We start from the raw sequence: 59846 nt of genomic DNA on the forward strand, positions 1-59846 counted from the left end.
GATGCGAATGCTAAAGCTATCTACTTGTGCCTCCTATAGATGGATGTATGATTTATGCATGATTCGTGGTCTGCGATTTATTTCTTACAACATAAACACGATTTGACTAGAGCTAAACCCCTTCTTTTTTCTTTTTCTTTTTTACCAGAGTCGTCGGTAGCACTTCGGTCGTTTGTGCTAACTTACCTGTTTGGAAGTGCGAATGCTTGAAACCATTTCAACTGTTATGCACACATTAGTATGAACCCTACGAGTTTACCTCGTAATGTTTCACAAGCTGTATAATGTTAAATGACGCTCAACACGACTGAGACTTGTGAGATTGAGACGACCCTCCTGATGAGTAAAATTCCCTAGGACGCTAGGTAGATGAGAGTGTACCCCGATGATATCCGTGACGTGTAGATACATTCGAGGGGTAGCAACATGAGTGGGGGGGAATGACATACTTGGTACATCGACATGACTCACGATCCAAAATCAACAACATAAGCGACTATGCATGAGGTGTATGTGAGGGATTGCCATCCTTGGTAGTAATGACGTACTTCGAAGATACGCGGTGTTACATGGACTGATATGACGCTCATGGTACGTCCGAGACTCAAACAGACCGTGACGGAGACATGCGGGGCACTTGTCCATAGTTTACTTGGTATCGATACTGATAGCAGGGAACCGTCTTTCTGTGAAACACAAGTTTCATGAAACAGGCCGACATAGAGGGTGTGTCCTAAACTAGAAGCAAGCGGGACGAGACTACCACATATGGGGCGTGGGTCAATGGTTAGTTTAAACCCAAGACACAAATATGTAGACGTACCAACGGAACCTCGGCGTGTTATGCAGAAAGTGGTGATGCATGGGACATGCCCTAAACAGGTTAAGGCATAAGGGAGACTCGAGTGACATACGTGATGTGCGCCAATTGTCAGCTTCTCCTGGAAAGCGACTATTACGATGATGGGTATTATTTGACGGGATAATGCACACGGAATACCTGATACTCGAGGTTCGAATAGGATGCATATGTCAACACACGAGGTATGTGCCAATTATTAACTCATACTTGGCTCACTAGTGCCTGGGCAGAGTGGTTTGAAACATGGTGCATTTAGGAAATATGGTGACGTACGTGGTATGCCTTAGAGGTAGCCAAACGGCATGATGGGAGTCCCACTTGATGTGCCCCCATGATTGATTTATACGAAACTCACGAACGATGTGATGGCTTAATTTTGGGCTTTCGACCGTCGCGGGAGAAACCCAACATGCTAGGTACGAGACACGAATAGGGTACACATACGACACACGTATTATCTGACCAACTTTGGGCATAGATGAAGCACAAAAATGACTCAAGAGGTACCTCCTAACAACATTGGAGGTGTCAGCTACACACCATACCGACACGCAGGGTGCAGTCTAAGGATTAACTCAAGCTAGGGACATAAATACCTCGATGAATTTGCAGACATCGATGCGTCTGGTGGAATGAGAGGTGTCCTAATCCGATCGAGGTACCAACGAGACGAAAACGACGACTTACCCGGTATGTGTCAATGGTCAATTTGTTTCATAGCGCAAACCCGACGATGATATGTTTTATGAGAATCCCTAAAGATCTTATGTGGATATGTATGACGTATTTGGTCCATCATCGATATTTGAGATACCAGCAACGACACACAAGGTAGACTGGAACCTATTATTATGAACAATTTGAGGGGCAACGAAGGCGCAAACCAAGTTTTTCGAGGCAAGTGCCAAATGTTGGACTTAGACGTGGTACGAACAATTCGATACTACCGATACGAGCGAGACCCAAATAGCGACACATAGGGCATATGTCTCAGACTCGTAAATAAGGCAATTCGGAGTTTGGGGCGCATAGACAATGGTACCAATGATGTAGGGGGAGCGTGTCAAGGGTTTGACAATACAAACAAACCATTGTTTGAGTCGTACTCAAGACATGAGTAACGACTTACGGGGGTACGTTAAAAGTTTGACAGGAGCCTCATGACATGAACAACTCAGTGTGTCAATATGTGAGCGGGACGCTCGAGACGGAGCCTAAAGGGCACGTGCCTAAGGGTATGACTTGGACTCGACGACACGAATCACTCTATATGACAGGTACGTGCCAAACGTTCGACTCAAACCTGACGATACAAATGACTCGACATTGGAGATGTAAGCGAGATGCACATGATGACATATATGAACTTGCCCCAGATTCGACTTGAACTTAATGACATGAATGACTCGACATTTAACCTGCGAACAGGACGTACCAAACCGCGTATGGGGGTGTGTGCCACCAGCTTAACCCTGACTGGATGGTATAAACGACTCAGTCTTTGATATATGAGTAAGGTGCGAGGGATGACACACGGAACGTGCGTCAAAGGTCGGTCTAGAATTGGATAGCCTAATAACATATTCGTGGGTTACAAATACTGCCGATGACAAGGCGACATATGGGGCACGTTTTGACAAGGCCCAACGTATGATTAAAGCGCAAGCGGTGACATACGGGATATGTGCCGAAAGCTGATACGCGTTCGAAGCACTAGTGTCACATGTGTTACGATATACGGTGACCCACCTGTTACGTCTCATATCGATTTGGCTGTTTTGAAGATGCGACGGGGTGTCTTAAGAAGACCAAGGACGCGCGGGTTACCCTAGTACAATGATATGTCGACATACAAGGTAAGACCGAGTGTACCAATGGGGTGTGATGATGACCTACTAGCCAAGAGGTTAGTACAATAACGCATAGATTCATTAGATATGACGAGGCGCCAGTTAAGGCGCCAGTTAAAGCGCGGATGTGACGCCATGACTTCGTGTGAAGCATGCGTCAGAGGGTCAATGTGAACCTGGGGTTCGGACAGGGGGATGATGTAAATACGAGGGGACACTATGACGACCCACATGGCGCACCTAATGGTACAAATGGGAAGCGTGGACAACACACCAGTCAAGGGTTCGTTTCGAAGTTCAGGGTATTGCCCATAATTCTGAAATACGGGGGTGCTATGTATGGACTACCTCCCCAGATGCGAGTGACGACAGGTAAACGAGATTCGTGTGAAACAGTTCACTCGACCTAAGGTTTCGATCTTACAACCACGTAACTTTGGAGTATAGGTGCACGGCGCACCGACACACGTGGCATGTCTTAGCGTGCGAAGGTCATGATGGCAACCTACGAGGTGAGGGGCATGGTGTATAGTGTGGCGACATCCGTGGGTATGTCTTGAGATACGAAAGGGAGGTGACGACGACCCGTGAGATTATGGTTCTATTTGAGATCAAGGTGCCAGTCATAATCTTGAGATGTGTTGGCTAAGGCGTAGCGACATACATGGTATGTCTTGAGGTGTAAGTAGGACGTGTATGAGGCATGTGATGAATGGTTAATTCGAGTCTCGAGGGAACCGACGTCGTGATAATTTTTCTTTTCTTTGAACTATCGATAAGTTGTCGGCGACGTGGCGACACACATAGTACGTCTCGACTCGATCATGCGGAAAGTGAACGGAACTTGCCCCACGATGCGAATGTTATGACGAACGAGGTATGACCCCCAAGCAGTTTGGACCTGGCAAGGATGCATATCTAACGAACAGTATTCCCAACCATGATAGAGGGAGACGGAGTACGTCGTGACATATGGGATATGTCTCCGAATGACTTAAACACGATGGAGAAGACGCATGTGACAGGTCACGATGCAGGCGGTACACCCCCTATCGGTATGAACAGGATGATAAAGATATGTGCGACATATCTCACACAAAGTATAACCTGGCGAAGACGTAGAGAACACCTCAGGGTCTAAAGGTAGACCACTTGACGGGTATGTGAGACATGGTAAAGATGTGCGAGATACGTCACGACATGCGAGGTATGTCTTCTGTTACACGGGATATGGCTCTGGACTAGTGTATCTGATATGGAAGATGCATATGCAACCTATCGTGATGTACGACCTTGACAATACCCGAACGTACGTGATGCACGGTGGTGCATCGAGTACACGTCTTGACTGGTCTATAGCTGACGTGATGGAGACGCATGGGACACTTCACGATATGTAAGATGGGATGAGGTAAGGACGTATGGGATACGTCACAGCCCAAATGGTATTCCTTTCGTCTAACGTATATAACATGGTGAACAAGCACCTGATATGCCATGACATACGGGGCATGCAACTCATGCCCCTCGCTTGGTGCAAGGAATGAGGCGAAGATGTACAGGATGCGTTATGACACACATAGTACACCTTTTGAATGGTGTGTAATGACATGATAGAGACACCAGGAATGGGTCCCAATAAGCGAGGCTCAACAGGGAAAAGACATATGGAATATGTCGCGACATAACAGGTATGCCTCTTGATTGGTGCCCGGACGATTAATGGAAGATGCATGGGGCGCATTACGTCCTATGGGGTACAACAAAGTGAAGATACAAGGAATATGTCACCACATGACAGGTGGGACTCCTGACGGGTGGACGCATGATGACACGACGCAGCAAGGCCATAGGGGATTCGTCATGAGAGAACGGTATGCCTCTTAACCGGGCAAGGACATACAAGAGATGACGCGACATACGAGGTATGCCAACACCAAGGCGTAGGAGATACGCCATGACATAATGGTTATACCTTCTGACTAGTGCCTATGATACTGGAAAAACGTACGAGGTATGCTACTATACGCATAGTATGCTAAGGCGAAGACGCATAGGATACGTCACGACATAATGGACATGCCTCCTAGCTAGCATACTAATGACACGGTGAAGACGCACGAGACATGCCAAGGACGCATAGGATGCATCCCAACACATAGGTACGACAAGGCAAAGACGTATGGGATACGTCACGACATAACTGGTATGCCTCCTGAATGACACGCGACGCTGGGGTCGACTCTTTCTCATATTCCTAATAAACACGTCCTAAGTCTACGAAACCTAGAATGGTTGCACGCAATTTGGTTAGCATGCGACGCTCTATATGGCATGACTACCATGATTCGTTAAGCATAGAATGCATTATAACTTAAATCTGACTCGACTGATGTACAACAAGATATAAATCTATACAAACAAACTAGTTAGCGAAAATCGTACATAACGCGTAATTAGATCGCGACAAGAGAAAGAAAATGTTAGATATCAATCACAATTATCACGCCATCTCTCTTCCATCCTTATTCCTCCACACACTCGTTGGTCCAAGTCTCTGTCCTAGGATTTTGGTATGGGCTCACATCGTGGTCCAGAGGACGCGTGATGCCGACGAGTCATTGCGGAAAAGTAAATCACTCATCAGACAATACAGTTCGTTTTAACGTATCAGCGTTCAGTGACTAAGATATCGACCAAATGGATTGTCCTTTCGAATAACTCGTCTTTTGTTATTTTGCGAGATGCATCAGTTCTGGTTTTGACACCCCTTGAACGCATCTTGGATTTTAGACGTGGTATGAGTTATTCTTTCAGTTCAATCGTTCGTTATTGACAATGACTCGTTCCCTTTTATCGGCGTGGGTTCGTGTCTCGATTTTTTTATTACGACGGGATCTTTTGGATCTATCGAGAGATGCAACCACGTGTTTATTTAGTGATGAAATCACCTTTTGGATTTTATTTTAGGGAACGGACTCATCGCATAACGTGTTTGTTTTTAGCGTCAAGAATCCGCTTGCTCGTTTTGGCTACGTGAAAAGACGGTGAGTCTTATTTGAGCGCAAGGTAATCTTTCGGCTAACAACAACCATTTATTCCTTCCAATTTACGGGATATATCCTCCTAGCGTGGTTATAGGAAATCAACGTTTCGTTGAATCGCATGCTTATTCGAAGCAGGGATATTACCGTTCTTTTCATTTAGGCACGAGTTAAGAAAACATGCATATCGGGCCATATTTCTTGTAGTTTTGGTAACGGTCGAAATGATCAAGTCATTAGTCAAACCCACAGTCTCGTCCATATGGCGTAATTATGCGGTTTGGCTTAATTCAGTTTTGTGATTTTAAACGGCGTATACACTCGTTCGAGGCACGTATTCAACGACATTGGTTCATTTTCTTTAACTACTCTCGGGATTGACATATATCGTAGATACGGAATGATTTTGGTCGTTTTTATTTTTATTTTTCTTTTATTTTCTTAGTCACTTTTGCGGATACATCCATTTCTCTTAAGAACAACACAAGGCGTAACGTAAGAGTTTGTTTTTTATTCGGAAGGGATGGGCCACGTTTATAAAACTCTTTACGTTACAACGGGGTTGTTCAAAACAGAAATGTTCTTCGTTTTCGTTTTGTCATAATCTCGTTTTATCCTAACGTATTCAAAGAATGTGAATAACGGCTACTGTTAATATAGTCTTTTGAACTGAGATATAACTATCCTTAATATCAAACCGACTTGAACTAATACGTGCTTACGTCACAACGTATTTCCTGAACATGTGCCTTCTTCGGGACACGGAAAGGGACCAGGCGGGTCGCACAAGTTCATTCATACGAGATGACTAAGTCGTCTTTAGTTCGAATCGTTTCGATGTTTTAGGGTAGTTTATACATCGGTTTAAGAGTATATATTAACGTATCGTTTCATTTCCTTTACATATTTTAGGATTAGACACGTATCATGGCAATTTGAAAACACGAACTGATTCATTCATCACATCAAAAATGGTAATGGGTAATCCTATGGCAACTTCTAAGGCTACTATATGCTGACACGGCTGATCGCGGGACCTTACAGGACCGCACAAATTCGCCCCTAACGAATGGATGGGGACCCTTTGCCGCCTTACTATAAGGGGGAACTTACACTAGCCTCTTTCGAGCGACGAATGGACTCTCGCTAGAGGTTTCACGGAAATTACCCAAAAGGTTTGCAATAATGCGTATGAATGCATACGAAAAGAAATAATACGATCCATCCCCGTTAAGGGCTTAATACACGCCTTCTGGAATCAAATTTCTCGCTTCCCCAGCAGAGTCACCACTTGTTAGACGAGGTGCCGCGGCCTAATCTCCCGAGCGGACCGGGGGGTGGACACCTCATGGCGACGTAAGTGGTGATTGGCGCCGAAAGCAACCAATCGTGGAATCAAGCTGCTCGACAGGATCGGAGCTCGGAGTATGGAAGAGTCGCCACCCACGAATGGGAAAATGAACACCGATCCCTTGCCGACCGGTGAGGGTTCGGAAAACTTAGGTATGAGCCAAGAAGGCTAGCTCCTTTCCGAAGAAAGGCTGCTAGGCACCCCGACATCGCCCGGTTATGAACCACCGGCCTCCTACTCAGCGTGTTAGGCGATAACGGACTAATCGCATATTTCTTTAAGTTTAAAATTCATTTGAAACCTTTTCTTTCTCGTTTTTGAAAACCGTTTTGAGCATATATTATTGAAAAGCCACTTTGGTAAAGAATCACCCATAAATTTATAAAAGAGATAGAGGGGGAGAAGGAAGAATTGATTTGTTTACAACGTGATTTATGTTTCGTATTACATACTAATTCTAAACTAAGCTCACTTCCCAAAAAACGAGTTTATTTACATGGTTCGTACCTTAATCGCCGTTGGAACGATTTTGGTACGTTTCAAAACCCCGTTGATTTACATGGTATCTACTCGAATCGTCGTTGGAACGACTCAAGCGTTTGAAGACGTGGAATAAAGAATTTTAACCCAAAAACGTGGTTAGGCATACAAGTCAATTTATTTCGTACAAATCATTTAAGAAAACGATTCAAAACTCTATTATTCACAATGAAAACGATTTTAATTACAAGGTTCGCTTAATCCGTCGTTGGAACGGATTAAGGTTTTAAAACGTGATGATTTTAGGAAATGGTTTAAAGAGGTCAAGAAAACATTATTTACACTTTAAGAATATCTAGAAGACTTTAAATTTAAATAAGCAAATTAAACTCTCTTTTTGTGATTTTATTTTTCCCTTTTCACTCAATTAACCCTTAGCATTATCATAATCACAATAATAAACCAACTAAACTAAAATTTACCCAATCAAATGCATTTGAAAGAATATACATATAAGTAGGAAAATAGAGGAATATATATAAATATATATGTATACAAAAATAAGTAATAATATCCATTAAAATACAATAGAGAAAATATTATACAAAAATAAGTAGAAATGGTGATATACATGTTAATAAGTATAATGAATTCTTATTCTAATAAAAAATATAAAAAATGAATAAGGTTTATAGATAAGAAATTAGTATTTAGTTCCCCCCAAAATGATATATGATGAATAGATATAGAAAATAATCCCAAAGATTCCCCAAAACACTCAAATATGTCTAGTTTAAGTGAAATAAAAAAGAAAAATCTATATATATACATATACTTTATTAAGTCCAATTAATGAAAAATAATTTATAAACACATTAAATAACAATATGTACCAAGTATTTAAAAATAACTTGAAAGTAAGTATTACATAAATATACATATATATATAAAGGACCAAAAGCTTAAAAGTTGAGAAAGAGAGACCAAAACAGCATTTTTTACATTCCAGCTGATTTACCGACAGAAAATCCGTCGGTAAACAGCGATCAGTGACAGAAAGAGAAGAATTACAGAAACAGTCCACAACTTTCCAGATTCGTTCAAAAGCTTTAAATTAAGTCTAATTCAATCATTTTGGATCTCCGAACTACCAAAAATGGATCATAGTCTATAACGGAGTTTCCTAAAACGACGTTTTTTATTTTAAAACGTTATTCGGAAATATCTTTTCAAAAAAAACTTATAATTACAACGTTTTTAATACCCGAACTACCTTTTAATCGGATCACGGTTCGTATTGGGATATCAAAATGAGGTTTTTTATTTAAAAACAAAACCGAACGTTTATCTAATACGAGATGAAAACTAAATAAATACGAAAAATTAAATAAATCGTGATAAATAAATAAATAACTAAATAAATAAAATTATAACATAAAACAAAATAAATAAAGGAAATAAATTAAATAAAATAAAATGAGTCTAGTCCTCGGATAATACCTCAAGTTCGGTATTGACAGTTGAAGTCGGTTGATTCCACGAATCGTGCTTTTTCGGTGTTTTTTGTATTTTTGGTAAAATTTTAACTTTTGGAAAATTTGGATTTTTTTGGTAAAAAAAATATTTTCTCCAAAAAATTGACTTTCTCTCTCCAAAAATGTTTAGAGTGAGAAAGCTCCAAGAAAATCCTCCTTTTGGATGCATGGGGATCCGTGCCTTATATAGGCATGGATCCCCGAAAACTTTGGGCGACGCCCGATTAAAATTGGGCGTCGCCCGAAGTAGGTTAGGCTATCACCCAACCTATGTTGGGCGAACGCCCAACGCCCGTTGGGCGTTCGCCCAACATCGTGGGGCGCTCGCCCAGAGGCTGCCGGGCGCGTGCGCCCAGCGGCCGTCGGGCGTACGCTCCGCGCTGTCGGGAGCGGCCGTCGGGCGTGCACCCCGCGCTGTCGGGCGTGCGTCCAACTGTTATCGGGCACGCGACGACTGTCGCTAGGCGCTCGCACCATGTTGCTGAGCACTCGCGAGCCGTCCACTCGGCGATCGCGACTCCTACTGGCCTCTCGTTTTCGTTTTTTTTTGTTTTGTTTTATTATACATTTTTTTCGCGTTAAAACTCCCGGAACCAACCGCTTCAACCGTCTTGTTTCAGGTTTTCGTCACAGGTCCTCCGACTCGGTGTCTACAACAGCAAAGTGGAAGCGGTGCGGAAAAAACTTTCTTTTGCTGGACTTTTTACTGTTGATCCAGTTAACATGGGAGGTGGGTTGGCTTTCCTCTGGAAGACTGCTGGTTATGCTAAGTTACTGAGCTTTTCTTCAAACTATATAAATGTCAGTATCTCCTCTCTAGGTTTGTCGGAGTATCGATTAACCGGTTTCTATGGGTTCCTGGAAAGAGCTCATCGTCGGGAGTCTTGGAATCTTCTTTGTAGCTTAGCCAGCACAAGCCATGACCCTTGGGTAGTTATTGGAGACTTTAACGACCTCCTAACTCAATCAGAAAAGCATGGGGGTCACCGTCATCCTTCCTCTCTTATTGCTGGCCTTAGAGAAGATATTGATCAATGTGAAGTTTCGGAAGTAAAAATGGTAGGCTACATGTTCACGTGGGAGAAAAGCAGGGGGTCAGACAGATGCATCGAAGAGAAACTGGACAGGGCGCTGGCCAATTCAGCTTGGTTTAATAAGTTCCCTAAGCTATGGTGCTCAACGAAGATACTACAGCTTCAGATCACACAGCTCTCTTCCTCTCCCTACAAGAGCGGGTGGTGAGTTATGTTCGTCGTTTTCGCTTTGAAAACGCGTGGATTAACGAAGCGGATTGTTCTGATGTCGTGAAGTCGGCTTGGGAGAGTGGCGTAGGCGTGAATCTGATCCAACGGTAGAAACAGTGCAACTCGGTTTTGGAAGATTGGGGTATTCGAGTGAGGTTGAGGTTCAATAGACAAATTAAAAATTATCGTCAGCAGCTTAATCGATTAAAGAGCAGAACTGATGGTGAGGCGCAGGAGAGGGTTCTGGCTGTCCGACGGGAATTGATGTGCTAATGATCCAACAGGAAGAGTATTGGAAGCAGAGGGCAAAGAAAGCTTGGTTGTTAGGGGGCGATTTGAACTCGAAATACTTCCACGCAGCTGCCAACGGTAGACGGAAAAAAAACATTATCCAGAAGTTGAAAAACGGGACAGGGATATGGCAGGAATGGAATACAGGTTTAGAGGAAACAATTACAGGCTACTTTACTGATATTTTCAAATCTACTAGGTGTGAGCCGGAGTTCATTTTGGAAGCAGTTGAGCCGGGAATCTCAGCAGAAGCAAATTGGGATTTTTTAAAGCCTTTCATGGCGGAGGAAATCAAAACTGCTATCTTCTCAATGCACCCAGACAAGAGCCCATGCCCTGATGGTTTTAACCCGGGCTTCTACCAACATTACTAGGACCTGGTGGGTCCGGACGTCGTACAAGCATATCTACATTGGCTTGAGGAAGGTGTGTTCCCTGAGTCTATACACGCTACTACCCTTATCCTCATCCCTAAGGTACGATACCCTGAACGTGTTGCTGATCTCAGGCCTATCGCCATTTGTAATGTAATTTATAAAATCATGTCCAAGGCTATAGCTAACCGCCTCAAAAAGGTTTTACCGGCAATCATATCCCCATATCAAAGTGCTTTTATCCCAGGATGATTGATCACGGATAATATCATGCTTGCATTCAAAGTAAATCATTATCTGCATAGGAAGACTCGGGGTCGGGATGGCTTGGCTTCCCTCAAACTCGATATGTCTAAGGCGTATGATCGAGTTGAGTGGGATTTTCTGAGAAGAATTATGGAAAAGATGGGGTTTGCTAATAGATGGATTGCACTTATTATGGAATGTGTGACGAAGGCATCATACCATGTGGTGAATGGGTCACATACTGTTGGCCCTATTGTACCTAGCAGATGTCTTTGGCAGGGAGATCCTATCTCACCCTATCTATTTTTTATCTGTGCAGAAGGGCTATCGGCAACGTTGTCTAAACTGGAAAGAGCTGGCCAACTTCATGGATGATGTGTTGCTCGAACTGCTCCGCCAATTTCTCACCTCTTCTTTGCAGATGATTGCTATTTATTTTTCCGTGCAACTGAAACAGAAGCAAACACTATTATACATTGCTTACAATAGTATGAAAAAGCCTCGGGCCAGCAGATTAACTTTGAGAAATCGTCAATTGCTTTTAGCAGGAACTGTCAAGGTCAGATTCGGGATATATTGAGTTCTGTGTTTGGCATCGTCGGGAACAATACGAGCAGCAGATACCTTGGTCTGCCATCTGTAGTGGGTAGAAGTAAAGTACAGGTGTTCTGGTACATTGAGGAGAGAGTTTCTGCTAGATTGCACAGTTGGAAGTCTAAATTGTTATCCCATGAAGGCAAGGAGGTTTTGATCAAGTCTGTTATACAGGCAATGCCGAGCTACGCTATGAGCTTATTTTTGCTTCCTCAATTACTGTGTTCAAATTTGGAGAAAATGATGAATTCCTTTTGGTGGGGTTCTAGTGGAGGTGGGGGGCTGGGTCTTTGATGGAAGAATTGGGAGAAATTATGTCAGCCGAAGGAGAAGGGATGGATGGGCTTCCGCAATTTACGACACTTTAACATAATACTTCTATCCAAGCAAGGGTGGACGCTCCTTACTAATCCAGAATCGCTGGTTGCAAAGGTTTATAAGGCGCGGTATTATCCTTACTCCTCATTACTGGATGGCGAGCTAAAGGATAACCCAAGCTTTGTCTAGCGCATCATTATGGAAGCCAAGCCGCTAATTATGTCAGGAGAAAGACGCGTGGTGGGGACGAGTTCTGAAATAAACATTTGGGAGGATCCCTGGCTCCCTAACCCTGATCACCCGTTTGTGGAAAGCAGCAGGTGTGAAAGTTTGTCCTCAAATTCCATTGCGAGCTGACAGTGAGGGAGTTTGGGATGATAATATGCTCAATAGCCTCTTTAATCAATAGGATATAGACCTAATCCGGCAGATACCGATCAGCCCGAGGAACCCTAGGGACTCGTGGAGCTGGCAGTAGGACTCCAGAGGCAAATTCAGTGTTCAGTCTGCGTATAGAAGAAGCCATGTTGAAGTGGAGGAACACAGCCAAAGCCCACCTGATGTAGATTGGAAGAAGTTATGGCGGCTATATATCCCACCAAAAATGAAATCGTTGTTGTGGCAGACCTTAACTGGTTGTTTACCAACGATTGATGCCTTGGCTCATAGACATGTGCAGGTAGGGGGGCTGCCCGAGATGTCCCAGTGGTAGCGAAGATGATTACCACGCTTTGGTGGGATGTTTAAACGCTCGAAGGGTTTGGCAGCAATCCCAATTTGGTGATATCAGCACCCTTTGCAGCACCTTCAAAGAGTTCTGGGCTTTTATCAATATGAACCATGGTTGGCAGCTATTCTATATGGAGGAATTTGGGCTGACAGAAACGATAAAGTATGGAGGAATCAATCAAATTCCCCGACGTTCCTTTTCTCTAATGTTGCAGGGTTCCAAGCGTCGTGGAATAAAACACAAGAATCTGGTCGAATACATACTGGTGTTGGGGCGATAGCAGCTGCTGCTCATAATTGGTCTGCCCTGGCTCAAGGCGTCACCAAGGTTAATATCGACGGCGCACTGTTCGCTAGCAGAAATTATGGTGGCTTTGGGGTTATTGCTCGTAACTCCTCTGGTGAGTTTATTGCTGCTATAAATGGCATGTTCTGCTGTCCACAAGATGCTTTCCTAGCGGAGTCGCTGGCCTGACGGGAGGCATTGCGGTGGATAATAGCACGAGGATGGAGCAATATTGTTGTGGAGGTGGATTCTACTTGTGGTTTATGGCCTCCAATGAGAAGATGAAGCTTATTCGTGTGTCGACAATATTCTAGGTGATTGTAAATCCTTATTACAAGATATAGAAAATTGTTCAATCAATTTTGCTTATCGTTCAGCAAATTGTTTGGCCCATGCGCTTGCCCGGGCATCCGGTTCCGAGTCTGAACGAGGAGAGTGGTTCACCCCTCCCTCCTTTTTGTGTAATGCTCTTCATGTTACTTAATAAGTTCCTTATGACTTCCTTTCAAAAAAACATCAGCTGTTGCATTTGTAAAAAAGAATATTTTCTAATCTAAAATTAATAAACACAAAAAAAAAAATTATATTAGCAAGCCGTTTTGTCAATTAGATCATGGTTTTGTCTTATTTCGAATAATAAGTTTTGTTTTGTCGTGTTTCTGATAACAAGTTTTGTTTTCTCTCATTTCCGATAACAAGTTTTGTTTTGTTTTGTTTCATGGCGTCGTCAAGTAATATAGAGACTATGTATACCAATTTGAGTCTGGAGGAAGAAGATGATAGAGGTATTTTGATTGATGATAGAGATCTCAATGCTGAATAGGTGGATCTAAGATATGTCTAGTTGGTAGATTCCTCTCTAATGTCCGAAAACTGCTTATGAGGAGAATAAAACAACTAACTATAGATGGATTCTAGGCAGAATTTTGCTACGCGAGAATAAATTCTTTTTTTGTTTTGTGTGTGGGTTTTTAGACCATACAGATTTCTCATGTCCAAAAGTTTATGATTCAATTGATGGAGAAGTTGAAAAGCTCTATGGCTCTCATATGCTTGTTCATACCAGAAGGAAGCAATCCAACAAATGTGCAAAGTGGCTGGTTATTAAGGTCCGGTCAGGCATCAACGACGGTGATCAGGGACTGGTGGTGGAGCGTGGCAGTAAGATCCAAAAGAAAACTCTCATATTTAGTTGCATTAACGATGGGTTTAATGGCGACATTCGTAGAATAATTAATATGGCAGTTGATTATGAAGGAGGAGTAAATCATAGATTAGTTACTATGGAAAATGTTAAACAAACTCCCATATTTAGTGGCATTAATCGTGAGACTAATGGCAACATTAATGGAACAATTAATTATAATTCATGGATCAGTTACTAGGGAAAGGACCAATATGGTTGATCAAACTTCCATATTTAGTAGCATTAATCGTGGGATTATGGCGACAGTAATGGAATAATTAATATGACAGTTGCTTATGAAAGAGTCATAAATCATGGGTCAGAACATTAGTCTAGAAAAGATATTGTGGTTGTGGAAGTAAAAAGTAGAAGGGAAAAAATGTTTTAAATGAGGGGGAGGAGGCAGTTTCAAATAATAGTCTAATTGTGGATCCAAAAAATAGGTTTCAGGTGGGCTCTACTGGACAGGCGCACCCATCATCATGAGTCTATCAACCTGGAACTGTCGTGGGCTGGGCAACCCACGAGCAGTTGGCGTTTTAATGGATCTTATCGAAAATTACAAACCATTTACTATTTTTTGTTCTCTTATTGCCGCAAACTTTTCGGTTAGGGAATGTAAAACTATTGGTATTCGAGAGGCTCTTAGGTGGATCAAACTCAAAGGTTTGGGTGGTGTGTAGGTGGGTCAGATTTGCTGTCATTGGTGGAACATATTTATCAAGCATACTTTTGTTCTTCTTATGGTTCAATTATAGACGATTATAAAAGTCTTATTTCTGGTATCAATGATATTTCTGTCAGATTTATATGTCATTCTGCGAATGGGGTGACTCATGCTTTAGTTCGGTCTTCTCATTCCTTGTCAGAACTTGTGGAGTAGGGTACTGTCCTTCCAAATTTTATTTTACATTCCTTGTATGTTGATTTCTTTTAATAAAACTTATTTTTCTTGAAAAAAATTGATTATAAAATTTTAGTTAAGTTCTTAAAAAAAAAAGTTTCAATTAAGAATTTCGTATTAGAGAAAGCTTAAAAATACAATAATCATATTAGAAATTATATTTTATGAGTAATGATTAAAGAAACATTAAATGCTCTTAGCATGCATCTTTAAAAATCGCGATACTACACCACATGGCACAAAAAAAGAAACCACGATCAGCACGAAAGATGTTTAAAAAGAGAAGGGAACGTGCCTTGACAGTTGCATTTATAAGCACTAGACAAAGGGCAAATCAACCGTCAGGCACCCGCATAACCTCTTTATCAATCCCTCATTTTTAAAAAAATTCCAAAAAGACATCAAGATCAAATCCCCCCTTCATCTTATTAGGAAACAACAAGTACAATGCTTCCCGAAGCCAATACATTCTCATCCTAAAAATGATAAATTAGACTCGAGGGAAGGGACGTCTGATATGAGGTGAATATAACTTTGCAATGTTTCCCATAAGAGGCTTGAACCAACTCCCAGAGATAGAGAGTATACAACATCTCCTTAACGAAATAAAGTAATATAACTGTGTATCAGGTAGTTTGGTTTGAGAAGTCTCACTAGACCCAGGCAAGGACCTAGCCATTACCATTATCACACTCGATCCCGAGAATCACTAGCATAGTAGCATATCATACCCCCAGTATCTATGCACACTTCGCCTTATCAATAGGAGACACATGGCCCATACATGTCCACTATTTGTAATTGTCTTATATAGCTTAACATCAATATAAATAGAGTAAGCTCACCTCAAGGTACACAAGTTCATTCATTCTATTAAGCTTACATTATAGCTTTTGTTTATTGATTATGATCATTCTCCAGTCATTTCATAAACTGGCTTTGGCATCGAAGCGGGTTCGCTAGACAACAGCCCCCCTTTGACATTGCTTCTGTGTGTTGCAGGTTGATACATGGATTTTCAGAATTTAACGACATCACTGTATGCATTAATGTCAGCCTTGATAAACTTGTTAATGTAAGACTAAGAGACGGAACAAAAAGCCACCTTAAAGTGAGATACTTGAGCCTAACACAAGAGCATTTAAACATAATGAGATATGCTCAAACGTTCTTCCGAGAGTCTTACAAGCAGTGTAGTGACAAAAACTAGCTCTTCCTACATTTAATCACAGCCATAAGCATCGAGTTTAGGTTTAAAATGATTAAAGGCATTATGATTTAACCCCTTGAGTTACTACATATTCTTTGATGGCCAAAATCCCTTTTACATAATGGTATTAAAGCCCCTTTGAAGCCAATCATCTCTCATTTTCTTTCATTAACCCACATTACAAGCTTAAACCTTCTTAAATCCTTTGACACCCGTGAATTCACTATGTCCGGTGAGCATATAATAAGAGTGGTGTGCATAATCACATATGTAACATCCCCAAAACCCTAACATATGAGTCTTCCCACATTCATATATATTTTCATGATTGAATACATACATTTTAGATTCATCTCATTTTCAGTAGAAGTTTTGTATGCATAATGCGATTATCGTGCGATTAGTAGGCGATTAGTGTGTCGTTAAGATGTAACGATTGGTTAATTGAGTTAGGACTTAAATGAATGAATTAATGAATTCATATGTCCTAAATTGATTAACTTACATTTGTGGAGGGCTGGATTGGAGGTTTGTGAGCAAGCACGAGGTGTCACTCAAGTAAGACAAAGTATGCCTCTTTGTTTTAACAATGATTGATACAACTCATTTCTCCTCATTTCCAGCCACAATTTCGACCAAAACTTCAGCAAACCTTCCTTTGATATACCCTAACATCCTCCAAACAAATGTGCCTCAAATTTAGATTATAGTCGAGTGAGCTCGCTTACTCTGATCCTACTGCGTAGACGTCGATGGCATGCAAAATGATTCGGTCCTGTTTCCAGCCAAGAAACAGACTATTCAGATTTGCATCTACCATAATTCACTCAACCTAGCTCACAATAAACAAAATGGATTGCCAAATCCTTTTACAGACATATACTTCAAGTATTTAGGAACACTTTTGTATAAAGAAACTTTCTCCAATTTGGACTTTAAGATCCTCAAAATGCTACATCAACATGGCTGCCTCACATGACATTCAATTTCGAGGCAGTCATGATCCATCTAGGTTTTCTTCCTATATATATGGAATTAAAGTCCCATATTTTACAGAGGGTTTCATAACACATATAGGAACATATGTTTTTCTTTATGTATCTTCAAATTCGAACAATATCAATATGAAAAACAGGCTCCAAAATTACTGAAAGCAGTACCCTAGATTTCTGTTTAGGGCACTTGATACATATCTTTCATTTGGACAGCCTAAAACCAATGAAAACAACACCAAAACTCAACAAGCTCAATCACAACTCATCCACAACAAATCCTATGATCATACCTAGGTTTTTTCAGAATCTCCAACTCATAGAAAACAAGCTAAAACAGCATACTAACCTTCAACTTGTGTCTATCACCTAGTATGCTTCCTAACTTGACTTGTTTGGCTTGAAAATGGAAGAAATTGGAAGAGTTTTGTTTGGAGGATGTTAGGGTATATCAAAGGAAGGTTTGCTGAAGTTTTGGTCGAAATTCCAAATGTTTGACATGTCAACAGGTTAAAGCTGAGCATCAAGCTCCCGTGGGAAAACTAAAACCTTTAACCATACTAGAGTGGAAATGGGAGAGGATCACTATGGATTTTGTGATGGGATTACCAAGAACAAGGCGTAGACACAATGTTATGTGACATTAGGAGGGCAATGTGCAATTGAATGCACACCCGATCGTGTTGAATAGATCGAACCAAGTGCGACGGTAAGCATATTGCTTATATATGTGTATGAATGTATTGTGCCTTGTGACTTGTTGAGTGTGAGATGTGGTTGAATCTGATGTGAATGATGTGGATAATGTTTGAGTGTTTATGATACGTCATGATTGATAAGAAAGTGTTATGATTGAGTATGTTGCAGTGTTATGCGTAAATACGGCATGTTAAGCCTTGTGCACATACTGGAACTGAATAATGGTTGGATTATAAATGAATATGAGCTTGCTTAGATGGATATGTGAAATGGTCCAAGTTGAGAGTGCTATCCGAATATTGTGAGCCGGAAGCACATGTGTTGAGATATATGAGTACGTGAGTGAGTGTAACTCCTCCGTAGCACAGAAGAATGTATTCCGAATTTAGTGAGCCGGAATACAGATTGGGCCCAAGGACCATTTTATATATATTGTCTAAGTATAGCAAGGCCTTTCTAAAATCAATATTACTATTCTAAATGAATAAATTCTAACTTGGTACTGATGACCTATTTTGGTTTGTGCTCTTTACATTACCTGTATATACATATATGTGTAATATGTTTATTGAGTAGGCAGCTCACCCCTTGCCAACAGATTTTACAGGTTAGGTGGAGTTCTTCTTGCTTAAGGTCGCACCAGCAGTGTCAGTCCATTCTCATCTAGGCATTTTGGAGTCTTGTGAATGTACTTTTGTTTTGTAAATCCTCTGTGTAGGATAATGACTTAAACGTGTATTGTAAATTATAAATGCTTTCTCTTATGTATAATATGTAAAATTTATATGAGATTGAAGTTTATATGATTGAGAATTGAAAACATGTCTATGACTGATATTGTGTGAGATATCATGTGATCCAAATGAGGGGGTTACAACATAAACACCTTGTTAAGTGACCATTACAAATCACAGCAAATCTGTTGTCACGTGCCACTACTGGTGAGTTCAACACCTTCTCATCGAGTACCCCTAGTTTACGAGCCAAAGCTCCTCAAAATTCACTTTGATTAAGAAACTAATCTTGTCTTTTCACCAACTGCATCCATCTCAGGTTAGAAATTAAGGCAAAAGCCTAGAAAAACAGAATAAAAGATAGGCCAAAGCAAAAAAAACAAAAAAATACAAAGGCCTAAAAGCACAAAGTGCAAGTTCTAACCCGAAAAAAGAAAGACAACAACTTACATTCCAGTTCATTACATCACCGATCACACCTCACACACTGTTTTAAAGATGTGCACCAAGGATACATGTGAATTCACTTTACACCTATTAGACCCCATTCATACCTCAGCTAAACCTACATTACATCCTTGTAAAAGACCTTTCTGATTAAATTTAAACAAGATTAACAAGTGGTGGAGATTCAAGGAATTAAGGACCATAAACAGTCATACATTGCTTGTAATGGTAAACACTTACCCTTGAGCGAAAAAAGAATTGAAAAGGCACAAAAACAGAAAATAATCATTTGAGAGTTCATCTTATGAGGTTCTAGAAATTGGTCCCAAGCTTTCAAGGAAGGATTGGCTGTACGGTGGTAATTCTGTTATCAAAGCCCTTTGAACAAGTTTGAAATGAGTTATAAGTCATAAGTCCCAAGCTTTCATCTTGTGAGAAAGTCAAAGCCCTTAGAACAAGTTTGAAATGAGTCATAAGTCTTTTATCAATAGAAAATTGCTTTGCACAAGTAAGGATGAAAGAATGTCGAGTTAAATCAATCCTCACTAGTACAGAAATGCTCACTTGTGTCGCACTTTTTCAGGTTGTTGTGTCGCACTTTTGTGTGACACAACAAGGGTGCGACATAAGAACTTTGCATCGCTCTTAAGAGCGACACAAGATACTTATCTGTTGTGTCGCACTTGTAACGCGCGCGACACAACATATGATAATTCTTGTGACGCGCTCCAAGGGTGCACGACACAAGCTCCCCAATTAATCTGGTACACTTTGTATCGTTCCTTCCTCACGCGCGACGCAAAATATTGATATTTTTAAAAAAAAAATTGAAAAAATTTCCAGCATCTAGCATGAAATTTACGTCATTTGCTACAAAAGAATCATATATTTCTTGGGGAACCTGCAACATTCATTACATACTTCAGTCCAAGACACCATAAAAATAATTTAGAATTTCATTTCTAATTTGTGGTCAACAAAAAATTGCAATGGGTAAAAGTAAGGCTACACAATTTCTTAGTGGATGCTGCAAGCAAATTATATACATGAGGAGCCACAACGTTCTTCAAATAGCTTGCCATTTCGCCATTTGAAATAGAAGGAACCTTCTGGCTAGAGATGCAGCTTTTTCCCTCATCCTCTGTATAAAATGACCATTGTGAAAGCTCCTTCCTGCTACATCAGAATGGAACTTTTCCAAGGGATAAGCAAGTTGGGTATGTTTTCCATCCTTGAAAAGAGCATAACCAAACATCCGTTGTGCATCAATTTCTTCCACACAATCTGCAAAAAAAATGGCATGGTTCCTTAAGCAAGTGGGCCCTACTATAATATGAATGTAGGATATAGGCGTAACCAGACCATTATCAATGCATTTAAAATCAAACATAGTAGTAGTAGCTTTACAAAACTGTTTTTTTTTCTATCATACCTTCAAGTTCCAATTGCAAATGATTATTCTCCATAATCAAATTAAAGAACACTAATTTATAAGTTCCAACTATAATGCTATTGTCGGTGCTTAGAATTTAAAGCTTAGAAAATTATAATCCGAGCACACAAGAATCATACCGTGATACAAAACTCTGTAAGCCAAAAAAGGAAAAAAAAAACATAAAATTGAATCCATGTGTTTAGTATTTTTACTTTAATCAATCATAATTTTCAATCAATATGTTTTAATTTTTCTCAAAATGATTGGTAGACCAATCTAATAGCAATGTAAAAGACAAGATAAAACTATATATTCCAAGTGTGTAATGGCAAAAAAAATGCAGAGCTGAAACATGGTTATATTACTATAAGCATGACAAATAAAAATCTCTAAATAGCTACATATAATATCCAATTGAGCAACAAATGTAGTTGAGATTCAGTGAGGAACAACAAGAGTTCTAAACTATGACATGAATATAAGTAAAATATTCGTAAGATGAGTGCATTGAAACAAAGAAATGCACTGCCATTTACTCCTTGGCTCCAACAAATCAAATGGAATTCTACTCCTTACCAAAATCTGCATTATAGTGTGAGCTTGACTCCAGTTTCTTTGCCTCGTTAAGCTTCCTTACAGCCTGCAACACCCCCATATCTAAATCAATACCACATTTTACAAACCCATTCACACTAATTAAGGCACCCATATCAGTTTTACCTTCATAAAATCTTCATGGATAACATAATCACGTTCTGCACGGATTGATGACATTCCGGCTTCAGTGCAAATATTGCGGAGATCAGCTCCATTGAAACCCTGACATAATTGCAGCAATCTTTAAAATTAGCATCAATCACTTGATCCATTAAACAAGCAAAGGACACCCTTTGACTTACCTCTGCAAGTTTCACAACAGCCTCATAGTCAATCTCCCCATTTAAGCACCTAACGTTATTAAATTACTCCAAATTTACACTCTCTCTGGACAGAGTTCTTTTCTCATTTTTTTATGTATCTGAATTCATTTACATAATTGAGCTCATAGAAGTGAGATTTTGTGTTTCTCTTAGATCTTTTGATTTGTTCCTAAAGGAAATGAATTATTTATTGCTCATTTCTTACACAATCTCATGAAGCCTTTCAAATTCACTTCAAGGAGAGGTAACTTTGATAACCCACTTTCTTTTTTAATTCTTTCTATATTCAATCAAATATGTTTTTCTTCATTTAGACTCCCAAATGGAAGAGGATTTTGGACCTGTTTTTAGGGTATGCCTCTCTTTCTATCTTTCATTTCCTATTTCTGTTTTGGAACTGAGCAATTCATGGGGATTTGTGGAATTTTGAAAAAATTCCTTGAGCTTGATTTTTAAGTCTTGAATAGGTCATCGATTCACACAAGGCAATTAAAAATTAAGGTTTTCTTACTTGAATTTTGGAATGTTGTGAATAGGGGAAATTAAGTGATGGGAGAGAAATTGCAAGAAACTATCGCATAGCTCAAATCAAGGAAAGAAAGAGTTCATGAACGCGGCTAAGCAACAAAAAACATCAAGAGGTTATTTGAGAAGCTAAAATTTTCACCCACAAAGTTAACATAAATTATTATCCTAACAATAACCATAGCATTATCATGGAGAGAAAGAATCAAAGAGTAGATGGTAAGTAATATTGGGGGAAAATAACAAAACCTATTTTGTGCAAAAGAGGTGGAGACGGCGGTGGAGAAGCCACTCCTTGTTTCCGGCGCCTTGAGAAGCGGAATGACCGGCGGTGTGCGAGGTGGCGTGCAAGGTGGAGATGGCAGTGTGCAAGGTTGAGGTTGGCGGCTATGGAGTTGACTGGGTGGAGAAAATAAAACCTAGAAATAAGGGAGCAGAGAAAGCATACGATAAGGTTTTATTAATTAGATAAAATTCGTATATTTAAACATTTTATATTTCTTATAATTAGTAAATGGTTGACAAGAAATACAATGGTTCAGATGGTTAAGACAGTAGATAATGTTTTGATAGGTGAGAGGTTCCAACCTCTGTATTTACATTTTAGTTCATTTTATTTTTAATTAATGTTTTGGGATAAGTTTATAATCAGTGAGTAGTTGACAAGAAATACAATGACTCAGATGGTTAAGATATTAGCTAATGTTTTGATAGGATAGAGGTTCAAACCTTTGTATTTACATTTTAGGTCATTTTATTTTTAATTAAGTTCGATCCTCCATTTTTACACTTTAAGTATATATTTTTCAGTTCATTTTATTTTTAATTAATTTATATGGGATAAGTTTTTAAGTTTATATATATATATACAGGATATTTAATTTTCATCATTTTTGTAATTTTTTAGTTTTTAAGAAATATATAGAAACTAAGAAAAAAAAATATGAAGAAAAAATATTTATATTTAAATAGTAGTTCGTATTAGTTGTGTCGCACTTTAGAAATGAGCGATACAAAGATAATACACTACTTGTGTCGCTTTTATAAAAGCATGTCACAAAGATAAAAACACTCCTTGTGTCGTTTTAGTAAAAGCGTGTCACAAGCTTACTCTTGTGTCGCACTGAAAGACAGGCGATACAAGAAGTAACTCATTTGTGACGCATGCTCTTCAAGCGTGACACAAGTGATGACACATAATACTTAGTTGTGTCGCGTTTAAAGAACGCGCGACACTAGTTTCTCTGTTGTGTCGCCTTCTCTTCAGGCGCGACATAAGAGGTGCGACACAAGTGAGCATTTCTGTACTAGTGCCTGTTATCTAATTGCATTGATTTGGATGTCTGAGATTTGATTTTGTCTTGATCCGGAGACTTGCTTGGGGACAAACAAGTTTTAAAGTGTGGGGAAGTTGTTAAGGCCATTTTATATAGAGTCTTAGGCATGGTTTTAGAACTATTTATGTGTAATTATCATCTGTTTGCCATAGTTTATGTGATGTTTTCTCTATTATACATTTGGTGTGCACTTAGAGGTGTTTCAGGTACAATTGAGGAAGAAATAGAGTAAAGATGGAGCAAGATGAAGTTGACAAGATACTCTACTTGGCGAGTAGGACCTGATACTCGGCGAGTAACATTAGCTTCTCGACGAGTTAATTTACTCGTCCAGACCAGATAGTCATCAAGCCTAGTCAATGAATTAGAGGTAAAAGTCAACTATGAAAGCTCAAAATTGGTCATCTACTCGGCGAGTAAGCCCCTTACTCAACAAGTAGACTTACGAATCGTGCTCCAACTCAACTTCAGATCAAAACGAAACACTTCAATCCGATTCAAAGATAGAGAAAAGACCTAATTAGATTAGAATAGTGATAATAACACTATAAATAGAGGCTAGAACCATTTTATTAGGTATTCAACTTTAGTTATTCTTAGTTTCAGTTTTAAATTAGTTCTTAATTGTTTGTTTTATATTCAAGTAAGTTCAGATTCGTTTTGTATTCGAGCAACCAAGGTACTTTCGTCTCTTAGTTGTAAGATTTCAATATTGGTTTGTTCTTCATCTCAAGTCTATCAATTTACTTATTAAAGTTCAATTCTCTCCATCTCGTATTTTCTCTCACATTGAATCTTAAAAAGTATTTAATAAACATGGGCTCACCTTTCCTATACCTTATCGTCAATATGTGTTTTAGTTCCATTATGAACTAAACCACCCTTTGGCTGAGATTAAAGGTGAACTATGTTTAGCGAATATGATTTAAATCAAATTAACTAAAAAGATTTAGTTAGGAATTATTGTCTGTACTAAGAAACCTAATCAAGTAATTGGTATAGGTGTTGGATTATAAAACCTAATCAAGTAATCAATTCAACCAAACAACCCTAACTTTTCCTATACCCTAATCGGATAGTGCGGCTATATAGTCTAGGTCACGACTTAGCTTTAGCTTTCATTAATATTCATGCTTTCTAGTAACTTAGCGATTTTGCCTAATCAATCATCGGTCTAAGGAATTAGGAATAGAGTTGATAATCTTAGGTCGAGGTTATTTACTTCTTAAGGAAAGTTATACCGTCTTTTAGAGTTATATCTTTGTCACATCCCTACATAACTTGACCCCATAGGAGCTAGACATAGGGATCCTGATATCTTAGCCTCTCACTCATTCATAGAACTACCAAGTGTTAAATCACTGCTTTTACATTAAAAATAGATTAATTAAAACAACAGACTTTTTAATCAATTCATTAGGATTTTAGTCGAGTAAGGAATAAGAAACTAGTCTTTGTGGGATCGATACCCGTTCTTGGGAACGTTTACTACTTTATAACGATAGAGTTCACTTGCTCTTAGGAGTAGATACGTTTTATCGCTATCAATGTCTCCCTATTTGTGGGATTACTGCTGATGGGGGTCTGGCTTTGGAGTTTATTTGGTTCGCACAGGTTGTGGGCTGATTAGTTGTTCCAAGGCAGTAGTAAACCAGACGGACTGATATGCAGCTTGGAAAACCGCGTGTCCGGCTAAAATGATATTTTTTATATGGTTAAAGGCGCATGATGATCTCCTATGTAACCACAATCGTGTCTGTCACTACTTAATGGATACTGCAACATGCCCAGGTTGTACCGATGAGGAATCGATTTTGCATCTTCTGCATGATTGTCGTGTGTCGTGGCAATTCTAGAGTTCAGTGCTTCCCGCTCGGCTGTAGCATGAGTTCTTTACGTCAGATCATGAGGGTCGGCTCTCGACCAATCTCAAGTATAAAAGTATCTATCGGAACATCCTATGGACCTCCTTTTTTTTCTTTTGCTGTGTTTTGGATTTGGAAATAGCGAAATGCTCGAGTTTTTCAGAATAAACAGACAGATATTATCGTTGCTACTAGCATCGTCACTCGTTATGATGAGTTCTTTAAAGCACGTGAAACTATTGAGTTCAATTTAACTCAGACTACGAATGTAGCCCGCGATAGGGATGGTTCAAATTAAATACGGACAGGGCCTATAAAGGAAATTATGAAGGGGGTTGCTATGGGATACGTTTGGGGTTTCACATGGTAATTTCAGGGCGAATTTAGGGGTTTGCACATCGACTTTTACTAAGTTATGGGGCTTGTACTTCGGCCTACACTTAGCTTTGATAAGCAACTGTCGCCAAGTTATTGTTGAACTAGATTTCCAAGTGGTTCTAAAGTTCATGGAAAGCCTGTTAGGTCAACAACATCTATATCCGTGGCTTATAGGTGTTGCATTGTTGTTAGAGATTGGGACTAAAGCCTTGAGTTCGTTCGCACTTTTAAGGAAGACAACGTGAATGTTGACTGGTTGGCAAACTTCGCAACTTGTTCTTTAGGTCACCATGAGTTTGGTGAATCCCTGAAAACCTCTAGAGACAAAAGAAAAATCGTTTCTATGTAATCATTTATTTCGTTGGGCTTTAAGCCTTCTTTATTCAACAAAAAAAAAATTAATAAAAAATCAATGAATTAATTATAATTAATTAAATATAAAAGTATTCTTAATTATAAATTTGACCCGGTAATACTATGGGGTAACAAATAGTAAATAATATACAACAATAATAATAATAATTATATAAAAAAAAAATTTATTAGAATCTTCTTATATGACAACGTAGGTATGGACCAAACAAAAGAGTACTTCATGACCCATACCTTGATGTAACCCTAGTTAAACACACTTCATTATCTATCACTCCGGAAAAAAAGACGGACCATGACATGATGAAAATAACCCATTCAAGTAAGGAATATATGCTTATGTAACAAGACCCAAGAGGCAAATACAACTTATAAAAATAAAAAGATCAAATGAATTTAATAATATCATCAATTAATATGCATGTTAAGTACATACGATGAGACCTTTTGTTTTTTTTTTATTTTATTTTAGAGTTTTAGGTACTTGATTTGACCCATTCCGTTTGTCTTTTTACTATTGAAAAATAGATTTTTACAAAAATAGAGAATTTCTAATTTTTGGAAAAGCAGTTTTTTCTAAAAGTAACCAGCAAACCGGAAAAGCAACCAGTAAAGAGGAACAACAAACAACAAGTAGTAAAACAAATCTAATAAATAAAATCTAAAAATAATTTTTTTATAAAGGTTAAAATATAATATTTTGAATTTGTTAGAAGAAATTGTAATGTTATATTTATATCTGAACTTATTTAGAGTAACATATTTACTCGGTAATATACTTTATGAAGATCTTGACATAGTAGGATATGTTTGATAATGTAGTTCAGTACTTAAAATTAATTAAGGGGGAAAATACGAAAATAGGTTTGTGGTTTGTCAAATTTGCAAACTGAAAACAGACTTGTGGCTTCTCAAATTTGCAAACAGACGTTCGTGGTTTAAAAGTTTGCAAATAGATGTTTGCAATATGTTTTATTTACAAATAAAAGTATTACCAATTATATTGTTAAGTTCTAATTATAATCAATGCTTTTGTATCTTAAAAAAATATTTTTACATATCGACAAAACAGAGTTCCATAAATCGAAATTATAAATCATATGGTCGATATTTTAGGGTTTTTACTAACTTGAAACTTTATGAACTGAATATTTAAATTCATTTTACACAGTTACAATTCAATTTTAGATTCTGTGCTTGTCAATATGTACATATAATTTAAATATAAAATAAAAATATTTTTTTATTGTGATCAGAACTTAAATTGTAATTTCAAATACTTTGTTTAAAAAAAACATACAACATACCTATATTGCAAACCTGTAAACCATATACGTCTCATTGCAAATAGGGAAAACCACATGCAATTTAGTATTTATTAATTGTTAGCTTGTTTGGTAATTTAACTTATTGATTTTCAATTATGGAAAAAAATTACTTATTTTAATAAGTCAAAATATATAACTTAACGTTTTAATTAGTAGATTATCACCTAATATTTTTAAATCCAGTACTTATTTTTAGTATTTATCAAATAGTAATACCATTTATAATACTCAACGCTTAAAATCAGTAATTATTTTTTCAGTACTTAATTTTAGTTTTATCAAATGTCATTTAAAATTTAGGTTTTAAACACTACTAGTCTCCTGACCTACCATTTGCCTCTTGACTTATTATTTAGTATCCATCTGTTTCATAATAAATGTCTTGTAAGGTTATGACGCAAGAATTAAAAAAAATGAAATTAATTTTAACTAAAATACTTTGTTACCTTTATATTAATTGTATTAATTTTAATATATTTTCAAAATAAAAAGGCAACTTAAGTACATTTGGTAAAGATGAATTAATAATGTGCATGGATTAAATCAAAACGTCACATATTATGAAACAAAAAAAAAAATTCTCAAACAAAAGACCTATTGTGGAATGAAAGAACTAAGGAGGCGTTTGGTTCACAAGGGGTAAGAAAAAATGAATCAAGAAATGGAAACTAAAGGAAAGGAAAGGAATAAGCATTAATTCTCTATAGGGTCTGGGGTAATAGGCTTAACCTAAAGTAGGGTAAATCCATAATCTAAAATGGGTAAAGAGAATGGTTTTATTTTTTTTAAACAAACAAGAACAAAGAGAATGAAACCCTCATTCCCATTCTCATTCCTAAAGACCCCGAACCAAACGCCCCCTAACATCTTTCCATTAATATTTATCCATTGACCTATAGCAAATATTAGTGGTTACCTCTAATATATTATTTGGTAACACTTTCTATTTAACTTAACAAAATTGGTAAAATTTCAAGTAATATGATCAAATTAATAACTTTTTTTAACATCTGTTAAGTAAATTAAAATTATAATAAAACTATTAATTTACCATCTGATTTGATTAAGATTTTATCAATTTTAATAAGTTATAGGACAAAGAAACAAAAATTAGGAGAAATAAAATGTTACCAAAAAATAATTGAGAGGTAAAGATAAAAAAAATTGAATATATCAAAGCACTAAAACAGAATACCTAAAACAGAATGCAGGAAACAAAGAATGAAAGAGTATCCGAGTGGAAAACCACGGAGCTAGTGGGTATGGTACTGTCAAATATAAAAAAGGTTCACGGATTCAAAAGAGTGTCACGGACTACACTTTGGAAATTGCGAAGGACCAACAAACTTCCAAAATATTCACTGCCTTTTTCACCCTAAAATTCCCTTTGATTACTCCACTGTTTTGCGTGGCGGTTTTATTTACAACTGGCTTCTGGTTTTCTCTTGCATGAAAAACAGATTACAAAAAACAGATGGAAAAGAACAGTGTCACGGGTTCATTCTACATTCATGCTATAAAGCATCCTTAAACTCTTACTTTTTTTTTTTTGTTTTAGTGGATTACTTTCTCATTTTTTATATTAAGGTCCTCATGTTTTTTTTTTTTAATATTTAGGTATTTGATTACCAGAAATATGTATTTTGAATATAAAACTTAGTTTAATTTCCATTAAAATATTTAATAAAAGCTATTTGAAACTTAATTATTATATAATTAAATTAAGGTTTTGATTCTATTAAATCTTTAATATAGTATCATACATAACCTCAATAATAATTTTTCTTATAATTGTTGATTTATTTTCAGTACGTAAATGCTCACTGGGTTTCAAGTATGCACAATGCAGACCAATATTATAATGTGTAAAATCATTGTTAAAAATCAAGGTCGTCTTGACCACCTAAGCTTTGTTTAGATGTTCGAAATCTAGAATCTATCTTGATTCTCTCCGATTAGTCTGTGTAGGCGTTTTTTGATCCCTAGATAATTTTTAGCCGTCTGGATCTGCCTAGGCCGCCTAGACTGAACAACGATGAACAAAAACATTTTTTTTATTGTGAATTTATTTTTTACTTTATTATATAATTCACTTTTGTGCTATTTTAAGAATATTCATGTTGATATGTTAATGTTTGAACATTTCTAAAGATATATATGACAAATATATGTATTCCTCTATATTAAGTAATTTTATATTATTATTTTTAGGTAGTATAATACATATATAATTGAACTTATATAACAATTTATTGATTGACCAATAAATAAATAAATAAATATAAATCCGATTAATCTCCGATTAATATTCAAGGATCATGTTCACCCGACTAGCACCTAGCATTTTTTACCATCTTGGTTAAAATTTGGTCAATAAATTAGATTGTCATTTTTCGAATCCTCGACCACTAAATCTAAGAAACTCTGATATCATATCAAAAAATCATTTAGACCAAAATCTTAAGCCGATAGTTAATGTATGAGGATCGCTTTTATTATTATCTTTGACACACCCTTTCACGAGATTTCCCCCTGAGCTTAAAGTGTATACAATATAGGATGATCTTACCATGTGTTGAAATTTATCGATCACTTGGCTTAAGAAACTCTAATACCATGTGACTTAACCATTTGAACCAAAAGTTTAAACTGATAATTAACGTCCGAAAATAGCTTTTATTATTATCTATGACACATCCCTCACACGAATGTTTTATGTTTGAAGTGTGTATAATACAGATCCAAAAGCCTCTTAGACCAGGTAGTGAAGAGTAACAAATGATAAGATAAACATGTTTTATACATACTTCAAACTCAATGTGCATCCTTGTGAGAGATAATAAGACACATAAAATAAATAATTCTTTTTTAATTGAATTAGGTGTTCACAGTGAACTAATTTGACAAACATGTTCTTGTTATGAAAACAAATTACTAGAATTTGATGTGTTGAAAAAAAAAAGTATAGGGTTCAATCTATAAAAATGAAATGATTAAGGGCCTCACAATAATTTGTTACCTACATTCATCTATAAAAAGGCTCAAATAAACCCATCCAAAACCCCAACAATACTGAGTAGCAGCCTTGAGAGAAACCCTAAAATCATGGGTTCTTCTAACAAGGTTTCAGCCATGCTCATCATTTCCCTCGTGATTTTCTCCATTTCAGTGCCACCAATTTACGCTTGTGCCCCTTGCACTCAGCCACATCCACATCCTCCATCACACGGCCGTCCTCCAAACCGCCCAACTCACCCAAAAGTTCCGCATCCCCCGTCCACCAAGCATCCACCCTCCCACGGTGGAGGAGGCCACCCAAAACACCCCCCAAAGCCCCCGGCAGTATTACCTCCCATCATCATAAATCCTCCTCCAGTAGTCCCACCTCCAGTAATTGTTAACCCTCCCCCTGTAGTAACACCATGCCCTCCAACCCCCGGCCCACCTTCTGGCGGTGGCGGTGGCGGTGGCGGTGGCGGAGGAGGTGGTGGAAATGTTCCGGGGGTTACTCCTTCTCCTCCGGCGACTTGTCCGATTGATGCACTAAAGTTAGGAGCTTGTGTGGATGTTTTGGGTGGATTAGTTCATATTGGTTTGGGAAATCCAGTTGAGAATGTTTGTTGCCCTTTGATTAAAGGGTTGCTGGAGCTTGAAGCTGCTGTTTGTTTATGCACAACCATAAGGATTAAGCTTCTTAATATAAATATATTCATACCTCTTGCTCTTCAGGCTTTAGTCACTTGTGGAAAAACTCCTCCTCCTGGCTTTATTTGTCCTCCTCTTACTTAGGGTTTTTGTTACATGTTTAGATTAAGTTTAGATGATAACCATGTTGTTTATTGATTCCTTTTTTTGTGCTCAAGAATCGTCTCTTTCTCGGAGATTTGCTGTTTTTGTTTGGTTAAATAATGTATTGGTGCAAATTTTGTTTATCATTTCATATAATCTGCATAATGCCCCTCTTTCTTAGAATTCAGAATATGATTTGTTGTAATTTTGTGTATTGTTGTTATTGGGATGATGAAGCTATTAATCTAATAATGGTGACAATTAGTATGGATGTAGAGATTAGGGAAGTAATAGAGAAAATCAAGGAAATTGTTTTTTTAAGTAAAAAGACAATTTATTTTCAAACCAACGAGCCGCCATAACCTCCATTTTGCTCTCTAAACTAAAGTTTCAAACTCAATTAGAACCTTAAAATATTAAAATCATCAATTTAAGTTTTTAAACTAAGCAAAGATCATCGATTGAGTTTCATTCTAAGCAAAAATCATCAATTGTGTCATCCAAAATCATTCAGTTAAACTGTTTTAGACCGTTTTTCTATATCAAATAGTCATAATTTCTGATTTTAGAATAGGATTGAGATCCAAATGATAATTTTTACTTAGTTTAAGGATTAAATTGATCATTTTAATATTTGAAAGTTGCAAAGTTTAGTTTAAGAGCGTAAAATGAGTGTTAGGCCCATTGAAGCGAAGCTACCTATTAGTTTAGGAAGCCCGCAGGTTCTTTGTTTTTTATTTGATTAGCTCATAGGCTTTTACTTTGTTTACTGAGTCCCTTTAGCAATTTGTTGCATTGTGCTTTTGGACTATAACTTCAGCAATTGTACCTAGTCTCGGATGAATTAAAGTTGGATTTCATAGCTGTTTTCTTTTTATTGTTTTAAATGTTTGGTGTTATGTATTAGGTAAGACTAAATCAATCGATCCAAGATAAAAGTCAACAAAAGACAAATACTGTTGAGATTAAAGATCTAGAAGAGGAAGAGAAGAATACCCATTGCTCTCCTATAAATAGCACCTGATAGTTGTAGTCTAATTTAATTTTTTAATTATTCTTACTTTCACCTTCTTCTTCTGTAACTATACCTTTGATTTAGTTAAGATGGTATCAGAGCATTCTTGAGTCGTTATCGATTCCTTTCTCGTTTGCGATCATTCTTGATCTCCTCTTTCTTTCTTTCTCTTCTCGATCGATTTCGATCGATTGACTAGCTTCCGCATTTCTTTTCTTCCTGAATCAAATCAATTTCATCGTTTGAATTCCATGGCTCGTAGGGTTGATGAAACGAGTCCGTTTTATGTTCACCCCAGTGAGAATCCGGCATTAGCTCTCGTTTCTCCGGTGTTAACTGCAAAGAATTACCATTCTTGGTCCAGGAGTATAAGAATGGCGTTAATGCCTAAAAATAAGGTGGATTTCATTGACGGAACTATTACCAGGCCTGAATCTACCGAATCGAATTTTCCGATGTGGAGAAGATGCAATCATCTCATTCTTTCCTGGTTTGTTCACTCTGTCTCACCTGCGATTGCCCAGGGGATTTTAGGTCAAGAATCGGCCAAGGTCGTTTGGGACTCCCTCAAAGAGAAATTTTCTCAAGGTGATGTTTTTAGAATTGCTGATTTGCAGGGTGAGATTTATAATGTTGAGCAGGGGGATAAAAGTATCACTGATTATTACACTTTCTTGTGTAATCTCTGGGAAGAATACAAGGATTTAAGGGCCTATCCCTCGTGCGTATGTGACGGGTGTGCTTGCAACGCTCTTAATATAATTAAAGAGAAGCAGGAATCAGATCTTGTCATTTGTTTTCTCAAAGGTCTCAATGAATCTTTTTCCACTATTAAAACTCATATCATGGTTATGGATCCTCTCCCTGCTGCCAACAAGGTCTTCTCAATGGTGTTACAACATGAAAGGCAAATTGCCTTACCTGTAATGACATCTCAGCAAGAATTGGTTGCTTTTGCACAGAAGGGAACTTTTCAATCCAAGAAACAGCCAAGAAGATCTTTTAACAATCAATCAAAGAGCAACACTGTATGTACTCATTGCGGGTATGCTGGAGGCCACACTGTAGATACTTGCTACAAGAAGCATGGCTATCCCCCAAGATTCAAAAAGAAAGACAGGAATGTCAATGTTAATTTTGCTGACATTGACAATCTTGACCAATGCGAAGAGGATGTCGTCATTCATGATTCAACAGATCACAGGGGCAATTCTCTTGCATCTGCTACAAATACTGATGAAGGGTTTACCCCAGCACAGATGCAACAACTGATGCAGCTGATATAGATGAATAAGTCTGGTGGGCAGGCCAACATTCACTTCGCCAATGCCTGTGGAACAGCTAACTATACCACAAGTAAGCCTAAACCCATTACGTTGAATGTGAATTCCTGGATTTTAGATACTGGGGCTAGCAGTCACATTGTTAATTCATTAGCATATTTTAGGAGTTATAAGCCTGTGCACAATTGTTATATTAATTTGCCTAATAATCAGAAGTTGAGAGCTGAATATATTGGAGATATTCATTTTTCAAATGAGTTTGTGTTGTGTGATGTCCTATATGTGTCAAATTTTGCCTTAAATCTAATTTCGGTCACACAACTTACTGCCTCTATGCAGTATAACTTAGTTTTTTCTGCTCATCATTGTCTTATCCAGGACTTGAAGAGCAGGAGGCAGATTGGTTCAGCTAGTGTGGTAGCTGGTCTCTATCACCTAACTGACCCTGAGCCTGTTTTCAATCATGTGTTACATACTACTACTCATTGTAATACAGACGAATTATGGCATTTTAGGCTAGGACATCTACCTAAAAATCGAATTCTGTGTTTCAATAAATCGTTTCCCGATATCTCAGTGCCTTCTGATTTCATTTGTGATATATGTCATTTTGCTAGGCATAAGCGGTTACCATTTCCTGTCTCTACTAGTTCTAGTTCTGCTTCGTTTGAGCTTGTTCACGTTGATATTTGGGGTCCTACCCATGTTTCTATTGCAGGTTATAGATATTTTGTCACTATTGTTGATGATTTTACACGTTTCACTTGGGCTGTTATGGTTAAACTCAAGTCTGAGGTGTCTGATGTGATTAAGCATTTTGTTGCTATGGTTCAGACTCAATTTGGTAAAACGATTAAGGTCATTAGGTCTGATAATGGTCCTGAATTTTATATGGTTGAGTTTTACAATAAATTAGGAATAATTCATCAAACGAGTTGTGTTGAAACACCTCAACAAAACGGGCTTGTCGAAAGGAAACACCAGCATATTCTCAACACCGCTAGAGCTTTAAAGTTTCAGAGTCATTTACCCAATGGCTATTGGATTTTTTTTTTGGTCATGTTGTGTTCTTAATAAACAGGACACCCACTCCTTTGTTAAGTAACAAATCTCCGTTTGAACTGTTATATGGTCTTGTTCCTAATTATTCTGATTTAAGAGTGTTCGGATGCTTGTGCTTTACTGGTACTTTGCTCCAAAATCGGAGTAAATTTGATTCTAGAGCAAATAAGTGCATATTTCTTGGTTATGTGCACGGACAAAAAGGGTATAGGGTGTTGGATGTTCACACTAATAAGATTAACGTCTCTAGGAATGTCAGGTTTTATGAAACTATATTTCCTTATGGAAATCCTGACGTTCTTGATAGTTTTAATTTAGAAATTAGTAGTGATGATTTGAGTAATGATGGGTCTGTGGTTGTAGAGTCGTCACCTTGTATCAGGAAGTCGTCTAGAATGCGTAATCAGCCCCAATATTTGAAAGATTATCACTGCGCCTTAGCTAACTCAGAAACTATTATTGGGATGGAGCAAGATATATGTCACCCTATATCTTCTGTTATGACTTATGATAAGCTTTCCCAAAACCAGAAAAAATTTTCTTGCTCTATCATAACCGAAACTGAGCCCAAGTCATATCAGGAGGCTTGCACTAATCCTAAATGGAGAGAGGCGATGCAGGCTGAAATTGATGCTCTTGATAGAAATGGGACTTGGGAAATTTGTTCTTTGCCTAACGACAAAGAGGAGGTAGGAGCTAGGTGGACTTTTAAGATTAAGCGTAATAGCGATGGTAGTGTCGAGCGTTATAAGGCAAGATTAGTTGCAAAAGGTTACACTCAGCAAAACGGAGTCGATTTTTTAGAAACCTTTTCCCCTGTAACCAAGATGACTACTATTAGGATGCTTCTTGCATTAGCAGCCATAAATGGTTGGTTTTTAGAACAGCTCGACATCAACAATGCTTTTTTACATGGTGACTTACAGGAAGAAATTTACATGGAACTTCCACCTGGAATTGAAACTGACATAATTAATCCTGTTTGTAAATTAAAAAAGTCCCTTTACGGCTTAAAGCAGGCTAGTCGGCAGTGGAATAGCAAGCTAACTGCCTCGCTAAAACAGTTTGGTTTTCAACAAGCTGATTCTGATCCTTCTTTATTTACTAAGTTTAATGTTGATAAATTCATTGCTTTAGCCGTTTACGTGGATGATATTATACTGGTTAGCGATAATATGTCATCAATCGTTCAGGTCAAATCCTAACTTCATGCTTGTTTTAGCATTAAGGATTTGGGAACTTTAAAATTCATGTTAGGTCTGGAGATTTCCAAGACATCTGCAGGTATTTTATTATACCAGAGGAAGTAAACTCTTGATCTGCTTAGTGAGTATGGCTTCCTTGAAGCTAAACCATGTAATACCCCTATTTCTATGTGTGATGTTGATATAACCGAATCCGAGTGTTTAGTTGATATTACAGGATACAGATGCCTAGTTGGAAAGTTACTTTACTTGACGAATTCCAGGCCGGACATCGCATTTGCAGTACAAAGATTATCTCAGTTTTTGCACAAGCCACATGAACATCATTTAAGAGCAGCCCACCGGATACTTCGCTACCTTAAGCTTCATCCTGCTCAAGGTGTTTTTTATCCGTCCAACTCTCAACTTCAGCTCAAAGGGTTCACTGACAGTGATTGGGAAAATTGCAAAATCACTCGGAAATCAGTCACGGGGTTTGCTGTTTTTCTGGGAAACTCTTTAATTTCATGGAAATCGAAGAAGCAAAACACCATCAGTCGATCTTCATCAGAATCTGAGTACCGGGCAATGGCTTCCACTGCGTGTGAACTGCAATGGCTTCTATTTCTTCTAAAGGATCTGCACATATATCACCCTAAACCTACTCTACTGTATTGCGATAATCTATCTGCCATCCATATAGCCAAAAACCCAGTCTTTCACGAAAGAACCAAACATATTGAAATCGACTGCTATTTTGTTCGCCACAAGGTTCAAGCTGGAATTATTCACCTACTGCCTATACCGTCTGTTGATCAATTGGCGGATTGTTTTACCAAACCTCTCCATCGCCCTGCTTTTCATTCATTTCTTCATCGACTTGGGATTTTAGACGTGCATAATTCTCAGCTTGCGGGGGGATGTAAGACTAAATCAACGATCCAAGATAAAAGTCAACAAAAGACAAATACTGTTGAGATTAAAGATCTAGAAGAGGAAGAGAAGAATACCCATTGCTCTCCTATAAATAGCACCTGATAGTTGTAGTCTAATTTAATTTTTTAATTATTCTTACTTTCACCTTCTTCTTCTGTAACTATACCTTTGATTTAGTTAAGAGATATCCCACATTATTGTTCATGTTATATGTTTATTCTACAAGGGTGATGTTTATATTTTTTTTTATGTATCTTTTAAGTTGAGTTAAACTTTACTTACAGTTATTTTGAAAAAAAAATCTATTAAAATCTCCGAGCAAGTAAAAAGATAACAATAATAACAAACAAATCATTTAATGTATCGATTAATATTTGGTTTAAAGCAATATACTACTGATGATTTTTCTTACAAAAATATTTTGCTACTAAATCTCCAACCTTATTAATCCCTCTTCCAAATAAGATGTTTTTGTTTTTGGAAAATCATGTAAAGAAATATGGTATCAAAATTTCAAGAATGCAGTGGCCAATTTAAGGACTTAGTTCTTATGGTGATGTTGCACTATTTTGTATATGTAGCGCATTATAAAATAGTCACACTTTAATCTTTTCAATGGTTGAGGGCATTACATGGTTTGGCAAAATTGCCCATTCGCATGTCAGCAAAAATGACGACATTAGGCGAAATTTATTTATTTGCTAACATACCATACTATAGGCATGCTTTTACTCTAAAAAAACTACGAACCAATCTGAAAAAAATGTGAAAACTCGTAAGTTTTTTTTTAAAGTAACCCAAAATTTAGTTTCCGTGTGTTTTCAATTTTTGGAACTGCTTTTTGCCTTGAAAACTAAACATGGGATAAAAATCGTTTGGTAAAAATTCGAAACATTTGTTTTTTACAGAAAAATCAAGGCAAAAAGCATATTTAAGCCCCTGAACTTTATCTGTTTTAAGGATCAAGCCCTTGATCAATTATTTTTCCACATTGAGCCATTGAACATTGATTTTGTTATGGTTTAATCCCTCATTTAACTTTTTTTTCGAGTTTAGGAGATGAGAAGATCGATTTGGCAATTCTAATGTTGAAAATCAGAAAATGGAAGAGAAGAAAATCGAGTTTGGAAGAATATACTGAAAATTAGTTTCTATAATTTCATTTTAATTTTTAATTTTTATCTCTCCTAGTCAAAGAAATCTTTTTTTTTTATTTGTCCATGTCAACAAGCCGAATCGTCCTAACGATGTATGCAGTCCAAACTCGACAGAAAAGTTAAATAAGGGCCTAAACCATAACAAAATCAATGTTCAGGGGCTCAATGTGGAAAAATAATTGATCAGAGGCTTGATCCTTAAAACAGATAAAGTTCAGGGGCTTAAATATGCTTTTTGCCAAAAATCAATTAACATCTACTATCTATCAGCAAACAGCTAACAGTAGCAGCAAACAACAAACATGAGCAGGTAAAATATGTTTAAATTACTTCTACTGCTTGTTGCTTGTTATTTGTTGTTACAGTTTGTTGTTTACAATTGGAAAAACTGATTTTCCAAAAAGTATGGATTCTCTGCTTTTGTAAAATGTTACTTTTCAGATATAATAGGCAAGAAGGAGTCCTCTAGCCAAACACTTTAAACACTCCCTTTTAAAGTGAAAATGTAGATGAGAGAATGAAAATGAGCAACCAAACACCCTCTTGGTTGGCATTATCATAGAGAAAAGAAAAGAAAGAGAAAGGCTTAATACATCATTTGCTCTCTGAACTTGCCTAAAAAGTTTGATTGACCCCCTAAACTTTCAAAGTTCCCCGATATCTCACTCAACTTGCGTAAAATGTAATCAATTAATCGCTCAGTTACAAAAAAAAAGTAAGTTACATATCGAGGTGTGTTGCACACGTCTTGGAAAATTAAAACGGCCAAGGTAGAAGTATGCGGTTCTAATCTTAGAGAATACAACTTTTACCGTTAAACAAGTAAGACTTCATTTTTAATCCATTATGTGAATTATGTAATAACATTCTAAGGCGTGTGTAACACATCTTCCACCTGCAGCTTACCCTTTTTTTTTACAACCGATTGATTAATTGATTACATTATAAGCAAGTTGGAAAGACTATCTGGATATTTTATTCAAGTTGAGGAGACTGTCGATATACTTTAAAAATTTAAAGAACCAATTAAAATTTTTGGAAAAATTTAGGAGCAGATGATTATTAAGCCAAAACATTTTTTTTGTCATACCACGAGGTAACCTTAGTGCAGTGGCGGACGCAGCCCGGTGCCTGGGGGCATCAGTCCCCCCGGTGCCGGCGCTGTGTCCAGAAATCTTACAGGTGGGGAAAAGTAGCCCCCCTGTTTTTGCAGGGCCCATGGCTGGCTGCTGCTTTCCTTCTCCTTCTCGACAGATAAGGAGAAGACGATTAGGGTTTGTACCCAGACCAATGGGTTGGACACTTATTCTTTAATTTTGGCCCTTTACCCAAACGACATCGTTTTGATAAAGGTCTAAAATAATGAACAACACACATATTAGTCTTTCCGCCGCTCTCTTCATTTTTCTTTAAAAATTACATTTTTAGTCATTCCTTTTTATATATTTCTTTCTCAATCTTTCAGTCAATAGGTCTTTCTTTTCTCTTTTTCTCATTTATCTTAATCAATTTAGGTTTTAATTAAGAGATTTTGATTTGAGGCTTTTAATTAAGAGATTTTGATTTGGGGATTCTAATTTGAAGATTTAACTAGGGGTTTTGATATGGGGATTTAATTTAAGTTGTTATTTAAATTTTTTTTTATGGTAGGTTCTTTAACTTGTTCTTTAACTAAGGGTTTTGATTTGGGGATTTGGGGATTTCGAACGCTAAATTTGTCACTTATTGGTAGTTTAACCGTTATAAAAAAATAGATACATTTATCGGTAATATAGTATGTGTAGCAAGTACTTTTTAGCATTTATCAATAGTATTTTACATAGTTTGATTTTAATTTTTATACATGATTTTTTTTTTTAATATTGGGCTAAAATTAGCCTCCCTATTCGGAAATCCTGCGTCCGCCATTGCCTCAGAGGATCCTTAGCACCACAGCCGCACCTTTAAACCATGTGATGTATATTAAAGTCGACTGAGAGTTTTAATATTAAACTCACAAAGATTTCAATCTTCTCAAGCTAGACTTGAAGGTTGAGTTAACCCAAACAAGGAGGAATCTTGAGCTCCAATGGAGGTTTGATAATGATTTTCATAAAAAGTTATGGAACATTACAAATTATGGAGCTTATATACTCCATCCAAAAGATGAGGGAAAATACTCAAAAGCCCTCAAGTAGGGTTTCTAATACAACACACTAGGTAGGGGTAAGTTAGGGAAGGGAAAAGCCAATGGCACTTCAGCAAATAAGTGGGGGTGGCAAAACAGTAAATAGAGGTGGAGCATAAATGGTCCCCAACCACAAGAACTCGGGGGGAGAAGTATCCTTCAGGCGGAACACGCCCCGCGTGGTCCTCTTCACGCCCCGCGTACTCGAGCTCTTGGACTTGGCGGCTCTGTTGGTCGGGATTCACGCGTGGCGTTCCTAGGCGTACGCCCCGCGTACTTGACCTCCTGGACTGGTTTCTTCTCGGATGCCGAATCCACGCTCCGCGCGTTTAGAGGCACGCCCCGCGTCCCTGAGTTCCTGGACAATTCGTCGGAAACGGGATCCTTCACGTCCCGCGCCTTGGTGAGCACGCCCCGCGTGTTTGGCTGGTCACCCCGGCTCTCCCTGTTCTCGTCCCTTGGCTCCGGACTCGGGTTTAGGGAAGGGATGCCCTCATCACCATGTTCACATCCGAATAAATCCTCGTTCGTTGATTGGTAGGTATCTCAAATGGGCGGAATAGCTGGCTAATACACATAAACAAATACATTAATTTGTTCTTTTTGTATTCATGAAAATAGGAAGGAAATAGAATTACGTAACAATAGAATAAAACGTATATGTGCATCTTTTTCTGTGTATATACATAATCAAAGTATATGTAACTTGTTAATTTGCCTAATCATCAAATTTAGAAAATAATTTAGTTTGTCCTTATTTTTTTTTCTCATGTTAAAGTCAAATTAGGTTTTGGAATCAAGTAAATTTTAGATGGAGATGCTCATATAATATCCTTAGGATTGCTCAATCTAAATACTGAAATAATTATTTAGTAGGCAATTTGAAGCCAATTAAAATAAATAAATAAAAGCATGTGACATGTGAATGACAAAGATCGATATTTTATCTCTTTCCTAACCTTCATCTACCATATATCACATGCCTTTTCGTTGTCCTATTCTTTAGAACCCCTAATTCAATTAAAATTAAGAAATAGCTAGGTTTTTTTTTATTTTAATGGGAACGAAATTGTGCAATAATTTAACCTTTTTAGATCTATTATAGTTGCATAAAGTGGAAAGAGGGACCATCTAATTTGATGAATTCAATTATATGATTATGTCTCATGATCAGATTGTATTTTTTTTTTTTTTACTTTCTTTACCAGTTTAAAGTTCTAAATTAATTGTTATTTAATATGATCTATACTTGGAGCTGTTCAAATCAATGAAGTATAGAGTTCAAACCTTAAAGACTTCATCTATTTTAGCACAAGATTCAGATGGTGTTTCTGTTTGCTTTTTCACTTTAAAAAATAGCATTTTAGGTGTTTGGTTAGACTCCCCGTGTTTGTCTTTTACCGCTAAAAAGCAACTTTTTACAAAAACAGAGAATCTCTGCTTTTTGGAAAAACAGCATTTTTTAAAGGCAACAGCAACCAGCAAACAGGAACAACAAACAGGAACAACAACCAGCAAGTAGCCAAACAGATCCTTATTCTTAAATTTTCAGGATAAGATAGAATTGAGTTTGTTTTGTATCTGATTCGAATCTAATAGAAATTCACACATGAATAAAGAGTTTATGATTGAACTCTTTCCCTTTAAAAATTATGTGTGGTGACTATTAGGTTAGTTTTAAGTTCATAATTGTTCGAAATCTACAGCGCGACAACCTCTTTTTATTGAGGATTCCTCATGGAAAATAAAGAAAGCACAGCAAAATTGTAACCATTTAAAAAATTTTAGAATCCAATTGACCGTGTTAGATTACCACAAATTAAATCTTTGAAAAACTTTTCTAACAAAAGTCACGTGCATCAACGCTATAGGGATGAAACCGGTGCTAGTCGAGCAAGAACGAAAATCGACGAACACGAGCAAGGGGCTGCTACCACAAATAGAGGGGCTAGGGTTGAATGTGTTCTTTTTAATCAAGTCTTAAATATTTTCCAAACTAGGTTTTAATAATTTTTAGTTAATTGCAAAAAACTCTTAATTAATTGAATCTCATAAATAAATTTCAAGACAATTTATTTAATTCAATTGAGATTAGAATGGCTAGCAATTATAATTAACGTTCAGAAGAACTTAATTGAATTATCAGTTCGATTAATAAATTAGCAAATGTAATCCAATTAATCAATCGACTAATCATTGCATTAGGGGTACTAATTAACTATAATCGATTAGTCCCTACAGTTAATTAATTGACAATTAATTAACTCGTTCTTTTCTGATTAAATACATAACATGTATTTATTGCTTAAGTTTCATCCCAGCAGTTGTGTGTGCACGATCTTATGGGTCCGTCCTCAATCAGCCATAGGCCTAAAACCCAATAACCGTAAGTGGGTTCTGCCAAACCATTAAGACCCCAACTGATACGAATTATTTCAGCCGTCTCAAGGAGACATGAAACCCAGTAGATGTTCTCTCAGTATCTCTTAACAATTGTATATCGGTATTATAAACCAGAGACATGTTGGCTTTTCTCTGTATGGTTTATTATATTTCTTGATCAAAAGTGAACTGATGAATCAGATAAGTAAACTACTTATTAGGGTATGGCCATACACTTCTTCAATTCCATTTATCAAGTGACCGGTGATATCATTGGGTGAGTGGTAATCCTTTCACTTCACTTATTCGCAATAACGTGATTACTGATTCACCCAACATACTTATTTACTTCTCACAATTTTACATGACACAAATTAATATTATTTTAGTATATAAATAATTCTAGTTAGTATACTTATATAGTACTACACAAAAAATACATAAGTAAAACCCCGATCATGAAAATATATATTACAATAACCAACTATTTTTTATAGAAAAATTATAGCTGCTTATATTTTTATTTTATTTTTATAAAAATATTTGCCCAACTTGTACAAGTTAATAACCATGTTTGACAAATAATTGTTAGCAGATTACCTTTTTTTGTTAGCTGATTTGACTAACTGATTGTATAAACTTATTTGATAAAACTTAACTGATTGCTAATATTTATTTGTGTAAAATGACAAACAATGACATGGTAAAACCTTTATTTAGGGTTAAAGGGTAGTAATTAGAGGTAAAAATGTTATTAAAAAAGATGCAGCAAGCAATAAGCTAATTGAAAAAGCTACTAAAACCAGTTTTTTCAAAATTAGCTTTTTGGACCAAAAAAAATTCTTTCAAACCTCTATTCACCAAACACTATTATTATACATTTGACTAGTAAAAACCTCTAATGTGACTCAAACATCTAATTTTTACCCCAAAAAACTCTTTACCAAACAAGATCAATCTTAAAAATTGCCCCCCTAACTTGGTAGATCTAGCTCCACCAAATAATAAAACGAAAAAGTGTAAAAATTGCTCAGTCATAACGGTTTGAACTTAGAAAATTACCTCTCTCATTCTACAAAACTTGCTCTACCATTAGTTGGAGGGCTAAAATTAACCCCTCTAAATATGAATTCATGGGCCGCCACTATAATTGAAAATTAAGGATTGTTTTTAATTGATAAAAGATAAGATATTCTTACAAAATCACAAACTTGCATATTTATAGGAATGATCCAAAATCCTAGCCAACAAATATGAAATGATCAAAATCGGTTAGTAATGACAACCTATTTATAAATAAACCGAAATACTTCATGAAGAAGTAAAGAGTGAAATGATCATACTACCTTAACGTCATTTGTGAAGGAATCTCATCCGGATTTCCATCATGTCCTAAGCAAAGCATTCAGTCCTTTCTTATTTACTCGAACAATCATCATTCGAGGACTCTTAACGGATTCTTCCAAACTCGTCCCTTAGTCGCATAACTCGGTCTTCTCTTGATCTTTCCTTTTGAGGTGTAAAAATCCGGTCTTTCACCACTCCTTGCCTCCTTGGCGTGCAAGGATCTCTATATATGATATGCCTACATCATGATTAGAACTAGTTAGATAATTTAGATAAAATCAGCTAGGTATCATATGTAATTCAAGTTTTTCATTCTTTCTATAATCTTTGATTTATCAATTCAATTCAAGTTTCTTTTCTTCTTCAATGTCAGTTTCACTTATCCTCTTGTCCAAATCTGATGACTAGTATATTTCCATAAAAAAAATTAATAATATATTTTATTTATATTCAAATAATAAATGGAACTATAACCACCTATGTAATTATTCAATATTATGGTTCTAGTTATATTTATAGTATGTGCAGTTCATAAATGGTTCACGAGATCAATGGTAGAATTGTGGACCCGCTATATAATCATAATTTTTTTTTTGAAAAGATATAATCATAAGTGTTAAATATACATTTTCTCTTAAATTTTTTTGTCCAAAAAAGTTGATTGGTCCTCTGAACTTTCAAAGTGTCTGAATAGTTCCATGAACTTATATAAAATGTAATCAATTGATCACTCGGTCGTAAAAAAGTAAGTCAAATGCAAAAGATGTATTCCACGAGTCTTAAAAAAAAGTAAAACGACCAAAATCGAGATATATAGTTCTAATATTAGAGAAGACAAGTTTTATAGTTGAGCAAGTAATAACTTATTTTTTAATCTATTTTTGAATTATGTAATAACATTCTAAGATGTGTGGAATACATTTTTCACATTTAACTTGGTTTTTTGCGATCGAGTGATCATTTGATTACATTTTACGCAAGTTTAGGAGGCTATCAGAACATTTTGAAAAGTTCAGGAGGCCAATCAAGCTTTTTGCACAAGTTGATGTATTAAGCCAATTAATTAAGTATATTAAGTAGACAAAATACAGTAAAACCTCTATAAATTAATAATGTTAGGACTATGAAATTTTATTAATTTATAGAGATATTAATTTATCAAGTATTTCATATCAAATTTTTTTTTATCAAGTATTAATTTAGTGAACTGGTCCAAGTCGGGACCATAAGAAATTATTATTTTAAAGAGATTAATAATTTATCAAGTATTAATTTATGGAGGTTTTACTATAGTATTAGAGCATTTCCAATAGAGAGTGCTCAAAAGAATACCAAATAATGTGACATTAAGTTTGACAACTTTTAAATAGTGTATACTATTGGAGTAACAGTGGGTGTCAAGAAAGTTGCTAAAAGGGTGCCAATTTTTGGTAACCGTGCTCCAAGTTGCCAAACCTTTTTTAATATAAAAAGTGATTTACTTAAGTACTATTTGTGCACTTTTTTATGACTTTCTCTCTCATTCGAGTTCTTATATTAAGCATTCGGTCTTCCATGTCACTTGGAAGACCCCTAATTCACATTTGGACACGTAAAGTGTGACCACACGTAATAAATAAAATAGTGGGATCTCTTATAATATATGTGGATCTGTGTTACACGTGTCAAAATATGTATGTGAGGTCCTCTATTTGACATGGAGAACCGGGTGCTTCTAATAATTTGCCCTCTCATATCACTATTGATTGACAATATTTATAATTAAAATAAATTAAATATTAAGTAATGATTTGTGGGATAATTGTGACAACTTTTAAAGTTGTTTACTATTGAAATTTTTTTAAACAAAAGTTACCAAGAGTAATGTAGATTATTAAATTAATAAAATAGTATATTTTAAAAAAAAAAGAAGTATATTTTAATATGATGTGGTAAGTTTTGACACTCTTTGAAACAATCTCTATTGTAGATGTTGTTAGTTTCTATTTATGTTTCCATCCCTAGAAATGAAATCTTTAAACATTTAATATTTTCCTCCTTGCTCTGCCTTTTCAATTGTAGTATTCTTTTTATTAAATATGGTTTGCCCAAAAGTAAAATTTTCTCCCTACATTTTTTGATCCGCACAGAATGTTTTTTTACGAAGAATTTTTCAAAAACTTTTCTTTTAAAAAATATTTTTCTTATAATATTTTTTACGAAACTTTTTCTTAAATTTTTTTAGAAAACTTTTTTTGATATTTTTATGACGCAATGTCTTTCTTTCTTGATGTATTTTATTTTTACTAATTTATTTTTCTTTGTGCACAGCCCACTTATATTTTCTTAGAGTGAACATCAGTTTCCCTAAGAAAAACTATTCGAGAGAGATCTTAGCGAAACATAAGGAAACCATAGATTTGAGGAAAACCCTCTAAGGGAGACATGAGAGAAATCATCCTAGAGTGAATCTCAGGAATGATAGTATGTTATATATATATGGATCATTACTGTAATTATGTAACTATGGTTAGGGTGAGTTGTTTGTATATACACTTTTATTAATGATAATCATAAGTTGCTCTACTATCTTTATGCTATCGGAGCCTAACTTCAATACTTATTAACCATTTTTCTGCCAGCCATGGCCGCTACTTCTGCTACCGCTGGCAACTCCAGACCCTCTGTATCATTATCGCTGACTACTTTGCTTCATCTATTTCACCCACAAAGAGCTACATATTTGTAATCTCTTCACTGATTCAACCACCATCGTTACTGTTCCACCGATCTCTCAACAACCACCGGACGTTCTTTTCTCGTCTGCTGCTTTGATTCACGCATCATTGAACCTTCACAGTCAATTGACTGTCAAACTCACATCCAGCAATTTTATTCTTCGGAGAGCTCAAGCTATATCTACTGTTAAGCCCAAAATATACCTAAAATATCATCATTATTTACATCAGTTTTGCTACGAATTTGTGCTGTTTATATCTATTTAGAGTACTTTTACGATGCAAGGTACCTAAATATTTGGTAAAATCCAAATAGGAGCGAAAATGGATCAAAAACGAAGGAAACCCCTATGAAAAGATTCAAAGACAAAGAAAATCAAACGCACCGAAACGAAGACGGGAAATGAAGTCAAGACGGGGAATAAATCACCCGTGTCGCGACCGAGATTCCCTATTCTCGGTCGCGACACGCGTTCTCCAGGTCTCCCTCTCCTCCGTTTATGAAGACCAAAACCTGCTCCTCAATCTCGGCTGAGATTCTGAGATCTCGGTAACTTCAGATTTTCTGTCAGCACAACATACACATGTTTGATTTCAAAGAAACACGTTCGTTTGAGTGGATAGAAACGTCTCTTCGCAGCAGACACGTCTCCTAGACATGACTCTTCAACATCTATAAATAAAGAGTTGATTCAAAGATGAAAAATATTGAAAGTTAAGATTTAGTAAAAACGATTCAGAGTTAGAAGTTCGATTTTGTAAAAACGATATGATGTACACACATTGTTTATCAATTAATTACAAACACAGTAGCGATTAGATTTATATTAAGATCTGTTCAAACTAGTTTACATTTTGGTAGTAGAAGAACCATCTCTATTCCGAAGATTCAGCGAGAAGATTAAGTAGCGGATTCGACCCCAGAGCCTGACAAACTCTAACGAGGTTTGAGGAAAGGATTGGCGACCCGAAACTCTCATGTCGTTTTGAATGCTTCCATGCTTTGTATTCTCTGTAAACTTGTATCAAATTCACACTTCATCTAATAAAGTTCATGCAATTCAATATAATTTTATGTAGCACTTCTGTAAAGAATTCGAAGTGAGTTCTGGTGTTTTTATTAAAACGTAGTTAAATTCAATATCTTTACAAGGAAACTTTGTTGAACACTTAGGCAAATTCATTCTTTGAGAATTAATTTGGTTAAGGTAGCAATCTAACCCGATCGTAGGAGGATTGTCTGCGGTTAAAAGCCTTTTAATTGAAGGAGTTTACGTTATTCACTACAAGAAATTTGGACTTTTATGACGCACAAAAATTGTCATGAAAATATCGATTTTTGTCACAATAAATAAAATGTGACGAAATTTTGTCGTCACAACGATCGTCACGGCAGGAGCGTGGTATTATGTATATGTGACTAATTTTTGTTTTGTCATGAATGATTTACTTTTATATGACAAAAAAGAACATGGGTGACTATACTGTTTTGTTTTCATGACGCTTATTTTGTCACTATTATTGTAAATATTTTGTCATTTAAGACTTCATTTCGTCATAAAAAGTTAACATTTAGATGACGATATTCAAATTTTGTCATCTAAATTTATAGCTATAGTGACAAATACTAATATAAGATTGAAAATATAGAATTTTAGTGACGATGTAACTGATGCACGTTTTGTGACATAAGATTAATTTTCGTCATGAAATGTGAAATTAAACTGATGAAATTCATATTTTGTTAGCAAAATTTATAGTTAAGATGACGAATTTATAACTCGAATCAAAATTTTTAAATTTTTTACACTAAGTTATCATATTTATTTTCACTTTAACATTTAATTTGTCACTAAATCGTATTAATTAGTGACAGTTATCATGTCATTAAGGTGTACCTTTATCAAAGATAGAAATGGGAATGGAAAATTGTTGTATAATAACATAAAATTTTGTTGTCATTTATTCAATATATTGTGACATTACAATGCATCATTAAACAAATATGATGATTAGTAAATTGGTATTCATAGTAATAAAAACGTTTACAAATGTAATTTCCATACATAATGCTTGAAAGGTAACATTACAACTAATGAAAATTGGTAAATTGGTATTCATAGTAATAAAAACATCAGAAAAGTAAAAGCATGATCCTCTGCACTTTGCACTTGCTTTAAGGCGCTTGGCTAGACAACACATCCTTCGAGGCATGGAGTTGTGAATCGCTCATGCTTTGCTTTGCCTCACCCGAAGCCTTAGTGGCATGCTATAAAAACAAATGCAAAATGTAATTTGGAATAATAATGAAATCTAGAAAACAGAATCAGAAAAAAAAAAACTGAGCATTTGAACCATGAAAACTGATATTATATATGTATATGTGGAATTCTAATACCATGCTACATTATAAAGCAAAAATCGTGCATATAATACAACCTACTAACCAAGTCGTGATAAATATTAATAGTTAAATATACAAGTTAATGATAGAATGCGAAAAAGTGATCATCATAATATTATATTCATCCTCTTTGTAGATTGTTGTAGCAAATGTTTGAGTTTGCATGACATCATATACTTTTCTAATTGACTGGAAACAAACCCCATGAACAATTTACAAAATAAACCAAACTATCCCATTTCCTATTGTCCAACAATTGTCTCAAACGAAATAAACCTAGTCCAATTTTTAGACCTCTTGATCGGATATTATGCAAGGAACCATATCTTACCCAGAATCTAGGTTGACGAAATATATGAAGAAGATGAAGTGGCATATATATCTGCACAAACATGAGGAGGCGATAAAGTGGAAAACAAAAAAGAAATAAATAGATGAATAAGCAGATGGAGAGAAACTTATCAGATAGATCGGCAAGAAGCTCGGAGCTGTTCATGGAGGAATTGACATCACAAGCCATGGTCCTCCATTCAATCCCCTCCTACCGCTCACTTTTGCTGTTGTACACCGAGGGCTTTGAATGTGGCCCTAAAGCAAACTACCGGCTAGCGATAAAATCTTCATGGAGAGTGTAATATGATTGAGAATTGAGAAGAGAGAAAGAAGTGATGGTCGATGGATCAGTTGGTGGAGATGGTGGCACCAAGAGAAAGGAAGTGGTGGTTGATGGACCAATTCAAATAGCTGCCATCGTGTGAGAGGTGGGCAACAAGATATTTAAGTAAAAGTGAATAACCAAGGAGTTTATTATTAAATATAAAAAGTAAAATCAATTTTTATAAATATGGAATTGAATAAAGTTTCTTATATACACTATACAGATATATTAAAAATAAAATATGAATCTTGAAAAAGAAAATAAGCAATTGAAATTCAAGGAATAAAGTATAAAAATATCCCTAATATTTACAACCATGAGCAATTTTACTATTAACGACTAAAATAATACGATTTTACTCCTAAGTTGGCAGTCAATAGCAATTTTACCCTTAACATTGACAAGTTGTGTCAATTTTAAACATTATTATAAAACACATATATTTTGTTCCTTATTATGCACTAATTGCTTATTCTAAAAAAAATTCATATTTTTTGTGATTTAATAATAGAATTGAAGATTAAGATTTATAAATTCGGTGAATATTTGATTTTTCTTCCAACTTATACAAAAGACAGTATACTTTAAAAAAAATCACGTCTAAATACATATTTATGAACTGTTACTAATGAGTGATAAAATGACGCACATGTGAAGTGTAGATGACAAGATTCATGACTGAGAAGAGAGTTTGATGAATTATTTAGTAAATTGATCCAATTTGTCAACTTTAGGGGTAAAATTGCTCTCGGCGATTAACTTTAGAGGTAAAATTGCTCCTGGCTGTAAACGTTACGGGTATTTTGCATCCTATCCATAAATTCAAATATTAAATTATTATTAATATAATAAAAATAAAAATAAAAATTTATTAAATATTTTTATTGGATAAAATTATATAAAAATTATTTTATAAATCTCTATAATTAAAATAAAAATAAATAATTAAATTAAAGTAGCATGATTTTTTATTTAAAATTGTAAAAATGTACTAGTATTTGCCAAAGGTATAAAAGAAATGTTTAACACAAAATTATTTTGTTAAGTTCGCAAAAATTAGAGAAGGAATTCAATTGGGTTATACATTGCATAAAGTTTCCACATAAACTGTCACACGAATTATCCTATTATAGTTTTTTGAAGGGATATTTTTTTTATTTCAATAATCACTGTTTTATAGCAGTGTTATTTTTATATATATAATTTAATGAAAAAGATAATTAATCATAAAAAAATATAGTACACATGACATTACATCTTATCACATCTCCTCCAAAAAAAAAATCCTAATTATCACATACGGAAATTTTTGTTGCCACAATATTATTATATATGAAAAATATCAACAACCCGCAAAAATAATAAAAATACATGACACAATTTTAAATGATTAATTTATGTCTAGTAAGAATTATTGTAAAAAATGTTATATTCTATAACCATATAAAAAATATCATCAGTTAACTATTTTATGACTATTTTAAAATTATTTTTTCAATAAACTATATTCTTTTTTTCAATTTTAGATTATTAAAAAAATTTCTATTAATATTATGGTGATGATCAACATAAATCGTCACAATAATATCAAATACATGACGATATTTAAATAATATCACAAAAGATTACAATATATAAAGAAATTTAATTTGTCACCATTTGTTCAAATTATATTACCATGAATGTAAAGTGTCACAAAAAAATATTTCTTATTATGACGAGAATTTTGTCACTGATTATCATTATTTCGTCAAAAATAAAAGTTTCCTCCAAATTTATTCTACTAAAATTTTCCTCTCAAATTATAAGTTACGATTTTTCACTTATCGTCACCAGATGTATCAAATAGTGACAAATTTGAAAATCAATGGAGACGTTTTTCAAAGTTGTCATGAAAAATTTATAAACAATGACGAAAGTTAAAATTCGTCATGGTTAAGTGATTATCGGTGACAAAATTATGTTCGTAGAAAAAATAATCGTCATAAAAGACCAAATTTCTTGTAGTGATTACACTTTTATAATTTATACAAAGTTTAAAGGTGTTTTCTTTGCTTAATGCAAACGAACACAATAAATCTCTTATTTTAAACACTAAACGTTTCTGTTTTGTAATTCATATTCAAAACAGAATTGATTTCTAACATTCTACATATTCTAACCTAATTCTTATTCAATCAATCTCAAAACCAATTTCAAAGAACGATTATCTATTTTTATAAACCTTAAGTCGTATTTAAACTACACATAAATAAGTTTTTGTTGAAAAACGTTCCCTGTGGGATCGATATCTTTTTATTACTACAAGCGGAACCGTGCACTTGCGGAAATCGCTCAACATCTACCATTTGTGGGAGTAGCCTTGCTTATCACATCAATCCAACTATTACTCCTCCATCTTTCATGGTTGTTGATAACACCAATCCTGAATTTGCTGTTTGGGATCAAAAGGACCAACAAATTCTTAATGTTATTTTCAGCTCTGTGTCTGAACCATTACTTCCTCATATTGCTAATTCCAAAACTGTCGATGAAGCCTAGACACAATTAATCAAGACATATTATCGCTCAGATTTGAAACCTTTGATCACAGTTATAGTCTTTGGCCAAGGGCACTGATTATATTGATACATATATCTTCAAAGCAAAGAATATTTTTGATCAACTAGCATCCTTTCACCATTTTGTCCCTAAGAAGATTTAATTGTTGCCATTCTCATTGGATTAGGAACCTTTTACCGTCCCTTTGATCGCACCATAGAAGCTAGTCTTGCTCTAATATCCTTTGACGGCCTGTACGGACCGATCCTCAGTAAAGAGCGCCTAATTTCTCCTGACTAATCCATCAAACCAATGCATCCACTGCTCTATACACAACACACATCAATTATGGTTTGTCTGGGCATCGCGGCAGAAGACGTGGTAGATTTTACTGTGGCGGCAGACACAACCTGAACCACCATCAAGGTTCCTATTAACACAACTCTAGTTTGAACTTTAACAATTCTAATCAATCCGAACAATCTTAGCATCGGGAACATCTTACTTTCCACAAACTACAAGTGTTTAGGTCACGTAGCCCACAACTGTCCCTCACCTCGCTTTAATAGCGACAATAATTTTCAGCCCTAATCAAACATTACCACTAGCTCGCGGTTAATCAACTTATGCCATCGACTCCGGCCTGGCTCATCATCTCACCCTGACTTAGGAAACTTGAACCTACACTAATATTCTGGCCCCAATGAAGTTCAAATCTATAATGGGTCTAAACTCTTTATTACTCATGTTGGTAATGCTACATTTTCTGCTGGGTCATCTCAATTTCAGTTACACAATATTCTCTATGTTCCTAAGTCTACTTATGATCTATTATCGGTTTATGCTCTAACAAATTTTAATCTTGTGTCTGTTGAATTTTTCTCTAATCGTTTCTAGATCAAGGATTTATCAGCGGGGAAATTCCACTTTAAAGTCCAGAGTAACAACGGGTTATAGTCACTCTGCTTGTCTATTTCGAATGATTTCTTCGCTAATTTATCTAGTCTATCTCTTTGGTATGATTGTCTAGGACATGCCTTTTTTTCTATTGTCAAAAAGTTACTTGCTTCTTGTTTCCCCTACAGTTATGATGGGACTAACTAAGAAGGATTGACATGGATAAAGTGCCAGTAAGAGAAAGAGCCAGAAAACGGAGCACAGTTAGCGTGACCCATGAGAAAAAGAACAATCTGGCCAAACGACAAAGGAAGCAGAGTTTCTCCACATCGACAGCTTACTCCACAAACCGATGTAAACATAGATGAAAATGTGGATGAAGAAGTGGGCAAAGAACATGGATAGAAATGTGGGAAGTTACGAATGTGGGATGAATCCACGAGAGAAACCAGAGCCCGTTGCGCAGAAGGAGATCCAATGAGGAGAATATTGGGTAGTGGGAAGAAAACGTGGGAGCGGCAGTTACCAGAACCACAAAGCAGTATTTAAGACAGAAGAAAGAGAAAGAGGCATCCAACTCAACAACACAACAATGAAATCAAATCAAACCAAACCTTAATGGAATTCAAACAATTCTCACATTACGGACTCTAGCTACTCTACAGCCATAGTTTGTTCATTACAATCTTACTTTCAATTTGTAAGCTCTAGCTCTAGTCTTCCAGTTCAATCGATACAAACATCTCAATTCAATTCAAGTACATGTTTCTCTTTTTAGATTCTTTCTTTTCCAACATCTTAGTGTAGTCATAACCAGTCTTCTAGGTTCCATTACCAACTTTAGGCATTTTATGTCCTTTAAGCCTTTTACACTTTCATTTGATTATAAGTTAGATCTTAGTTATTAGCTCTTTTTGTAGCTTTTCAACAAAGCTATTGGCACGCTTGCAAACCGATCCATTCCACACCAAAAAGGCACAAAACACTTCTAATAATATATTTGTTCCAATCATAAAGAATCGGTATGTCAATCATGTTTTGTAAATCAAAGTCATAAAATTCCTTTTGATTAATCTGATTATGTCTCTCATGCACCACTTGAATTGATATATGGTGATGTGTGGGGTCCTGCACCCATTACCTCTTTGGTTGGATATTGTTATTATGTTCTGTTCTTTGATCACTTCACCAAATACAATTGGATTTATTTTTGAAGGAACAAATCATATATATGTGCATGATGTTTTCATTCAATTTCAAACATTTGTCGACAAATTCTTTGCTAGATCATTTAAAATAGTTCAGTCGGATGGTGTGGGTGAATTTATCAAATTAACCAATTATTTTCGTATAAATGGTATTTCTCATTGCATTTCATATCTACACACTCCTGAACAAAATGGTTGTACGTAACGAAAACATCGTAATATCATTAAACAAGGATTAGCTCTCTTAAATCACGTCGACTTACTAAAAACATTTTAGAGTTATGCATTTGATACTGCTACATTTCTCATCAATCGCACACTGCTGGCTAATTCAAAATTTAATAGTCCATTTCAACTATTATTTGGTGATGTCCCAAACTATATGTCTCTTCTCATATTTCGATGTCTATGTTATCCTTGGCTCTGTCCTTATGCTAAGTCAAAATTTTACACTCGTTCCAAAGCATGCATTTTTCTTGGTTATAGCAAACTTCACAAAGGCTACAAAGGTTATGATCCCATCTTTTCCTGAATTTTCATCTCACGCTATGTGTTATTTGATGAGCAGAAGTTTCCTAATAGGAAGTTAAATTATGAGTCGTCTACCGGAGAAATGTCTAAAGTTGTGCAACTTACCGATCGTATCCAACTCATTATTACTCTAATATAAAATTTACCCAGTTCTCCTAGAGCTCTATAACTGTCTATTGAAATACCACCTACTACTCCTACTACTGATCATCCATTCACTATACCCAGTTCTAATCTTCAGTCATGCCATGCCCCTTACTTGACTGTTGCTAATGCCAATGTCATTGAATTTCTGACAACATGAAATATTTCATTTCCCTTGTGTGTGAGAATATGTGTTAGAATATAATATGGTTCAACAGCCCTCATTAGTCGTTGATCTCACTAGCTATCCTAATCAACTGCAACCGACTCACAACTCTCACTCCATGGTCACTCGGTCAAAGATCGCCTCTCTGAAATGGAAATAACCCACTGCACTCTTACATTCTCAGCCATCAGTTCCTATGTCTTATACATCTGCCTCTAAATTCTCGAATTGCGCAATGCTATTACCACGGAACATAGTGTTTTATAGAAAAATCAAACATTAGTTATGGTTCCTCGTTCTTCTCACACTAATATCATTAGATACAGATGGATTTTTTTGAATTTAACAAAACTTAGATGGTTGCATTGAATGGTACATGGCGCGTTCGGTAGCTAAATGCTACAATCGGCGATTTGACATTAACTTCTATGAAATGTAAAGTCCCGTCATAAAACTAGCCACATTTCACCCCCTACTTGCTCCTGTCGTTTCTCTCAATTGGCCAGTCATCCAACTTGATGTTTCTAATGCATTTCTCAATAGTAATTTGGAAGAATCGGTTTACATAGACCATCCCCTTAGATTTTATTTTTTTTTTAAAAAAAAATTTGCGCACAATACGCTTACATTAAAGAAGAAAGAAAAATACTCATCCCACCCGGATGTGATTCAAACCCATGACCTCCCTAGTCATAGGTATCCTCTCAGCCCCTTGGATTTATACACCCTAAACACCCTGATTATATATGTCAACTTAAGAAATCTCTCTATGCACTCAAGCAAGCTCTAAGAATGTGGCAAAAACGGTTAACTGATGCACTTGAAGACCTTAGTTTTACAGGTTCTAAATCAAATACTTTTCTGTACTTCGTTCAATCTAAGGACATTGTGATTTTTTGCCTCATTTATGTAGATGACATCATTCTTATTAGCTCACATACTTCTATGCTAAATACCAGTGTTACAAGACTCAAAAACACATTTGCTCTTTGAGACATTGACAAACTAAGCTATTTTTTAGGTGTTGAAGCTCCCAGTGTCTTAAGGGAGTTCTTTTCACACAAATGAAATTCATTTTGGAGATACTGGTTAAGGCTAAAATGTTTAGACTATAAAGACCTTTCCATGCCTATGTGTATCAGAGAAAGATTTCAATTTAATCTAGGTGATCCCTTCTCGGATCCAACCTTGTTTCAGAGAATAATGGGAAATTTGCAGTACTTGTCTTTCATTAAACCATATTTTTATTTTAGTGTAAATAAATTATCTTAGTTCATGCACGCCCGTACAATCATTCATTGGCAGGTTGTCAAGTGTATTAATTCTTCGGTATCTTCATCACACAAAAGATCGAGATATATTTTTTCATTCAGATTCTCCCATTTTCTCCATGGTTTACTGATGCATATCGGGTTAGCAACATGTATGATAGAAAATCTACAACGGGCTATACACTCTACTTTGGTAAGTCTCTCATTTCATGAAGTTCTAAGAAACAACACTTCGTAGCCCAATCCTCAATTTAGGTGGAATATAAAGCACTTGCCACAGGTGCTTCGAAAATTGGGTGGCTTCAAATCATGTTACAAGAACTTAGGATTACTCTCGTCTATTATGTTACAATATTTCAGCAACCTATCTCAAAATTAACCCAAATTTTCATCATCGCAGCAAACACATCAAAGTTGACTTCTTCTTCATGCGTGATCGCGTCTCCAAGCCACTTCTAACAGTCTAGTACATTCCCACCTTAGATCAGATTGCTGATGTTCTAACTAAAACTCTTTCTAAGGATCAATTTCTTATGCTTTGTTTAATGTTGAGCATTTGTGGGTACCCCTGCTCAACTTGATCGAGGATGATAATATGTTATATGTGGGTTACTGTAATTATGTAATTAGGGTTAGGGTTAACTGGTTGTATGTATACATTATTTATTAATTATAACCATAAGTTGCCTACTATTTTTAAGTGATACATGTGGTATAACTTAGGGGGAAGCTACTTCATGTGGTGAACCCCTAGGAGAGTTGAGGTAACCCTATGAGTGAAACCAGAGGGTCATTTAATATTTTAATGTGTATTTTGTGAGCTTATTTAAAAGCAAGAAAGAAATGCTAGAGGCAATCCATAATGAAAATCACAAGAGATAAAAAAAAAAACTATTGGGTAAAATTAAAAACAACTGCTTCAAATAGTAAAATCAACTAGTAATATCTATTAACAATCATTAATAACAAATAATAAATAACTAACAACAATAGTTGAATTAAGCAGACAAAATCTATTACAAAAGAACATATAACTTTCAAAGAATATTTAGGGGTAAACAAATTTTGGAACTAGCCATTAACCGAACCGGGTTCAGTTATTTATTTAGTATGATTCAGTTCAGTTTAAAATAGAGGCCGTTTATTAACTATCGGTTTGATTACTCCAGAAAAAGTTTAGTGTAACTGAACTGAATTAAATTAATATATAATACCAAATAATTTTTTATGTGTACATAAATAATATTTTGAGATAAGATTTAAAATACCTCTAATATTGATGTCCAGGATTTATTTTATCTATAATGATTAAACTTGTGTAATTTTAGTTTTAATATTATAGCAGCAAAGAGCAATTTAGCTCAAATGAGATATCCTTATAAAAACACATATATTATATTCCTTATTCTGCAATAGTTACATATCAATTAGTTCTAAGAAGAAGATTTCGGACCTGTTTGGTTCAGCTGTTAGCTAATAGCTGTTGCGGTTGCTGTTAGCTGTTTGCAGTTGCAGTAAGCTGTTAGCTGTTTGCAGTTGCAGTAAGCTGTTAGCTGTTGCTGTTTGTTATTAGCTATTTAATTACTAGTGTTTGATAAAATTATATTGAACTGTTGCTGTTCGGATTTAAAATGTCTAAAATGGACATGTTTTAAATTAATCAACGATGAAATTATAAAAGAAAAAATGTGAAAAAATGCACATAACGTTTACAACTAGGAATAATTTTACTCTTAATGTCTAAAATAGTGCAATTTTACCCATAACATTGGCAAGTTTGGTCATTTAGATATTATTAGAAAACATAGATATTTTATTTCTTATTATACACCAATTGCACATACCAGTGGTTCTAAAAAAGAGATTTCAATTTTTTTTATTTAATAATAAAATTGAAAATTAATATTTACAAATTCAATTAAATATTAGAGTTTTTTTTGTCCAACTCGTACAAAAGACAATATTTTTTTTTTATTTTCTTAAAAAAAATTCACGTCTAATCATATATTTGTGATATGTTACTAATGATGATAAAATCGTGCACATGTGAAGTGTAGATGACAATATTCATGACCAAGAAGACAATTTGATAAATTATTTCTCAAATTGACCCAACTTGTCAATGTTATGGGTAAAATTACTTTTGACTGCCAAAATTAGAGGTATAATTGAACCATTTTGGACGTTAAGGGTAAAATTGCTCCTAGCTATAAATGTTGGGGGTATTTTTGCACCTTATCCTATTATAAAATAAAAAAATGTGTTACACAGGATTTCGGATAGACAGGCTGTTTGTCTTAAGAGTCAGAATCTCATTAAAGCCATCTTGAGGCTTCGTCCTGCCTTCGATTCTCTTACCTTCTCCCATATTTATAGGGAGCAAAACCGCGTGGCGGATCGCTTGGCAGCTGCTGGGCATGGGGGGATGTTAGGTGTTTCTACCCTTTCCGTTCCTCCTTCTTTTCTGTTACCTTCTCTTCTTGAGGATAGGATTGGAGTTAGTCTTCCTAGACTGATCCCGGGTTAGGTTTTTGTTTGTTTGTTTTTTTTTCTTCCCTTCTTACCAAAAAAAAAAAATAAAAATAATCTATACAACAACAACAACAAAGCCTTAGTCCCGAAATGATTCGGGGTCGGCTAACATGAACCATCATATAAAACCGTGAAAATCAAGTCGTGTCAGCGACACAAAGTTTGGGGGTGCAACACGAGGACTTCCCAAGAGGTCACCCATCTTAGAAAATGTTATTCTAGGGAATCAAACCTTGACCCTTGTGAATAATCTATATAAAAAATAAAAAATTTATTGAATGCAACAAAACCTTGTTTTTCCGGTAATTATATTGTAGAAATATAAATAAGGGTAATTAATTTATTAGTCCCTATATTTTGACAAAACACACTGTTTAGTCCCTGTATTTTAAAAAACACATGGTAAGGTCCCTAACATTTTTCTCAATGAACTGTTTAGTCCTTCCGTCTGTTTGTTAGATTTTTTTTTACCGTTTATGACTTCGGAAATGACTAAATTACCCTTTACTATTTACCTAAATTACCTTCGAAAATGACTAAATTACCCTTTACAATTTAAAAGAAGAACCTATTTGTATGGAGAACAAGAAAAAAAAGACCCAATGCTTACGAATTTGAACGATTAAGAAGAAAATCAAGAAGAAGAACACTAAAGTTGATTTCAGATGCATTAGAGTTTAAAGCAAAGGAAAAGAAGAACGCAAATCCAAATTGACTAACAAAATCTTCATGAGAGTCTAACGGCAGGGACTAAAAAGTTCATTGAGAAAAACGTTAGGGACTAAACAGTTCATCGCGAAAAAGGTTAGGGATTTTATCATGTGTTTTTGAAAATACAGGGACTAAACAGTGTGTTTTGTCAAAATATAGGGACTAATACATTAATTACCCTATAAATAATGTTAAAGAATAAACATAT

The 59846-nt window shown here is 35.8% G+C and overlaps 2 protein-coding genes across 2 annotated transcripts; one reads left to right on the forward strand and one right to left on the reverse strand.

Annotated features, from left to right (window-relative positions):
• Positions 1–20316: 20316 nt before the first annotated feature.
• Positions 20317–22722, reverse strand: LOC136210547 (squalene monooxygenase SE1-like). Its single transcript, XM_066001862.1, has 4 exons — positions 22506–22722; positions 21532–21630; positions 21388–21451; positions 20317–20660 (listed from the first exon to the last, which is right to left on the reverse strand). Exons 2-4 carry the CDS (start codon positions 21583–21585, stop codon positions 20443–20445), a joined length of 336 nt encoding a protein of 111 aa, XP_065857934.1. The 5' UTR covers positions 21586–21630; positions 22506–22722; the 3' UTR covers positions 20317–20442.
• Positions 22723–30592: 7870 nt separating this feature from the next.
• Positions 30593–31508, forward strand: LOC136213182 (36.4 kDa proline-rich protein). The gene has a single exon (XM_066002812.1). The coding sequence runs from the start codon at positions 30642–30644 to the stop codon at positions 31323–31325; it is 684 nt and encodes a 227-aa protein (XP_065858884.1). The 5' UTR covers positions 30593–30641; the 3' UTR covers positions 31326–31508.
• The last annotated feature ends 28338 nt before the right edge of the window (positions 31509–59846 follow it).

Source organism: Euphorbia lathyris, chromosome 1 (assembly GCF_963576675.1).
Source record: "Euphorbia lathyris chromosome 1, ddEupLath1.1, whole genome shotgun sequence".
NCBI classification, from domain to species: domain Eukaryota; kingdom Viridiplantae; phylum Streptophyta; class Magnoliopsida; order Malpighiales; family Euphorbiaceae; genus Euphorbia; species Euphorbia lathyris.

Coding starts and splice junctions, on each gene's coding strand:
- LOC136213182 (XM_066002812.1), top strand. CDS start 30,642: ATGGGTTCTTCTAACAAGGTTTCAGCCATGCTCATCATTTCCCTCGTG.
- LOC136210547 (XM_066001862.1), bottom strand. CDS start 21,585: ATGTCATCAATCCGTGCAGAACGTGATTATGTTATCCATGAAGATTTT. Junction 21,452..21,531: donor TCCATGAAGATTTTATGAAG/GTAAAACTGATA, acceptor GGGGTGTTGCAG/GCTGTAAGGAAGCTTAACGA. Junction 20,661..21,387: donor ACACTATAATGCAGATTTTG/GTAAGGAGTAGA, acceptor TTTTTTTTGCAG/ATTGTGTGGAAGAAATTGAT.